General features: G+C 32.5%; 2 protein-coding genes across 7 annotated transcripts; one reads left to right on the top strand and one right to left on the bottom strand.

Moving 5' to 3' along the window:
- Positions 1 to 19,576: 19,576 nt before the first annotated feature.
- LOC128203165 (Parkinson disease protein 7 homolog) lies at positions 19,577 to 23,343 on the bottom strand. Its single transcript, XM_052904458.1, has 5 exons — positions 23,160 to 23,343; positions 22,774 to 22,935; positions 21,871 to 21,940; positions 21,276 to 21,359; positions 19,577 to 20,523 (listed from the first exon to the last, which is right to left on the bottom strand). The coding sequence occupies exons 1-5, from the start codon at positions 23,316 to 23,318 to the stop codon at positions 20,363 to 20,365; spliced, it is 636 nt and encodes a 211-aa protein (XP_052760418.1). The 5' UTR covers positions 23,319 to 23,343; the 3' UTR covers positions 19,577 to 20,362.
- A 199-nt stretch (positions 23,344 to 23,542) lies between these two features.
- Positions 23,543 to 71,435, top strand: LOC128246691 (forkhead-associated domain-containing protein 1-like). 6 transcript variants are annotated; one of them, XM_052965042.1, is made up of 31 exons: positions 23,543 to 23,890; positions 29,646 to 29,852; positions 31,252 to 31,284; positions 34,780 to 35,039; positions 35,653 to 35,717; positions 35,953 to 35,973; positions 36,854 to 36,886; positions 41,120 to 41,235; positions 41,684 to 41,791; positions 43,100 to 43,228; positions 44,943 to 45,122; positions 48,386 to 48,550; positions 48,982 to 49,077; positions 49,526 to 49,642; positions 50,136 to 50,375; positions 50,593 to 50,791; positions 51,305 to 51,493; positions 51,838 to 51,965; positions 52,389 to 52,496; positions 52,873 to 53,092; positions 54,725 to 54,854; positions 55,327 to 55,433; positions 56,070 to 56,229; positions 56,800 to 57,071; positions 57,388 to 57,617; positions 58,049 to 58,269; positions 59,959 to 60,010; positions 61,400 to 61,513; positions 61,973 to 62,185; positions 63,594 to 63,619; positions 68,614 to 71,435. In XM_052965042.1, exons 1-30 carry the CDS (start codon positions 23,783 to 23,785, stop codon positions 63,606 to 63,608), a joined length of 4,236 nt encoding a protein of 1,411 aa, XP_052821002.1. In that variant the 5' UTR covers positions 23,543 to 23,782; the 3' UTR covers positions 63,609 to 63,619; positions 68,614 to 71,435. The 6 variants fall into 6 exon arrangements, with proteins under 6 accessions (XP_052821002.1, XP_052821006.1, XP_052821001.1 ...); XM_052965046.1 differs by lacking the exons at positions 44,943 to 45,122; positions 63,594 to 63,619 and adding an exon at positions 45,970 to 46,032; XM_052965041.1 differs by lacking the exon at positions 63,594 to 63,619.
- Positions 71,436 to 72,089: the final 654 nt, after the last annotated feature.

The following is a 72,089-nucleotide window of genomic DNA, read 5'->3' as shown; positions in this document are numbered from 1 at the left end:
GTATTCATGGTCCAGGAAGTGTTCAACCATCCGACCGGAAGAGATGCCCCTTGCAGTGGAGTTGGCTCACAGATGACGCAGTGGCTTGATTGCTGGACTTGGACAGGTGAGAATAGTGTATGAAACCTAACATTTATTGGTAAATACGTTGATAATGGTAATATTGATCAGAATGATCCTTAAAGTCCGTATACAAGTGTTATGGACGGTGATTTCTAGTATTTTCTTGCATTTTGAAGAACAGACCAATTCACGTTGGAATTCACTCCCCTGCACCCTTATTTATTGATATGACCCCAAGCTTACTTTTGTGTTTTTGAAATGTATTTGCCTTTTGTAATTAAGTCATTTTATTTAGGTTGGTGGTATGGGGCTACAATGTCAGGTTTGTTAACACCAGATCCTGCGGACAACATCATCAACAAAGTTATGTATTTTGTAGACGTTTTCGTTAAAACGTTGTTAAAAGTTGAAAAATAATTAGTAATGCATTTTGAATTATGGCAAAAGGTTCATGATATGAACCTTTTTGATTAATGAAGTGTCTTTTTTTAAAACAGGATAGCATAAAGAAGGAATGTTTCAATAAGTAGGTCACTAAATACTTCACGAGCTGATCATTTATAAACTATAATCTATTAACTTAAAATGAAATGTTCATCATAAAATCATTTCTTTTCAGAAAAATACCTTTATTTAAAACTCAAATTACTTTCTAAAGAAATACATAAAAATTGAAAAGGCATTTTTTGTTGGTTTTTGAAATCTTATCGTGAAAATGCAAAAGACACCAGCATGTTTCCCAAGATTTCTTAAACCGAACACGAGTAGCAGAAAATGTTTACTTCCCTTTTTATGTATATCATTATATTATAATAGTGTGGGTGGGTTTGTGGTTTTAGTTTAAAAATTGTTAATAATAGACTGGTAGGAGAGGCTCATGAAGTGAAAAAAATATAAGAAATTTAAGTAATAGCAATATAATTTTAAAAAACCTATTTGTAAAGAATTTTCAATAATTTGTGTTTTTAACCACTTGAATTCATATGTTTTACATTTGTTTAATCGATTCTGAGACTTGTATTTATTATCAGAAATGTAAACTTTATTTTGAATGAATGAATTGCTTTTGTTCAATGTTTCAGTATTGATGGTCCAGGAAGTGTTCAACCATCCGACCGGAAGAGATGCCCCTTGCAGTGGAGTTGGCTAACAGATGACGCAGTGGCTTGATTGCTGGACTTGGACAGGTGAGAATAGTGTATGAAACCTAACAATTATTGATAAATACATTGATAATGGTAATATTGATGAGAGTGATGCTTACAGTCCTTATACAAGTGTTAAGTACGTTATGGACGGTGATTTCTAGTATTTTCTTGCATTTTGAAGAACAGACCAATTCACGTTGGAATTCACTCCCCTGCACCCTTATTTATTGATATGACCCCAAGCTTACTTTTGTGTTTTTGAAATGTATTTGCCTTTTGTAATTAAGTCATTTTATTTAGGTTGGTGGTATGGGGCTACAATGTCAGGTTTGTTAACACCAGATCCTGCGGACAACATCATCAACAAAGTTATGTATTTTGTAGACGGTTTCGTTAAAACGTTGTTAAAAGTTGAAAAATAATTAGTAATGCATTTTGAATTATGGCAAAAGGTTAATGATATGCACCTTTTTGATTAATGAAGTGTCTTTTTTTAAAAACAGAATAGCATAAAGAAGGAATGTTTCAATAAGTAGGTCACTAAATACTTCACGAGCTGATCATTTATAAACTATAATCTATTAACTTAAAATGAAATGTTCATCATAAAATCATTTCTTTTCAGAAAAATACCTTTATTTAAAACTCAAATTACTTTCTAAAGAAATACATAAAAATTGAAAAGGCATTTTTTGTTGGTTTTTGAAATCTTATCGTGAAAATGCAAAAGGCACCAGCATGTTTCCCAAGATTTCTTAAACCGAACACGAGTAGCAGAAAATGTTTAATTCCCTTTTTATGTATATCATTATATTATAATAGTGTGGGTGGGTTTGTGGTTTTAGTTTAAAAATTGTTAATAATAGACTGGTAGGAGAGGCTCATGAAGTGAAAATATATAAGAAATTTAAGTAATAGCAATATATTTTTTAAAAACCTATTTGTAAAGAATTTTCAATAATTTGTGTTTTTAACCACTTGAATTCATATGTTTTACATTTGATTAATCGATTCTGAGACTTGTATTTATTATCAGAAATGTAAACTTTATTTTGAATGAATGAATTGCTTTTGTTCAATGTTTCAGTATTAATGGTCCAGGAAGTGTTCAACCATCCGACCGGAAGAGATGCCCCTTGCAGTGGAGTTGGCTCACAGATGACGCAGTGGCTTGATTGCTGGACTAAGACAGGTGAGAATAGTGTATGAAACCTAACATTTATTGGTAAATACATTGATAATGGTAATATTGATGAGACTGATGCTTACAGTCAGTATACAAGTGTTAAGTACGTTATGGACGGTGATTTCTAGTATTTTCTTGCATTTTGAAGAACAGACCAATTCACGTTGGAATTCACTCCCCTGCACCCTTATTTATTGATATGACCCCAAGCTTACTTTTGTGTTTTTGAAATGTATTTGCCTTTTGTAATTAAGTCATTTTATTTAGGTTGGTGGTATGGGGCTACAATGTCAGGTTTGTTAACACCAGATCCTGCGGACAACATCATCAACAAAGTTATGTATTTTGTAGACGTTTTCGTTAAAACGTTGTTAAAAGTTGAAAAATAATTAGTAATGCATTTTGAATTATGGCAAAAGGTTCATGATATGAACCTTTTTGATTAATGAAGTGTCTTTTTTTAAAAACAGGATAGCATAAAGAAGGAATGTTTCAATAAGTAGGTCACTAAATACTTCACGAGCTGATCATTTATAAACTATAATCTATTAACTTAAAATGAAATGTTCATCATAAAATCATTTCTTTTCAGAAAAATACCTTTATTTAAAACTCAAATTACTTTCTAAAGAAATACATAAAAATTGAAAAGGCATTTTTTGTTGGTTTTTGAAATCTTATCGTGAAAATGCAAAAGACACCAGCATGTTTCCCAAGATTTCTTAAACCGAACACGAGTAGCAGAAAATGTTTACTTCCCTTTTTATGTATATCATTATATTATAATAGTGTGGGTGGGTTTGTGGTTTTAGTTTAAAAATTGTTAATAATAGACTGGTAGGAGAGGCTCATGAAGTGAAAAAAATATAAGAAATTTAAGTAATAGCAATATAATTTTAAAAAACCTATTTGTAAAGAATTTTCAATAATTTGTGTTTTTAACCACTTGAATTCATATGTTTTACATTTGTTTAATCGATTCTGAGACTTGTATTTATTATCAGAAATGTAAACTTTATTTTGAATGAATGAATTGCTTTTGTTCAATGTTTCAGTATTGATGGTCCAGGAAGTGTTCAACCATCCGACCGGAAGAGATGCCCCTTGCAGTGGAGTTGGCTAACAGATGACGCAGTGGCTTGATTGCTGGACTTGGACAGGTGAGAATAGTGTATGAAACCTAACAATTATTGATAAATACATTGATAATGGTAATATTGATGAGAGTGATGCTTACAGTCCTTATACAAGTGTTAAGTACGTTATGGACGGTGATTTCTAGTATTTTCTTGCATTTTGAAGAACAGACCAATTCACGTTGGAATTCACTCCCCTGCACCCTTATTTATTGATATGACCCCAAGCTTACTTTTGTGTTTTTGAAATGTATTTGCCTTTTGTAATTAAGTCATTTTATTTAGGTTGGTGGTATGGGGCTACAATGTCAGGTTTGTTAACACAGATCCTGCGGACAACATCATCAACAAAGTTATGTATTTTGTAGACGTTTTCGTTAAAACGTTGTTAAAAGTTGAAAAATAATTAGTAATGCATTTTGAATTATGGCAAAAGGTTCATGATATGAACCTTTTTGATTAATGAAGTGTCTTTTTTTAAAAACAGGATAGCATAAAGAAGGAATGTTTCAATAAGTAGGTCACTAAATACTTCACGAGCTGATCATTTATAAACTATAATCTATTAACTTAAAATGAAATGTTCATCATAAAATCATTTCTTTTCAGAAAAATACCTTTATTTAAAACTCAAATTACTTTCTAAAGAAATACATAAAAATTGAAAAGGCATTTTTTGTTGGTTTTTGAAATCTTATCGTGAAAATGCAAAAGACACCAGCATGTTTCCCAAGATTTCTTAAACCGAACACGAGTAGCAGAAAATGTTTACTTCCCTTTTTATGTATATCATTATATTATAATAGTGTGGGTGGGTTTGTGGTTTTAGTTTAAAAATTGTTAATAATAGACTGGTAGGAGAGGCTCATGAAGTGAAAAAAATATAAGAAATTTAAGTAATAGCAATATAATTTTAAAAAACCTATTTGTAAAGAATTTTCAATAATTTGTGTTTTTAACCACTTGAATTCATATGTTTTACATTTGTTTAATCGATTCTGAGACTTGTATTTATTATCAGAAATGTAAACTTTATTTTGAATGAATGAATTGCTTTTGTTCAATGTTTCAGTATTGATGGTCCAGGAAGTGTTCAACCATCCGACCGGAAGAGATGCCCCTTGCAGTGGAGTTGGCTAACAGATGACGCAGTGGCTTGATTGCTGGACTTGGACAGGTGAGAATAGTGTATGAAACCTAACAATTATTGATAAATACATTGATAATGGTAATATTGATGAGAGTGATGCTTACAGTCCTTATACAAGTGTTAAGTACGTTATGGACGGTGATTTCTAGTATTTTCTTGCATTTTGAAGAACAGACCAATTCACGTTGGAATTCACTCCCCTGCACCCTTATTTATTGATATGACCCCAAGCTTACTTTTGTGTTTTTGAAATGTATTTGCCTTTTGTAATTAAGTCATTTTATTTAGGTTGGTGGTATGGGGCTACAATGTCAGGTTTGTTAACACAGATCCTGCGGACAACATCATCAACAAAGTTATGTATTTTGTAGACGGTTTCGTTAAAACGTTGTTAAAAGTTGAAAAATAATTAGTAATGCATTTTGAATTATGGCAAAAGGTTAATGATATGCACCTTTTTGATTAATGAAGTGTCTTTTTTAAAAACAGAATAGCATAAAGAAGGAATGTTTCAATAAGTAGGTCACTAAATACTTCACGAGCTGATCATTTATAAACTATAATCTATTAACTTAAAATGAAATGTTCATCATAAAATCATTTCTTTTCAGAAAAATACCTTTATTTAAAACTCAAATTACTTTCTAAAGAAATACATAAAAATTGAAAAGGCATTTTTTGTTGGTTTTTGAAATCTTATCGTGAAAATGCAAAAGGCACCAGCATGTTTCCCAAGATTTCTTAAACCGAACACGAGTAGCAGAAAATGTTTAATTCCCTTTTTATGTATATCATTATATTATAATAGTGTGGGTGGGTTTGTGGTTTTAGTTTAAAAATTGTTAATAATAGACTGGTAGGAGAGGCTCATGAAGTGAAAAAATATAAGAAATTTAAGTAATGGCAATATATTTTTAAAAAACCTATTTGTAAAGAATTTTCAATAATTTGTGTTTTTAACCACTTGAATTCATATGTTTTACATTTGTTTAATCGATTCTGAGACTTGTATTTATTATCAGAAATGTAAACTTTATTTTGAATGAATGAATTGCTTTTGTTCAATGTTTCAGTATTAATGGTCCAGGAAGTGTTCAACCATCCGACCGGAAGAGATGCCCCTTGCAGTGGAGTTGACTCACAGATGACGCAGTGGCTTGATTGCTGGACTAAGACAGGTGAGAATAGTGTATGAAACCTAACATTTATTGGTAAATACATTGATAATGGTAATATTGATGAGAAGGATGCTTACAGTCAGTATACAAGTGTTAAGTACGTTATGGACGGTGATTTCTAGTATTTTCTTGCATTTTGAAGAACAGACCAATTCACGTTGGAATTCACTCCCCTGCACCCTTATTTATTGATATGACCCCAAGCTTACTTTTGTGTTTTTGAAATGTATTTGCCTTTTGTAATTAAATCATTTTATTTAGGTTGGTGGTATGGGGCTACAATGTCAGGTTTGTTAACACCAGATCCTGCGGACAACATCATCAACAAAGTTATGTATTTTGTAGACGTTTTCGTTAAAACGTTGTTAAAAGTTGAAAAATAATTAGTAATGCATTTTGAATTATGGCAAAAGGTTCATGATATGAACCTTTTTGATTAATGAAGTGTCTTTTTTTAAAAACAGGATAGCATAAAGAAGGAATGTTTCAATAAGTAGGTCACTAAATACTTCACGAGCTGATCATTTATAAACTATAATCTATTAACTTAAAATGAAATGTTCATCATAAAATCATTTCTTTTCAGAAAAATACCTTTATTTAAAACTCAAATTACTTTCTAAAGAAATACATAAAAATTGAAAAGGCATTTTTTGTTGGTTTTTGAAATCTTATCGTGAAAATGCAAAAGACACCAGCATGTTTCCCAAGATTTCTTAAACCGAACACGAGTAGCAGAAAATGTTTACTTCCCTTTTTATGTATATCATTATATTATAATAGTGTGGGTGGGTTTGTGGTTTTAGTTTAAAAATTGTTAATAATAGACTGGTAGGAGAGGCTCATGAAGTGAAAAAAAATATAAGAAATTTAAGTAATAGCAATATAATTTTAAAAAACCTATTTGTAAAGAATTTTCAATAATTTGTGTTTTTAACCACTTGAATTCATATGTTTTACATTTGTTTAATCGATTCTGAGACTTGTATTTATTATCAGAAATGTAAACTTTATTTTGAATGAATGAATTGCTTTTGTTCAATGTTTCAGTATTAATGGTCCAGGAAGTGTTCAACCATCCGACCGGAAGAGATGCCCCTTGCAGTGGAGTTGGCTCACAGATGACGCAGTGGCTTGATTGCTGGACTAAGACAGGTGAGAATAGTGTATGAAACCTAACATTTATTGGTAAATACATTGATAATGGTAATATTGATGAGAAGGATGCTTACAGTCAGTATACAAGTGTTAAGTACGTTATGGACGGTGATTTCTAGTATTTTCTTGCATTTTGAAGAACAGACCAATTCACGTTGGAATTCACTCCCCTGCACCCTTATTTATTGATATGACCCCAAGCTTACTTTTGTGTTTTTGAAATGTATTTGCCTTTTGTAATTAAGTCATTTTATTTAGGTTGGTGGTATGGGGCTACAATGTCAGGTTTGTTAACACCAGATCCTGCGGACAACATCATCAACAAAGTTATGTATTTTGTAGACGTTTTCGTTAAAACGTTGTTAAAAGTTGAAAAATAATTAGTAATGCATTTTGAATTATGGCAAAAGGTTCATGATATGAACCTTTTTGATTAATGAAGTGTCTTTTTTTTAAAAACAGGATAGCATAAAGAAGGAATGTTTCAATAAGTAGGTCACTAAATACTTCACGAGCTGATCATTTATAAACTATAATCTATTAACTTAAAATGAAATGTTCATCATAAAATCATTTCTTTTCAGAAAAATACCTTTATTTAAAACTCAAATTACTTTCTAAAGAAATACATAAAAATTGAAAAGGCATTTTTTGTTGGTTTTTGAAATCTTATCGTGAAAATGCAAAAGACACCAGCATGTTTCCCAAGATTTCTTAAACCGAACACGAGTAGCAGAAAATGTTTACTTCCCTTTTTATGTATATCATTATATTATAATAGTGTGGGTGGGTTTGTGGTTTTAGTTTAAAAATTGTTAATAATAGACTGGTAGGAGAGGCTCATGAAGTGAAAAAAAATATAAGAAATTTAAGTAATAGCAATATAATTTTATAAAACCTATTTGTAAAGAATTTTCAATAATTTGTGTTTTTAACCACTTGAATTCATATGTTTTACATTTGTTTAATCGATTCTGAGACTTGTATTTATTATCAGAAATGTAAACTTTATTTTGAATGAATGAATTGCTTTTGTTCAATGTTTCAGTATTGATGGTCCAGGAAGTGTTCAACCATCCGACCGGAAGAGATGCCCCTTGCAGTGGAGTTGGCTAACAGATGACGCAGTGGCTTGATTGCTGGACTTGGACAGGTGAGAATAGTGTATGAAACCTAACAATTATTGATAAATACATTGATAATGGTAATATTGATGAGAGTGTTGCTTACAGTCCTTATACAAGTGTTAAGTACGTTATGGACGGTGATTTCTAGTATTTTCTTGCATTTTGAAGAACAGACCAATTCACGTTGGAATTCACTCCCCTGCACCCTTATTTATTGATATGACCCCAAGCTTACTTTTGTGTTTTTGAAATGTATTTGCCTTTTGTAATTAAGTCATTTTATTTAGGTTGGTGGTATGGGGCTACAATGTCAGGTTTGTTAACACCAGATCCTGCGGACAACATCATCAACAAAGTTATGTATTTTGTAGACGGTTTCGTTAAAACGTTGTTAAAAGTTGAAAAATAATTAGTAATGCATTTTGAATTATGGCAAAAGGTTAATGATATGCACCTTTTTGATTAATGAAGTGTCTTTTTTAAAAAACAGAATAGCATAAAGAAGGAATGTTTCAATAAGTAGGTCACTAAATACTTCACGAGCTGATCATTTATAAACTATAATCTATTAACTTAAAATGAAATGTTCATCATAAAATCATTTCTTTTCAGAAAAATACCTTTATTTAAAACTCAAATTACTTTCTAAAGAAATACATAAAAATTGAAAAGGCATTTTTTGTTGGTTTTTGAAATCTTATCGTGAAAATGCAAAAGGCACCAGCATGTTTCCCAAGATTTCTTAAACCGAACACGAGTAGCAGAAAATGTTTAATTCCCTGTTTATGTATATCATTATATTATAATAGTGTGGGTGGGTTTGTGGTTTTAGTTTAAAAATTGTTAATAATAGACTGGTAGGAGAGGCTCATGAAGTGAAAAAATATAAGAAATTTAAGTAATGGCAATATATTTTTAAAAAACCTATTTGTAAAGAATTTTCAATAATTTGTGTTTTTAACCACTTGAATTCATATGTTTTACATTTGTTTAATCGATTCTGAGACTTGTATTTATTATCAGAAATGTAAACTTTATTTTGAATGAATGAATTGCTTTTGTTCAATGTTTCAGTATTAATGGTCCAGGAAGTGTTCAACCATCCGACCGGAAGAGATGCCCCTTGCAGTGGAGTTGGCTCACAGATGACGCAGTGGCTTGATTGCTGGACTAAGACAGGTGAGAATAGTGTATGAAACCTAACATTTATTGGTAAATACATTGATAATGGTAATATTGATGAGAAGGATGCTTACAGTCAGTATACAAGTGTTAAGTACGTTATGGACGGTGATTTCTAGTATTTTCTTGCATTTTGAAGAACAGACCAATTCACGTTGGAATTCACTCCCCTGCACCCTTATTTATTGATATGACCCCAAGCTTACTTTTGTGTTTTTGAAATGTATTTGCCTTTTGTAATTAAGTCATTTTATTTAGGTTGGTGGTATGGGGCTACAATATCAGGTTTGTTTACACCAGATCCTGTGGACAACATCATCAACAAAGTTATGTATTTTGTAGACCTTTTTTTAATACGTTGTTAATAGTTGAAAAGAAATCAGTTATGCATTTTGAATTGTGACAAAAGGTTCATAATGTGCACCATTTTGATTAATGTAGTGTGTGTGTTTTTTTTAAAAACAAAAGTTTAAAAAAAGAATGTTTCAATAAGTAGGTCACTAAATACTTCATGAGCTTATCATTTATAAACTTTAATCTATTATCTTAAAATGAAATGTTCATTATAAAACCAATTAATTTCAGAAAAAATATCTGTATTTAAAACTCAAATTACTTTCTAAAGAAATACATAAACATTGAAAAGGCATTTTCTGTTGGTTTTTGAAATCTTATCGTGAAAATGCAAAAGGCACCAGCATGTTTCCCAAGATCTCTTAAACCGACCCGCGTAACGGAAAATGTTTACTTCACTTTTTATGTATATCATTGTATAGTAATAATCGGGGTGGCTTTGTGGTTTTAGTTTGAAAATTGTTAATAATAGACTATTAGGAGAGGCTCGTGAAGTAAAAAAAAATATAAGAAATTTAAGTAATGGCAATATATTTTTAAAAAACAAATTTATAAATAATTTTCACTAGTTTTTGTTTATAACCACTTGAATACATGTTTTACATTTGTTTAATTGATTTTGAGACTTGTATTTATTATTAGAAATTAAAACTTTATTTTGAATGAATCAAATGCTTTTGTTCAATGTTTCAGTATCCATGGTACCGGAAGTGTCCAACCATCCGAACGGAAGAGATGCCCCTTGCAGTGGAGTTGGCTCACAGATGACGCAGTGGCTTGACTGCTGGACTTGGACAGGTGAGAATAGTGTATGAAACCTAACATGTATTGGTAAATACATAGATAATGGTAATATTGATGAGACTGATGCTTAGTCAGTGTACAAGGGTTAAATATGTTATGTACGGTGATTTCTAGTATTTTCTTGCATTTTGAAGAACAGACCAATTCACGTTGGAATTCGCTTCCCTGCACTCTTGTTTATTGATTAAACCCCTACCTTGCCTTTGAGACCTCAAAATGTATTTGCCTTTTGTAATTAAGCTATTTTATTTAGATTGGTGGTATGGGGCTACAATGTCAGGTTTGTTTACACCAGATCCTGTGGAGAACATCATCAACAAAGTTATGTATTTTGAAGAAGCTTTCGTTAATACGTTCATAAAAGTTGAAACATATTTGTTATTCATTTTGAATTATGGCAAAATGTAAATGATGTGCACCATTTTGATTAATGTAATTTTTTTTGAAAAAAAAAACAGAATAGCTTAAAAAGGAGTGTTTTCAATAAGTACGTCACTTAATATTTCATGAGCTGATCATTTATAAACTATAATCTATTAACTTAAAATGAAATGTTCATCATAAAATCAATTATTTTCAGAAAAAATATCTTTATTTAAAACTGAAATTACTTTCAAAGGAAATACATAAAAATTGAAAAGGCATTTTCTGTTGGTTTTTGAAATCTTATAGTGAAAATGCAAAAGGCACCAGCATGTTTCCCAAGATTTCTTAAACCGAACACGAGCAGCAGAACATGTTTTCTTCCCTTTTTATGTATATCATTATATTATAATAGTGTGGGTGGCTTTGTGGTTTTAGTTTGAAAATCGTTAATAATAGACTGGTAGGAGAGGCTCATGAAGTGAAAAAATATAAGAAATTTAAGTAATAGCAATATATTTTTAATAAACCTATTTATAAATATTTGCTATGACTATTGTTTATAAGCACTTGAATTCATATGTTTTATATTTGTTTAATCGATTCCGAGACTTGTTTTTATTATTAGAAATGTAAACTTTATTTTGAATGAATCTAATGCTTTGGTTCAATGTTTCAGTATCCATGGTACCGGAAGTGTTCAACCATCCGACCGGAAGAGATGTCCCTTGCAGTGGAGTTGGCTCACAGATGACGCAGTGGCTTGATTGTTGGACTTGGACAGGTGAGAATAGTGTATGAAACCTAACATTTATTGGTAAATACATTGATAATGGTAATATTGATGAGAATGATGCTTTCAGTCAGTATACAAGTGTTAAGTACGTTATGGACGGTGATTTCTAGTATTTTCTTGCATTTTGAAGAACAGACCAATTCACGTTGGAATTCACTCCCCTGCACCCTTATTTATTGATATGACCCCAAGCTTACTTTTGTGTTTTTGAAATGTATTTGCCTTTTGTAATGAAGTCATTTTATTTAGGTTGGTGGTATGGGGCTACAATGTCAGGTTTGTTAACACCAGATCCTGTGGACAACATCATCAACAAAGTTATGTATTTTGTAGACGTTTTCGTTAAAACGTTGTTAATAGTTTAAAAGAAATCAGATATGCATTTTGAATTATGGCAAAAGGTTAATGATGTGCACCATTTTGATTAATGTTGTTGTTTTTAAAAACAATAGTTTAAAAAAAGAATGTTTCAATAAGTAGTTCACTAAATACTTCACGAGCTGATCATTTATAAACTATAATCTATTAACTTAAAATGAAATGTTCATCATAAAATCAATTATTTTCAGATTTTTTATATATATTTTTAAAGTTCAAATTACTTTATAAAGAAATACATAAAAATTGAAAAGGCATTTTCTGTTGGTTTTTGAAATCTTATAGTGAAAATGCTAAAAGGCACCTGCATGTTTCCCAAGATTTCTTAAACCGAACACGAGTAGCAGAAAATGTTTACTTCCCTTTTTATGTATATCATTATATTATAATAGTGGGGGTGGGTTTGTGGTTTTAGTTTAAAAAATGTTAATAATAGACTGGTAGGAGAGGCTCATGAAGTAAAAAATATAAGAAATTTAAGTAATAGCAATATATTTTTTTTTAAAACCTATTTGTAAAGAATTTTCAATAATTTTTGTTTATGACCACTTGAATTCATATGTTTTACATTTGTTTAATCGATTCTGAGACTTGTATTTATTATCAGAAATGTAAACTTTATTTTGAATGAATTAATTGCTTTTGTTAAATGTTTCAGTATTGATGGTCCAGGAAGTGTTCAACCATCCGACCGGAAGAGATGCCCCTTGCTGTGGAGTTGGCTCACAGATGACTCAGTGGCTTGATTTTTTGGACTTGGACAGGTGAGAATAGTGTATGAAACCGAACATTCATTGATAAACACATTGATAATGGTAATATTGATGAGAACGATGCTTACTCTCCGTGTACAAGGGTTAAGTATGTTATGGACGGTGATTTCTAGTATTTTCTTGCATTTTGAAGAACCGACCAATTCACGATGGTATTAACTCCCCTGCACCCTTATTTATTCATAAGACCCCAAGCTTAATTTTGTGTTTTTAAAATGTATTTGCCTTTTGTTATTAAGCTATTTTATTTAGGTTGGTGGTATGGGGCTACAACATCAGGTTTGTTAACACCAGATCCTGCGGACAACATCATCAACAAAGTTATGTATTTTGTAGACCTTTTTTTTAAAACGTTGTTAATAGTTGAAAAGAAATCAGTTATGCATTTTGAATTGTGGCAAAAGGTTAATAATGTGCACCATTTTGATTAATGTAGTGTGTGTGTTTTTTTTAAAAACAATAGTTTAAAAAAAGAATGTTTCAATAAGTAGGTCACTAAATACTTCATGAGCTGATCATTTATAAACTTTAATCTATTATCTTGAAATGAAATGTTCATTATAAAACCAATTAATTTCAGAAAAATATCTGTATTTAAAACTCAAATTACTTTCTAAAGAAATACATAAAAATTGAAAAGGCATTTTCTGTTGGTTTTTGAAATCTTATCGTGAAAATGCAAAAGGCACCAGCATGTTTCCCAAGATCGCTTAAACCGACCCGCGTAACGGAAAATATTTACTTCACTTTTTATGTATATCATTGTATAGTAATAATCGGTTTGGCTTTGTGGTTTTAGTTTGAAAATTGTTAATAATAGACTATTAGGAGAGGCTCGTGAAGTAAAAAAAAATATAAGAAATTTAAGTAATGGCAATATATTTAAAAAAAAATATATAAATAATTTTCAATAATTTTTGTTTATAACCACTTGAATTCATATGTTTTACATCTGTTTAATTGATTTTGAGACTTGTATTTATTATTAGAAATGTAAACTTTATTTTGAATGAATCAAATGCTTTTGTTCAATGTTTCAGTATCCATGGTACCGGAAGTGTCCAACCATCCGAACGGAAGAGATGCCCCTTGCAGTGGAGTTGGCTCACAGATGACGCAGTGGCTTGACTGCTGGACTTGGACAGGTGAGAATAGTGTATGAAACCTAACATGTATTGGTAAATACATAGATAATGGTAATATTGATGAGACTGATGCTTAGTCAGTGTACAAGGGTTAAATATGTAATGTACGGTGATTTCTAGTATTTTCTTGCATTTTGAAGAACAGACCAATTCACGTTGGAATTCGCTTCCCTGCACTCTTGTTTATTGATTAAACCCCTACCTTGCCTTTGAGACCTCAAAATATATTTGCCTTTTGTAATTAAGCTATTTTATTTAGATTGGTGGTATGGGGCTACAATGTCAGGTTTGTTTACACCAGATCCTGTGGAAAAAATTATCAACAAAGTTATGTATTTTGAAGAAGCTTTCGTTAATACGTTCATAAAAGTTGAAAAATATTTGTCATTCATTTTGAATTATGGCAAAATGTAAATGATGTGCACCATCTTGATTAATGTATTTTTTTTTGAAAAAAAAACCAACAGAATAGCTTAAAAAGGAGGGTTTTCAATAAGTACGTCACTTAATATTTCATGAGCTTATCATTTATAAACTATAATCTATTAACTTAAAATAAAATGTTCATCATAAAATAAATTATTTTCAGAAAAAATATCTTTATTTAAAACTGAAATTACTTTCTAAGGAAATACATAAAAATTGAAAAGGCATTTTCTGTTGGTTTTTGAAATCTTATAGTGAAAATGCAAAAGGCACCAGCATGTTTCCCAAGATTTCTTAAACCGAACACGAGTAGCAGAACATGTTTACTTCCCTTTTTATGTATATCATTATATTATAATAGTGGCGGTGGCTTTGTGGTTTTAGTTTGAAAATTGTTAATAATAGACTGGTAGGAGAGGCTCATGAAGTGAAAAAATATAAGAAATTTAAGTAATAGCAATATATTTTTAATAAACCTATTTATAAATATTTGTTATGACTATGGTTTATAAGCACTTGAATTCATATGTTTTACATTTGTTTAATCGATTCCGAGACTTGTTTTTATTATTAGAAATGTAAACTTTATTTTGAATGAATCTAATGCTTTGGTTCAATGTTTCAGTATCCATGGTACCGGAAGTGTTCAACCATCCGACCGGAAGAGATGCCCCTTGCTGTGGAGTTGGCTCACAGATGACTCAGTGGCTTGATTTTTTGGACTTGGACAGGTGAGAATACTGTATGAAACCTTGTGTTTATTGGTAAATACATAGATATGGTAATATTAATGAGTCACTGTACAAGTGTTGAGTATGAAATGGACTGTGAATACTAGTATGTTCTGTTGTTGCTGTTACTCTAAAGGATGATGATAGTGGTATTCATTCGCTATCAAGTTTGCAGGAACATAGTAATAAACACGATGGAAAGCCTTATTGAATTGATTTTGTATTCAATTTTAGCCCCAAGGACAAAACACAGACCTGGCTTTCGTATAATGCGCTTTTGGAGTTGGCTATGTGTGACGTCTCACTGATGACACAATGGGTGACCCTTCACAGTTGATACAATGGGTGACACCTCACAGATGACACAAAGGTCTGCTTGCTGGATTGGATCAGATAGGTGTGAAATATTTATGAAACTTTATCATGGTAATACAATAATATTGGCTGATATTGAGAAAAAATGTTTAATAAGTATAATAGTATTATTATGTTATGGATAGTGTTTAATGGTCTTGAATAACGGCAATATCTTTTATTTGGATACTCTGCATGGAAATTTGACCTTTTTGTGGTCCCAATATATATGCAAAAAGCTACAAAAACATGCTCAGTAGCAAAAAGTTTAAACATAAACCCGGTTTAGTGGCAATGGGCAACGCCGAAGACATAGAACACAAATTCACAAACAAGAAACATAGAACAGCACACAACTCTACAAACAGCACAGTGCATAAATACTATATATATATACAATTGGTATGTTTATCAAGAATTGTTAAGTACCGCCTTGGAACGGTCAGTAAAATGTAAATTTACTGGGGGGTTAAACCAGTTTATGTGCAAACCTCACTCTTATCCCAACAATTCTTAATAAAGATAACACGCAAAAGATAAATCTTATCAAAGTATACATCAACTTGAGGAAACTTATCAATAAAACAAATAATAATAAAAAATGAAAAGGTAAACCCCAAGTACTTCAATGATTAGAGATCCCAACTCTATCTGCAGACGGAGGGAAACAATACCTTTTTGAAATGTTAAGGAAGACATTATGAATATTCTCATATTTTTTTCTTTTTTCTCTTTCAGAGAAAATAGTGGATGCCTTTTCACGGGAAACACGAGAAACAGAATGGAAACAACACTTTCAAAACCTTGACATAATATGTTCGGGGCTTGTGTTGGGCTTGCATAAGGATTTTATCATTCAGATATAAATTGTTTTTTGGTCCACAGTGATTTGATGGGAATGAACTCCTGCTTTGGTGTCATTTGACTTGTACAAAATTTAGTGGCATTTAACCTTAAATATATTAATGCCTAAATAGAGGCCTCTACATAGGCATTTCGAGATTTTCTGACATTGTTAAATCGCAGTAATTCATAGTTATTTTATGCTAGATAGTCGGTAGGAGTGACCCCTTTGATTAATCTGAAAATAAAAAAAATATATTTTAGGTTAAATGTCACTAAATTTGGTACAGGTCAAATGACACCAAAGCTGGAGTTCATACCCATCAACTCACTGTGATTTGGTCAACTGACTTCCCGCTGTATACACCTAATTCATTTTGTATTGCAAAGGGTATATTTAATATAATATTGTATGTGCATCATAAATTTGAAACCAGACAAATGAATGAGGCTCGACATTCATACTTTGTGAGCCGACACTTGGCAAATGAGCACAGGTTTCCAGAGTTAACCGTCTCTGGTTTTGCCTGGCCGGTCGGTAGAGCAGCTCAGGACTTTTGCAGCCAGTGTTTGCTTCGGTGATAGTGTGCTTGTTTTACATATATTGACATGTGCACAGCTCAGGACTTTTGTAGCCAGTGTTTTCTTCAGGGCTATAGTGTGCTTGTTGTACAAATCTCTACATGTGTTTCTTTGTCGGCTGCACGTCATCTCTTAATAAACTACTTGTCTGGTATTTTATATTTGTGTTGTTTTTAGTTAAAACAAAATAAACCAAGAACAATTTATTTGACTTCAAATTCATCATTTAGAAAATAATTTATTATAAATTAGTATTATTACTACTGCGCTTCAATCCCAGGGGGTGTATTGGACACTAATAGATTGTTCAGTTTCGGATTGCACGGGGCAATAGCTGGGGGAAAATCGAAATCTGATAAAAAAAACACCAAGAGTAGAACATGACATATGGAACAAAACGTAGTAGTAATAACCATTTCATTATATACATTACTGGTTTAGACTCATGATATCAAAATGAATGTATTTTTTATGGCGTATCATAACAGCAGTTTTGTTTCTGTAATTGAACTTTTATAATACACCACCATTCTAATTGAACGTAATAAATGTTAAAATGATTATTTTCTTTGTCTACTTTTTCGATGAGTAAAGATTTAGCTAAATATATATTGTTTGAGTACTCGGCTTATTAAGTATTGAGTAAGGTCCAAGTGTCACTTGGTTACCCAGAACGGGAGAGATGTTTGCGTTTAGCTTTTTGTTATAATGTAGTTTGTCCTGCCACTAAATCGAAAATTGCTTGAAGGATTTGATTGAAACTTAGAATAGAAACTTGATGGTGTAGGAAAGTTATACTGGGGCACTGTATTGCAGAGTAAAATTATCTCCCCTTGTCTATTTTGTTGATGATGCAATTAGAGTGCAAAAACTACTTGAAGAAATTTAAAATCATGCTGACAAGCATTTGTATGAAGTTTCATTTGTGAAGGTGCAACACTTGGCGCTACATGCGATAAAAACATGTGACATACAGTAAATGACAAAATGTGACATGACATATTATACTTCTTTACCTGTTGAGCTGGTGGTATATAAAATCGACTTGCCATTTGTGACGTTTTTTAGTGGCCGCCCCGACAGGCAAATGGTTGTGCATTTACTTTGGACGCGGAAAATCATTACTCGCACAGATATACCGTTTTGACATTTTTTTTTTTGTCTTGGAACGAGCCATATTTTGGGAATATGCATGGAAACCAGTTACATAAGACTGCTGACAAAAACTTAGATCGCAGATTTTTATATTTAAGTCGAAAAATGATGTGTCATGCATTTTTCTTAAACCGTTAGTAAGAGCAAAACTTTGCTCTTTCCAAGACAAAAATAATAAAAAGTTGTAAAAACGGTATATCTGTGAGAGTGCAGCTTGAAGTTAATAAGTTTTTAAGATTTCTTCAATCATTACTGTAGGAACTTTAAATCTACAAACAAACTTGATCAGGGCTTCACGGAGTGTGTCGCAATTATGATCATGGAATCATTTACGGGTTCACAAAAAACTATAAAATTTGAAAAGCTAGAGAGTATAACTACGTTTGTTGGAAGTATATATACACAACGACGAATTTCTAATTGGCCTAGTTTTTATCATACTTTAGGAAAAGTATTTGAAGAAAAATACAAATAACCAAATATAAGTTTGACACGATTTATTCCTAACACGTAAAACAAAACTTCATTGAAATTTGATCACGGGAACAAACTTAATACAGAGGATTAACATTGACACCCTTAAAACAAAAATTGCAAGATTAAATCACGTTGTGTTTGATTTTGTTTTAATACTTTGTATGTCCACACAAATTACAGCGAGGCACCTTGTCATTGATACAATGTATTTGTGAAGATACTGTTGTGGAATGGCTGCCCAAATGTAGTGAAAAACACGCGTGAGCACCCTGAGATTTGGTTGCAGCGGCTGGGCACGCGCGCTTGATTGGATTTAAATCCAGACTTTCTGCAGGCCATTGGAGTGTTCGTACGTTGTTTGTTACAAGCATAACTTGTGTGCTTCTAGCCGCGTGATATGGTGCGTTATCCTGTGCCAACACCATACCGCGATTGGCACGGATATGAGGTAGAAGAACCGGCTGAATGACGTCATTCTGATACCTCATCGCGTTCATGTTTCCTTGAATGAGTTTTTGTGTGCATTCGCGGAAACTCAAGCTCACAGCATAATGGATCCATCCCCGAAGTTATCCAATTCTACCAGACATTTCTCATTGTTCCGCTCACCCCGACGGCGATATATGCGAGCCTCTGTCATTCCCACGTAGTGTGATGCGTGTTTAATTTAAACACAGTATTTCTACCTTACGAGACGATAGTTGATCACTGTCAATCTTTTAGCACTCACCAGTCATTAAATATTTGTGTTTTCCGCAATTAAATTACCATCTTGTTATCAGTAATTGTTTCCATAAATGCATTAGTTAGTAGTTAAAGGTATATCACTCAGAATTTAAGTTTGTTATACATGTTTATGTATTGATTTTCAATATGAATGTCACTTTAAACTATAGGGACATTTTAAATCAACACTTTTAATGCAGTAAGAATAAGTTGGGACATAATCAATATTTAATTTAAGCAGTTTGGAAGAAATTTTTGTTTATAATAAATATGTCCTTAGTCCCAAAAGTGTGTGACGTGGCTTTATATATGATTGATAAATATAACAAAAACAGTTTTTTAAAGTTTTTATTTCTTCAAAAACAATTTACAAACTAAAAACAATTTGCACTTAAAATACCAAGGTGCAAAGTTAATGCTTAACAATAAATCAAGTACATAATATCATATACTGACATATCCTAAAAAGCAATATGGGTCAATTAACTGCAAACATACAGGATTTCACATCTTCTACATTTTACAATCTGCAACATTTTTTGCACAGATATCTACATACAATACATCAAAACAATTATGGCAAACTGCTGTTAAGAGATTCTTCCAACATTATATATCCACTGGAATAGTTGCAGATCAGGATTATAAATAATCTGGTTTTCCAAAGATAATTCCCACCCCCTCCGGTTCAAACAAAATTGTACCGTTATATTATTATACTACACACTTTCCTTTGGGAACAATAGGATCACTGATCTGTTAAAAGAATTGCAATAAATAAGAATTGCAATTTTACCATTACTTTTTAAGTTAATAACTTTTCAGAGTTACAAAAGTATAAGTAGCACCAGCAAAGAAAAAACGAAAAGGGATTCTTTTTGGTAAGCCATCTGCAGTTTAAATTGAGCTAAAGTTATAGATGCCAGTAACACTCTTAGAAAAAAAATGTCACCGGCAAAGAGAAAATTAAAAGGGACCAGTTTTGGTTAGCCATTTACATTTTAAATTGAGCTAAAGTCATCTATCACACTCATAGAAAAACAAAAATGGCACCAGAATTTTTTTTTTTTTAAAAGGGATCCTTTCAGGTATGCCCTTTATGGCTTTGTTTTCGGAAAGTCACCTTTTCACAATTTTAAAAGCATTGGTGACACCAAGGAATTGGCTTTGTCAGCTCCGAGCAAAACTTCCACAATTTTCAGGGCAAACTCGAAAGTGGTACCCGGTCCGCGACTTGTAATCAGTTTTCCATCTTGTACCACTCTGTCTTCTGAGTACTGGTACCCAGCTTTAAACAAACACAGATAAAGAGATATAAATAGTACAATATCAACCATTTTCAATGAGATACTAAAATGCCTGACTTTTTATCAATTTTACATTTTTATATCCAAAATTAATAAAGTGAAAGAAAATATAAAATCATAAAATGCAAGTCGAACATTACTTAAGAAAGCTGAGCTACAAATAACAATTTAAAGTACAAATGTGTAATGAAATGAACTCCTATGGTTGTCCTTTTTCCATTCTATCAAGGGGCACATCTCAAAAAATTAAAAGCCAGAGTTATGGGCCTTGCTGAACCCTTGCCTATTGTCTCTGGCATACATACACAACAATTACCATTTTTCTAGATTTGAACAAGGTTTCGCACAACACCGCTGATGATGCTGTCAAATCGCCACCAAGGCTATGAAAATACCTGGACCTTTTTCTTTGAGCAACAGGGATGATACTTTCCTCACAAATTACATGTTGGGATGTATATTGATTATTGTATGGATAATCCAAACATTGCATTAAAACATACAAATGTGTGTCTAGTTGAAATATATATTAAATGTGTGTCTAGTGTGAACATACGAATGTTTGAATGTAGTATAAACATATTATTAATGCATGTAGTGTACACATGAATGTATATATATCTGTAGTTTACACATATGAAAGTATGTCTCAGGCATACACATTTTTCTGTAGTTAGATACATTAGAATATATATACATGTATGAACGTGCATCTGAAATGTAATATACAAACCTGAAGTCATTTTATCCTTGACACTAGGATGCGAGGTCACAGATTTTCCACTTCCAATTTTATGGCTGGCAAGAGCGATTGGGGCTAGGAAAAAACAGGTTCAATACAGTTAAGTATACAAAGAAAACAGATCATTATGTTTAAAGCCTAAAACAGATTGACCAATGAAAATATCGTGTGCATCAATGGTGCCAATTTATTTAACTGTGTAAACAGTTGAAAGCTTATGTTCATGGGAATAACTCTTATATGCGATGCCTGGGTAGAAACCAGTACTGATGCTCCTTTTGAGAAGACTCGAATATATTTTCTCCCATCCCTGATAAGTAGATCCAAGTATTTGGCCATGTTGGAAACGATAAAGAATTTGTGCAGGAGTTTTTACATATCTTTACCGTAAAAGTGATGCCTAATTATTCGAAATGCTCATGTGTTCATGCTGTAATAATTTGAACACAGAAAGGTACACTCGCGTTTTCACAAAAAGGGCTGGCATACTTCATGAAAATTGATTGCATGCTCTCCTGCTTTTTAACAGCATAAACACTTGGGAACAAATGACAATAATCCTTAAACATTTAAGAATACAACAAACCTGCACAGACGGCAGCTACCAGTCTGCCTCCTTTCTCCTGCTCACTCAAGATCTGTCCAACCTCTGCAGACTGTTGTAAAAATGAACAGCTAACATCATAAGTTGATTTAAGTAAACTATAATGAAAGTTCAAACAGTACTGGTGAGAGCTTTAAAGCTGAACTCTCACAGCTTTACTTTTTGGGCAACTTTTTATATATTTTTGTCTTGGAATGAGCCAATTTTGCGTAAGTATCTGCAAACCAGTCATATAATACTGCTGACAAAAGATCAGATTGCAGATTTTCATATTTCCGTCGAAAATTGATAAGAAAAATACATAAAAAATCAATTTTTGAACTAATCTGCAATCTGACTTTTTTCAGCAGTCTTATATCACTGGTTTCTATGCATTTTCATATAAATTGGCTCGTTCCAAGACAAAGAATAAAAAAGTTGTCAAAACGTTCAATCTGTGAGAGTACAGCTTCAAACCATGATGTAAGTAAGACATCTAAGTCGTAAACCTTACACTGCGTAAGAGTGCTATGAGACAGCAAAAAGTCTTACATATTAGATGAATAAAATGAAAATTTAACCTAAAATTTTCTTTTAACCAGCAATGCACTGTATATTGGTTGTATGGTTAGCACAGTGGTTTGTGCACTCGCTTCTCACCTAGGCATCTTTGGTTTGATTCCAGGCCTGGGCGCATGTCAGTTTGGTTTGTAGTCGCCAAGTTGGACATGAGGATTTTTTTCGTGTACTCCGGTTTCCCCCACAACACAAACCCACACTATCACACAACATCGTATCAACAAGAGTGATTGAAAAGTTTCAAAATCTTTGTAAAAATAAATAAGTGTAAATAAGTTTAAAACTAATTAGGATTGAATTTACAAGTAAAAATTTAGTTTAACTAACACTAGCAAGGTTGTTAGCACCCTGAGCTCCCCCAGGACAGACGATAACATCATATGGCCCGTGCTTGCTGGCCTCACCAAGCGACATGTCGGGTACAATCTTCACCTTACGACTACATTCAACCGCCTCTGCGTCGTTCAGCCCAGCTACAGTCACATCAATCTGCAAGCATAAAAATATGTAATAAGGACATATTTCGACATAAAATTGTACAAATAAAGACATGCATTTATAGAAATAGATGAAATTGCAAATGCATTCATATTTTTCTTTTATTCATGATTAATATTTTTCAAAAATTAAGCACATGAAGGGGGACCACTCTTCAATATTTTTTATAACGCAAGGGAGGCAACTGAATGTTTGAGGTGACATTCTCGACTTACCCCGGCCCTTCTAAGCACGTCTACGCTAATGACAGTCTCCATTTCTTCAGCCCCCTCGGAGAGTATCAACAGGGCCTTTGTCATGTTAGCTTGAATTGCGCAAAATCTTCGTACTAGCTGGAAAAAACGGATATTTGTGCTTAATTTGCACAATAACATCAAACCGGAAGTGTCAATTATCCAATAGTTTAATCTCGACTCTGTAATGGTTATTTTTGGTATAAATTATTTTTTAAATAAGCTTGATCTATCTAATTTTAGTTAAAAGACAATATAATATTATTAAAAACATTTATCCAGTAATACTAGATTTTAAGTTTAAAACTATATGTGGAAAAGTAAATACCAGTCACTAGGTTGGAGACTATTGTTGTTTGGTTGTTATGCTCGAACCTGTCAAAGTGAAAATTGATAGTTTTGACAACAATAAACAGGTTCATCAACATCTTTCGGTTCAATAATTCGATGGAAAACAACACATATACAATTTAGATATAATTAAGCCAAGTGTCGTATTGTTCGGATAGGGTAAAAAGTGTGTATTAAGGCTTTATTTCTCCAATTAACCGTTTTCGGCGGGCACCTGTTTTTTTTAATAATTGGCATGCGGTGATAACAGAAAGATGAGTAGAAATACAAAGGCATTCCTCAAGTCCGGTGATGGAGCTTACTATCAGCTCGCCCCGAAAGTGACAACCATTGGGAAGGAAAATTGTGATATCCTCCTGCAGGTATTATACATGTTTATATTTACCACTTGATATATATGTTTTATCACGTTTTAGTTTACTTACTATTATGAACGTGTGAAGATGCATATTGTGAGTGGGTTAGAGCCTGCCGCCTGGTAAGCTCAGTATGTTTGGTAGATCCTCATGCTTGTTTTGTGGTGGGTGTGGGTTTGAGCCCTACGTCAGACACACTTTTCCACTCTGGAGGTTTATAATTAATGCACTTTTCTAGTGTCGGAAGTAAAAGACGTTGGTTAGAGCACTGTGCTAGTGTTCCGGCAATGTGGATTCAAGCCCACCATTGGGCACAATTTTTTTCTCCCAGGTTTACTTTATTGTGCAATGGTTTAGGTTGGTAATGAACAGTCATGCAAAATGGCTTTGCAGGAGTTGTTTTTTGAGAACTGACTGGATTTAACATTATAGAAGCATTATTACTGCATCCAATAAACCAGGTAACAATGGCAAAATTTCCATTAAGTAATGAAAGCAACCTCCAAATTTCCATTCAGTCATCAATTGGCTCTATTAAGGGAGTTCTTTAGAAGATAACACATGCACACTGGTTTATACAGAGACATTTGATAGGAATTTCTCCCTTAAAACTATCATTTGTTTTTGGTGTTCTTACCGATTAGTTTTTTTAAACCATGGTCTTAATATATTATCATGATCTTAATGTTTGACTATGTAGGACACATATATATTATATATAGGGAATACATAAATGGGATGATGTCGCTTAAATCATGGTACAACTTAACAGTGGTACAACTTTTGGGTTGGAAAAACTTCTCCTGTAACCCATTTGTATATTTAAAACCAAGTGTGAAAAATTAGTGAGAAGCATAAAAACCATGGTCATTCTAAATTTTAGCATACATTATTCATGACGTAATTGTACACTACATGTATGTTTGCTAAGAATACACCATTACAAATTGAATTTCTGAATGATCAGCACCAATAGACTTTCATTTACCTAATTGGATCACTTTTTTACATCAATCCAGCCTTGTGTACATGTGTAACTACAAAAATTAGAAAGAAAGTCAACAAAGTTTCATAGCTTTCCCTTGAACACTAATGCATGTGTTAATAATCTCTTAAGCAATAGCAACACTATGTACATATGTCGAAAATATACATGAATACAGCAGTAGACAATAGCTTTTGGTTGTATATTACAAGTAGTACTGATCACCCTAATTTTTCCAGTACCATCTGACGTTTAAGTATACAAGGGAGAAAATATATATGCTATTGTTTTTGGTATGAATCAGCTGTGTGGATCAAATAAAATAATTGCAGTAAATAAAACATTGTTTTTGTCAACATCAGAATGCATAATCTCTATTACATATGTAACATGAAATGTAAGATACAAAAGGCATATAACAAGTCCTTTCACTGTGGCAAAAATCATTTCAAGAGTTACGTCCCTTTATCATGTATGTTTGTATTTTGTAAGTGCATCATTTTCACCTTTTTATCTAAAACAATTTTATATAAACTTTATAAATACTGACATATTTGTAGAACTGTATTTTTTTGTAGACACTTTTGTTAAGATTTTCATGGCAAAACTTTTATCCATATAATTCTGTGACATTATTTAGATATGCAACAGATGTCATGAGATTATTACTTTAAAAATTGCTTCATGTGCACTCACTCATATATTTTTTGTTTACCAGAGTATAATTTCTGTATTAAAAAATGCTTGGCACACGCAACATCTGTAGCAGAAGCCCAGTCATATTGATTAACCACCATCTACATGTGATCTTGATTAATCCATTTCCATTCCCTAGATGTGACCACAGTTATGTGTCACTTAAAGTGTTCCATCAATAATTGATGTTGTATTTGATGAAGTTATTCCAGTGTTGTGAGGCAACTGTTGAAGGCCTCGGCCTCTTAAATAATTGTGATTTTTTAGAATTGCATAAACAATAGTTTTTGTTTCAATTATACAATTTCTCAAATATGGGTGGACTTTTTCATCAGAATGAGCGAATTTGTTCAGTTTTAAATGGACTAGCTGACAGCAATTTTTTTCTAAAATTGTTGATACTTTATTTCATTTTATGAACAAAAAACCTAGTAACTGTCAGATACTTATTTGATAAGAAATTGTAATTCCTGAGTGAAGCCTAATTTGATTGTAACTTATGCTTTTGGGTAAAATAGAGAATATCTTGTCACATTTTGTATTACATTTTGTATTTTGTTTTTATGAAAGCTGCACTCACACAGATTGAACGTTTTGACAGCTTTTTTATTTTTTGTCTTGGAATGAGCGTAAATATCTGCAAACCAGTGATAAAAGACTGGTGACAAAAGATCAGATCGCAGATTTTAATATTTCCATTCCAAATTTAATGAATTATGGCTTAAATCATTAAACCGGTTTAAGAAAAATGCATAAAACATCAATTTTGGAGCGGAAATACGAAAATGTGCGATCTGATCTTTTGTCATCAGTCTTTTGCTCATTCCGAGATAAAAATAAAAAAAGTTGTCAAAACTTTCAATCTGTGAGAGTGCAGCTTTAAAAACAATTTTTGAAAAATAACCTCTTGACACTTCCCTCCTTATGTAAATTCACATCGTCACCAACCACAGTGCATTTTCCATTACACTTCATATATTATAAACAACGAAGAGTATCTGACGATGGTAAATTCATGACAGGGATACAAATGATTTTATTGGTATGCAGTTTGTATATGAACTTAATAATAATATTCTGTCCTCTTTTTTCTCCCATTTAAAGCTGCACTCTCACAGATTTACCATTTTTACAACTTCTTTATTTTTTGTCTCTGAAAGGGCAAATATTTGCGAAGGTATCTGCAAACCATTGATATAAGATTGCTGACAAAAAATCAGATCGTAGATTTTCATATTTACGTTTGAGAATTAATGTTTTATGGCTTAAACCGTTAGTTTGTTATGGTTTAAGAAAAATGCATAAAACATCAATTTTTGAACTTATATATAAAAATATGCGATCTATTGTTTTGTCAGGAGTCTCATATAACTTGTTTCTATGGATCTTTTTGCAAAAATTGGCTCGTTTCAAGACAAACAATAAAAAAAGTTGTCAAAATGTTCAGTCTGTGAGAGTGCAGCTTTAACATTACAAAGATATACTGTTCTACATTGTAGTTATCATATGACGCAAGAAAAGTTAACCCTTTAATGTGGAAACGGGTGAGAAAGCTAAAATATGCAGTGAGGTTCTGCTTTAAAATTGTATATAATAATAACTTGTTTATTTGGCTGATTATTCGAAACTTTGTTAAAGTTAACAATATGATTAACAAAATTGTTGTTAGCTTTTAAATGGAACTAGTTGATGATGTGCTCATCTATTTAAATAAAACAAGTAAAGATGAAACAGTTGGCTCAAATCTGGTTAGAAATACTGCAGATCACAAGTGCAGTGACGTTCCGTAAGCTATAGCTCAGTGTGTGTAAACAACGTGATAAATTGCGTCATAAATGCTACATCGCAAGGCAATATTTTGCTTGGAATGAAGACTTTAAACAAAGATAACTTCACTATTTCTTCACCATTTTAAATGAAACATAGCACAGTCTACGCCTCTTGCATAGCCCCACCTTCGGTCTTTTACTTAAGTTCGATAATAAGAGCTTAGTTTCTTAAAACACTTTGACAAACCTTTTAACAATACGGCCGTCTGACGGAGCATTGGCAAAATATTGTTTTGGAAACAGGTTTGTCGGAGTGTTTGATGAAACTAGTCACCTTATTTAACTTCGGTAATAAAACGAAGGCGGGGCTCTTTAAGCGCCATAGACTGCCTTTTGTTTTATTAAAAATGGTGTAGTAAAAGAAAAGTTATCTTTGATTTAAGTCTTTATTTTAAGCTAAATGTTGCCTTCCGACGTAGCATATATGACCTAATTTATGACGTGGTATACACACACTGAAGTGTATACATTTAACTTCCAGGTCAATACAGATTTGAAAGTTAACAATGATGACGTTAACAACGTTGTTAACTTAGACAAAATTCTGAAAACTTAGCCATTAATATTACATGTAGCTTTGTTTGACTGACATTATACTTTGTATTGATGTGGTATTTGTGTACCCTAAACCAAAGCAAAACCTCAAACAATTTTGGCCTTTAGGCTGCATTTACAATGTATGTTAAACTGTATATTCTATGTACTCTTTTACAGTACAGTGTTGTATTATATATGTTACATATATATCAAATTTTGTATTGTTCCACACTTTTTAGCAATGAAATACAAACTTGCACACATTATTTAGGTATCTCTGTATGTACATACAAATTATAGATTGCACTTGATTTTGTAAAAAAAAACCGCACAAATATCTAAAAGGTTGAAAGTGGTGTAGTGGTTACATTGTCCTCCTCTCACCCAAGAGGTTGTTGGTTTGATCCCCAACAGGGTGAGGGTGGTCCAGTGGTTAAGGTGTACACCTCTCATGCAGCCAAGAGGTTGTGGGTTCAATCCCCTCCAGAGTGAGATTTGAAGAGTATTTAAAGCTGTCCACCTCTCAGCCTAGAGATTGTGGGTTCAATCCCCACCAGAGTGAGAGTGGTAGAGAGTTTAAGCTGTCCACCTTTCATGCAGCCAAGAGGTTATAGATTCAATCCACACCAGAGTGAGAGTGGTAGAGAGTTTAAGCTGTCCACCTTTCATGCAGCCAAGAGGTTATAGATTCAATCCACACCAGAGTGAGAGTGGTAGAGAGTTTAAACTGTCCACCTTTCATGCAGCCAAGAGGTTATAGATTCAATCCACACCAGAGTGAGAGTGGTAGAGAGTTTAAGCTGTCCACCTCTCAGCCACGAGGTTCTTGGTTTGATCCCCACCAGAGTGAGAGTGGTCCAGTGGTTAAGCTGTCCACCTCTCAGCCAAGAAGTTGTGGGTTCAATCCCCACCAGAGTGAGAGTGGTAGAGAATTTAAGCTGGCCACCTCTCAGCCAAGAAGTTGTGGGTTTAATCCACACCAGAGTGAGAGTGGTAGAGAATTTAAGCTGTCCACCTCTCAGCCAAGAGGTTGTGGTTTCAATCCCCACCAGAGTGAGAGTGGTAGAGAGTTTAAGCTGTCCACCACTCATGCAGCCAAGTGGTTGTGGATTCAATCCCCACCAGAGTGAGAGTGGTAGAGAGTTTAAGCTGTCCTCCTCTTACTCAAGAGTTTGCTGGTTTGATCCCCACCAGAGGTATGCTTATTCCCTCTAAAAAAAGTAACAGTACTGGTTTATTCAAGAAAATGGACTTCAGCTTACAGTTGTCATCCAAATCTAGATACAATAAATAAATAGGAATTAGAAATCCAAAGGCAAAAAATATTGAAGGATTATCACAACTATTTATCTTGTTTAAGGGGATGTGTTTTGATATATGAGAATAAAACAATCTGCACTGTGTGCAGAATGATGTGGCATTAAAGGGACTAGATGGTCCCGAAATCGTCAAATACCGTATTTCCTCAAAATAAGCCTAGAATTGTCAATATGTGTTAGTAGGAGGCTGATAATACTTCACAGAATATTTCTGTGTAAGTTTTTGACAATTTTCTTTTTTTATTGCAATTTTATCTTATGGTCCCTTTATGTACTACAGAAACATACATGATTTATGTTTTAATCCCTGCTTTAAAGATTTTGCTTAATCCATCTTTGTATATATCTATATATATATATATATGCTTGATCACCAATTTTTTTTCTATCTTCAGACAAACGGCGTTGACCAACAACATGCGATAATCGAATACAGTGAACAAGAGGATTGTTATGTTTTACAAGACCTCAATAGTGGGCAGGGGACCTACGTTAACGATGTACGCGTACAGAATGCCGCTGTTCGTCTTGCCCCAGGTGACGTCATCAGATTCGGTTACTGTGGACAGCCTTATGAACTTAACATCGATAACCCTCCACCGGTAGGTCGATTTTTTGTCACAGGGAAACTTAATATGTTGGTTTTTGTCATAAGAGTGTTCTACTGTATGAAATATATGAATGTACATTTTAACAGCAGTTAAATAATTAGCTCCCATTTCTCGAACAATCTTAAGTCTCTTATAACAGGATGAAGCTTAGCTCAAGGAAATTATTTAAAGAATAATCATGATAAAAAATTTTGGTTTTAAAGATTTAGTTTAAACAAGTAAGATGGCTTACCTGTTATGGTTAAGATATTTCGAGAAATTGGGGACTCACAGTGTTGTATTTATTGCACAATGGGATGTTTAGTGTGTTTTTAAGCAAGTTTTTTTATTCCAATGCTTGCGTGCATTATTTTACTTTTAGCTTCAAAACGTACACATTATTGACATGACGCTGAAACACCCTGATATTAAAATGACTGTAAAGACAATGGAGAGATTCATTAACTTGTGTCACATGATGACCTGGACCAACAAATGCACGTTGACTTGGTTTCAAAATATTCTTTTGTTTAACTACTAAGTAATTATCGAGGGGAAGACGTGTTCTGATTTCAGCCTCATGTCAATTGCTGTTCTTGAATAGTCAATCCAAAAAATATGTACTGTGTAAAGCTTGTGTTGTGATTCTTGTCAAACTATTAGTAAATTGGCTTGGTTGAAAACAGCTCCTTCTATTGTCAGATTTTGCACCCAAATCACTAAAACTACTATCCATTTGATATCTGGAAAGTGTTAATCACTATTTCGTTCAGTGTAGAAACAGTAGCTGACCTTTCCAGGCAAAATTATGCAATGTAAAATGCGCCAATAGGCGTAAAAGAACTACATGGCTTTGTTCTATCTCAAAACTATAAGTGTTTTTTGATATCTTTCGTCACTGAATTTTATATTTAGTCACTGAATTATTAGTAAGCAATCTTTATTTTTGAAAATTAATTAAAATTAGTCGACTCTGTGTAATATTATTTCTGACAAAAATCACAACAATTTTATGTTACTAATGATATATGCTAATTTTCTAGACTAGATTATATAAATGTGTTTTAGACCAAATTAATAATACATCTATTGTGTCTGTCATGAATACCTTATACATGTGTATCATAATATCATATTATCGAAATTTAATGTCTGTGCCACTGCAAATTAAATCCACACTGGATCATGCAAAAAAAATCCTCCAATGCAGGACCCGAAATCAGCAATCTTTTTTGTAAAGCTCTTACATTAAACAGATTTAAATAAAATATCACAGAATATATAAATATCAAATAATTATTCTTTACTAGACAGATTGTCCATGTTTTTATTATGATACATGTATAGATATGACCATATATCATCAGTTATTCATTGTGTAATAATATTGTTTGTGTTTCCATGGCAACAGCCCCAAATGGTGACAACATATCACACAAACAATGTAGGTATCCCCCAACCCACCCGCTGTAGTCATAGCAACCCTTGTAACCATAGTAACTGTCCTAGTTATTTTGTTCATTTTGTTAATGCAAGGAAAAAGTATATATTTTAGCTTGGTTATCTAGTTATACTGCATGCTTGCTATATATATTTTTAGCTTGGTTATACAGTTTAACTGGATGCTTGCTATATATTTTAGCTTGCTTTTTTTTATTCCATGCGTTTTATAAGTTAAATAGTTATCGAGTTACATGTATACTGCATGCTCGCTATATATTTTTAGCTTGCTTTTTCTTTTTTTTTTAAAATGTATATGTTTAATCTGTATATAGTCTTGGACTATGCATATTTGGGTGTATTAGATAGCAAATTAAGAGGTACATGAACATTGTTGCTGTTTTAATTGAGGTATTTTTTTAAGTAGGGCTTTAAATGGTTGTTATTTTTATTTTTTATTTTAAACAAAATAATTACAAAAGCACAGTGTATTCACACCTTGGCTAAAATTGTTGCAATAGCTCCCATGACAACTTGTCTGTGTTGAATGTACAAGTATATAGATCGGGAGGCCAGGTTTGTTTTAATGTTATATGTCAATAAACCCCAATGCTTTGACTCTTCAGAAGTCCTTGAGCAAATACCGGCTTCACTATTGGTTTAAGTACTGGAATTAGATTTCTTTTTAAACATTTATTAATGAATGGGAGTTTTTCAAGAGGTATAAGCTTAATATTTCATTATACTGCGCTAGACAGTTTAAATGAATGCTTGTGAGAATTGCATATGGTACTGAATTTAAGTTGAGCTTTTATTATACAGTTTTGTTAAAACTCTATTATTCATTTGCATTGAATGAGTAACATTTTAATTATGAAAAATATGCTCAATTGCCATTTTGGTTTAGTTGAAACTAATTTATTTGAGGACGTTGAGAAAATCAAATAATTACAACTTTATATAATTCACTTGCTTCAAGGTCTAAGATTTTTGTGTTGTGGGGGAATCTGGAGTATCCAGAGGAAACCCACCTGTCTGGCTTGGTGATCACAAACCCAACATGCACCTAGACTGGGAATCGAACCTGGTTGCTTAGGTGAGAAGGGAGTGCACTTACCACTGTGCTCACAGTACGCACAAATTTCCGTTTTTTACATATCCATGATGTTTTAGTTCAATTCATACAACAATTTGCCATGGAAACGTTTTGAAAGTCGGCCATTTCTTTTCTCTTTTTTTTTGGCAAGACAAGACAGAACCTAGTGTCTGTTACCATGGTTCTATCTTCTGTTACACTTTATACATACAGTTCAAAAAAAGAGTTAAAAAAGCTCGTTATAACTCATGTATATGAATATGCATGAGGCAGGGGAGACAACTTTTCCTTAATAAGTCTGTATTGTTAGTTGTCTCCCCCAGCTAGTGATCAAAATTCACACGTACACTTTAAAGTTTCGCAACCCCTCCAATAAGTTTGAACAACTTGAGAATGCTGTAAATTTTAGCTGCAAAATTCACATGTACACATTAAAGTTTCGCAACCCCTCCAATAAGTTTTGAACAACTTGAGAATGCTGTAAATTTTAGCTGCAAAATTCACATGTACACATTAAAGTTTCGCAACCCCTCCAATAAGTTTTGAACAACTTGAGAATACTGTATATTTTAGCTGCAAAATTCACATGTACACTTAAAAGTTTCGCGTCCCCTCCAATAAGTATTGAACAACTTGAGAATACTGTAAATTTTAGCTGCAAAACTCACATGTACACTTAAAAGTTTCGCGTCCCCTCCAATAAGTTTTGAACAACTTGAGAATGTTGAAAATTTCAGCTACAAATTTATTTCATGAATACATTATTGTATGCTTAGTATGGTCAAAAAAGGCATGATCTTTTGACTTTTAATCTCATAAATCAATGAATTAAATCTGATAAATATTTAGCCAAAGATTACCGATGATATAAAGGGCCATGAATCATATTATATGCATATTGTATCAGCTTATAGATTATTTCAATGGCTTTTTTCATGCTAATTAAGCAATATAAGAAATAAATTTTAACCCATTGAATTTATTAATTGTAAGTTATGCAGAGGCGATTGGTTTAATGAGAAAAAAAGTCAAGACAGTGCATGCAAACCAAATTATTTTTTGGAAAAAGAGCCAGGGCCTTTTTTGACGATATTTGGAATTATAATTTTGCCTAGAAATGAACAACTACTTTAAAAAAAAAAGGACAAAAAAAGATAATAGAATGTTATAAAGTTGTTTTTTTTAAAATGCCATTTCATCCAAACAAATCAGTCCATTTCTTTCTTTTTTCATCTTTTTTTAAAAACATAAATTTTGGAATTGGATTTTCACATTAGATTAAAAGGAGATGCTTAAGCATAGGGAATTGGGTGGACTTTGGTCCCCATACAGAAAAAAATGCTGTAGTTTATTTTAAACAGAAAAAGGGACTGAAATGCATGCTATCATTAAACTTTATATTATAATGTTATTAATTAGGTGATTTCATATTGTCCGAGGTTAGCTATATTTGCCTGAACCCTTAAGAACAGTTCCTATATTTGGCGAGTTTTTTAGCCATTCAAAACAGCGGAAACTGATATTGGTCGAGTTTGGATGATGATTGGCTGAGTTTTGGCGTATATTGTTCTCAATTGTTTGGTATTGGTACCACAATTGTCACCATGTCGTGTCAAATACGTAATAGTTGATTAATAATTATGTATTTTGTGCATGCTGAATATTACAATACAGGTATAATATTATATTATAAAGCATATATATTTCCATACTTTGCTTTATATAAATGAAGAACACATAAAACAATCCAGATATTTAGAATTAGCGGACCTTTGATTATTATATACTTTTTACTAGAACCCTTTAGAAATCTTGATGATATCTGTTTTCTTTTAAATAATTATATCATTTTTTGTCGATCTCAATTTTAAACTTTGATTTTCTAGGTAATATCAGGTTTCAGTATATTGTAATATTATACATGTCAAGTACCATGATGAATGCAGTTTTTCGTTGCCAAAAAGCACACTGATTGAAATCATGAACGGGAAACTGATAAAACATTTTAACAAAATACCATAGCTTTTTTACGCATGTCAACTGTGATTGTGGTATGCAATTTTAATGATTGTCTTCAATTATATAAAACAATAGTAATTGATTAATAATAGTACTGATTGCTATTAATTGATTAATTGATTTTATATTTGCATGAATATATGTAATATATATTTATTAATAAATTCATTGATATCCTACTTCCAACTTAGTGTAATTCAATAAACAGATCATTTTAAGCTTGACAATTTTGGGAGAAAAAAAGTTAATGGTAAAACTTGATTGGTTGACATAAAAGGCAATCATTTGCTCCGAAGCTCTTGTTTTTAGACTAGCAATATTAACGAATATTAATTTATTTTGATTTATTATCACCTTAAAAACTCTTATTTGCAATTTTTCCAGATTGCATACCCACCCGTTCAGCATCGACCTGCCTGGACCGGCAGCCTCGCCCTTCTAACAGACGACCGAAACATGTGCAACACCCAGGCAAACCAAAACCCGGGGCTCCCATATCTCACCACACCCACCCTCACTGTCCCTGCAACTCATTGGACGCCTGTTGCCCAAGCAGGCCCCCAGATTCCACAGCCCCGCCCACCTCTTAGATCACGACCCTTGAGCGCTGGGGCACAGCGAAGACCTGCTTCAGCTTATGACAGGTTTGAAATTGTATTATATTATATGTTTAGGATATGATCGTGGTTTTTGAATGAGGTTTATATGAATAAGAATATTTGATTGAAGTATGTTAGCGCTGGAGTGACAGGCTTTGAATCAGCTATCAGTAAAATGTAGGAGAAAGGAAAATGTAAAAAAAATGTTTTAAGAAATAATTAAGGGCATATAATCCTTAGTAACTATGATGCTTGTCAACAGATAAGTTGTAGGTACAACAAACAGTGGTAGTTTGTAGGGCATGGATTAGTACTGGGGTACCTGTGGGCTGGAAATGTTTCGGCGAGTACAAACTTGTAACCAGATAAATGCAATACCATCAAATGCTTTGTATGTGTTTTAAGCTCGTTAAAGTGAATGTGCTTTTATATAGATGAGCTTAGAAAAAAAGACAGCATTTTCTTTTGACAATCAATATTTTTTTTCAGATGATATGGTTCTTTCATGATGCTTTAAGTAGTTTGGTACCAATACTGTTGGCGCTGTTAATATTTTATGCATTTTAAATTTTGTGGGCCATTCATTTTTTTGTTTACAAAAATAATGCTTTATCAATAAACAAACACTTGTATTATATTCCAATATGTTTTCCTTTAGGTTGCAGACAATAGGATGTACCATGCAGTCAGCCACAACCAATGTTGCCTCACCTTTGCCAAGAAGTAAGTTACTTCCCTTGGAAGCAAAACCACCATTTACCTTCAATTGTGCCATTGTCATCATACAGTTTATGTTTTAACCTGATTAAATGTCTGTAAATAATTTAAATGTTTCCATTTCTTTACTAAATGAAGGATAAAAAGCTCTGAACCAAAATTAAGATTTATTAACATGCTTTAACTAACATAATTATGCTCATAATATAAATACCATTTTTGCATTCTATTTATGTTCTAGTTGAAGCTACAAGTAGATATGGTAAAATCTATACACTGAAATTGCATAGTATAAATATGGTGCACAAATGATTAATTTGGCTAGGTTTCTTTTGAATTGCTATTCTATATTTATGGTTAAAGGTGGCACAATATTTTTTTTTTTAAAACAGCCCATTGTATGGTGTAGAATTATGCTAATTATATTTTTGATCAATCTAGTATATCAATGTCTTTATTTCAAGGTTTGAATTCTTTGAAGTTAATTTTTATTTATTTTTTATACATTAAATTGATATGGCAATAATATTCCAAGAGGCATTAGTGGTAAATAACATTGCAGGGTATTTATAGGTTGGAATTACGGGCTATTTCTCAGTTGGAGTAGATATGCTTTCTTACACAGTAGAATACAATAGTATATCATTTAATGTTTTATACCGATTAAAATGCAAAAATAGGCGATTTTTTTTTTTTAAATACTATTTAAAAACAACAACAACACCAACACATATCAAAACAACATCAACTTGCTTTAACTGTTTACAATACTTATGATATGACTTTGTTTACTTTTCAACCATTGCTCTACATAAAACACTTCTCATTAAAATGCACCAGTCAATTGTAACCCCCAGGTCCAGGGGTATACCGGGGAAAGGGGCCATGTTTTTACCTTCCCTCAGCTCAGGTGGCTCAGCAGTGCCGGGTGAATGCAGTGGTTTTGTCTTCGCACCAAATATAGCATGGAATGGGCCTTACCATCAGTTTGTCCCCACAGGGCGGGGATTTTACCCGGGCTTGGCTGGACAGAAAGTCAAAGTCCCTGCTATTCCCTGGATTGAGGGTTACAATTGACTTGTGCATAATATTTTTTTTTACAATCTCTCTCATATTTATATGTATTTAACCAAATTTTACAGCAGGAATGACTACAAAGACCTGGAGTGTACAAGGTATAGGAAGCAAAACATGCTCTTGACATTTTCAACTCTTATCAAGACTTTTCACCCTTGTTTTGACCCCTTTTTCCGAGCTGAGCTTTTTTGAACAATTTTTCAGGTAGCAAGCTATAGGGTATTTTTGGTGCTGGTTATTTTAGCTGTCACAATGTTGAATATGAGGGCGTTTAGAAAATTGTAATGGTTTATTGTACCATGTTGGAGATGGTTTTCTTTGTTTTCTTGTATATAATTAAATTTCCATATTGGGACAGTATAAAGAAAGCACTACTTTACAGTGCTATAACCGCATGGCGATAGATTGCAATGTCATTCACTTACAAAAATGCTAGTTATTGAATGTTGTCCTTGACAACATGATACAAAACAGGACTGGTACAAATATGTCACTCTGACTTATACCCATGTAATTGAAATAATTCACTCTCACTGAAACCCAGTTTGTGGGTGTCGTAACTATAATTACATACACTATAATACCGGCTACCCGAGTTATTGATGTTATACACTAGCACAAAACAGGAGTTGTATAATTATAAAGTTCAATCCTTAAGCTTAATATTGGGTGAATCATTTAGTTTGTACCATATTGTCAAATACAGGGTTCAATAAATAGCATGCATAATATAAGAACAGTTTTGTAATTTATCCACATGCTAATTATCGCACGGTAAGAACTCTGCTTCATGTTTACTGTTCTAACAGATTTGAGAATTATGAATGCAAGAAAACAAACAAAAACACATTCCAATATTGTAAAAATAACTTTTATTTAAAAAAAGATAAGATAGACTATTGGTGTTTCTTCTGTCTTAGAATTTTACACATTTCTGTCAAAAGTTTGCTGCTATGGTTAAGGCTTCCGCCATTCTAAATTGATTCTATGTTTATTGTCATCGAGCCATAAGGTTTGCAGACTTTTTATAAAAATAAAAAAAAAAAATAAAAAAAATCTGTGCCTGCATTTAGTGACATTTTGTAAGGAATTTATGCTTAAAAATAGATTTTTCAATTGCAGTTGTTTGCTTTAAAAAATCGTATTTTACCCCGTAATACAATCAAAATTCACCCAAAGATAATGTTTTCTAGTGCTTGATATAAAGAATATACAATAATCTCTGCCAAGATATGAATATCCAATACATGGAGAAATTCATATTTTCTATATGGTCCTGCAAATGTGTATGTTTTCAATATGGTTTTTATTAGACAATTCATTAGACTGCAATTAAGGACATTTGTTGTAAATAGAATAACATTTGGTAGCATCTAATGCTCTTTGTTTTTTTCTGGGTAGGTTGTTTAAAATTACAATTTGACGTTAAGCATAGAATCGACTTGGTATGGCCTTGTAAGTTTCGAAAAGGGTATATATGCACTTGATGCTCTCAATGAGAAGATGGAAAGAATATAATGGATTGATTTTGGTTATCTTCAAAACATTATTGATTTTTTTTATAAGATATATTAATGTTAAGACCATGTGCTTTAAACAATGTAAGTGTCCTGCACAATATATGAGACTATAAAATTAGTGTGTCACAGTTAATATTCTATCATTTAAAACTCATAGAAAAGTGTACTGTAAAGTATATGTGTCAATAGATTTATTACGTATACTGTTATGTGTTCTTGTCCCATGTGTTTGTATTCATATGACTGTAGATAAAAACAATACAGTCAAACACTGTTGGCTCGATATCGCTTGCCTCGACTTCTTTCTTGAACTGAAATAGATATAAAGGACCGATTTTATTTCACTCTTTTTAAGCATTCCTGCTTGGTTTGATGTTCGCAAGACTCGAAGTATTTACCCGCTCCCTGGGATATGGAGCCAATGGGTTTCGACTGTATTTAGGATTCAATTGTTGTGATAAAGGACTATAGGAGTATTTTCGCCGGTCCCAGAGATGTCTAGCCAATGGTTTTCGACTGTATTTAGGATTCGAGTGTTGTGATATAAGGAATGTGATGCACCGTTATGATTTAAAAGATTTTGTAGGGAATAGAAATAATACTGACTATAATACTTCTAACACCCGTTACAGTTTGATGCTGTTAAGAAGTTTAAAATAAAAAGAGGTTTTCATATTCTGCTAGCTTAAGGCTGACCATCTTTTCCCCTGAAAATGCTTGTATGAGATTGTCTGTAACAGCGTTGTGGTAGAATAGAGGAGTTGTTACTCAATTCTCATATTTTGAAAGGATTTTTGTGTCACTCGAGTCTCATGGTAGAAACATAGGGATCATGTTGTCTGACTTCGTCTTTCTCAAGTTTCGTCATTCTCTGATTTTGTCGTCCACAGAATATACTTTAATTTTCTGCCTGACTTTTTTCTCTCAACATCTTTTTCAAATCTTTACAAAACTTGGCAGCAATGCTTATTTGCATATTATCTTCACTGAGTTTGATTACCAGTCAGACTGCCTGAGTTTTACTGTAGAGTTATGGCCCTTGAATTGTCAAAATGATGTGCACTACCGTCAGGTGACACATCTTATTAAGAAATTCTTAAGTTCTAAGCACTAACAACACATTTCTATATCCAGAGCACTGTAACAGTGTTAATATTTTTTTTAGAAGAATGTGTTAAAACAGAAAATAATATCAATAATAAAAAATCTTATAAATGTTGTGCATCAGAAGATATAGAATATCTCGGCTCAATTTTAGCAGATTAAGTTGGGAAATAAATGCCAAGTTTACTTGTGTTATATGTCAATATCGAAAAAAAACTAAAAAAAGCCAGAACTTTTGGGGAAGGAACTTTAAAAGCCCCTATCAACATTAAATTCATATACATTTTCGTTCTTGAGGAGAGCAGCAGGCACATGTTCAAAGTTGTACTACCAGTTGCGCCCCCTCCAAGTGCTTTGATTCACCCCCTGCATTAAGTGATGTTTTGTTGGAAACTTATATGAACAAATGAGTATGAATTGCAGTTATTGGCTTTTTATTTGCATTCTAATACAAATAGTTTTCTTTCAAGTGTTTTTCTTCTGAACAAATTGTGATACCATTATTGCTTATTTGAATAATACAGCAAGTCAATTAATGATGTTTACTTAACTGCCTGTCATTATATTTATTCAACAAATCCATTCCAGTACTGTTTTAATTCCAGTGTTCATATAGGCAAGATTTTTTTTTTCATTACTCTGACCCAATATTTTGCTTTTTGAACAAAAAAAATCCAGCTTCAAAAAATTGTCACCTGTAAGAGATTGCCAATGGACTGCATTTAAACCTGTCTGATATGGTATATTTCAGTTGGATATAATAATTTATAGAACAGTTAGACATGAATTTGACTAAGGTAAAATACAAAAAAAGATGTTTTTTTCCATTTATGATAGACTATCAAAAACAAATCACTTTAGATTTGAATAATGCTTCATTTCACCATGCCGTACTATTTCATGAATTTCTTAACTTTATTTTGTTGTCAGTTATTGGAATTAAGAAGACATTGTTTATATTTTCATACAAACTAACTTTTTACAACATACTAATGCAGCAAATTTATGACTTAAAATTTTATACCATGTAAGCATAATATGCTTTTCCAAGTTACCATTGAGTTATTGCCCCTGTTTATTTAGTTATTGCCCCTGTTTATAACAAGAGTTGTCCATTTTCTGGTTCAGGGTCATTTCCTCCTGTTTATACAGAGTGATTGCTCATATCTGATACACTATAAAATATCAATGTGCAATATGTATTTGTCCTTAAGTTTTTTAACAATAACTGCCTCTGTTTATTTCAGAGTTATATCTTTAATTAATACAGACTTAATGGAGTGTTCATGACATCATCAAGTATTTTTTCCATGTTAATACAGAGTTATTGCCCATTAATTTGTATTCATTGACCAAATATGGCACAGTTGTTGCCCTGTTTATCATAATTTTGATTTTGTCCTGACCTTGGCTTACAGGTTCATGTTTAATTCTCATTTATCATTAACTAATGATCCTTTATTGTTTGAAAATCATGTTTTTTGTACAAGTGCAAGGTACATAATAAGTTTCTCCAGATCATGACAGGGTTAGTCCCCCTGAATAGTGCAGACTTATTCCCCCTGATAAGAATTAAGTTAACCCCCAGATTTTTTAGAATTATTTCAACTGATAACAGCAGAATTATTTTCAGTGAAAATCCCCCCTCTGATTATTTTAAAAATCATTACAACTGATTATAACAGAATTATCTCCCCCTGATTTCAGGCGGAGGCTGGATGAATGGAGGTACAGGACGCAGTGTGGTTACAAGCCAGTTCAATCCTCCCCCTCCCAGCCCTCAACAGGCAGGCCAGTTTGAAATGGGCTTACTCCAGGAAAAGGTTAATTCAAAATCCTATAAGGCCGCTATCACCATCGCAATCCTGCCCCACGGATTTTGAAAAAAAATGTCTAGAAAAAATCCCTTGATAAAAGTTTGCTAAAATATCACATCTTTTTTTTCAGTTTGTACAGAACTTTATATAGTAAAATTCTTAGGTTACAAGACAATGTAAAGAGATTTGCCGTTGCATTAATAAATATCAAGGGTGTTTTTTGCCAGACAGACATATTAAAAAAGATTCACCAAAGTAAATGTCAAATCATGTCATAACTTTGATATTTTTTTTGTGCTTGAATCATTAGAAAAGATTTCTGCAACTGAAATTTCCCTAGAGAATTCAACCTTAATGCAGAACGATAAATGCACTTAATTTAATTGTAAATAAAGTACTTTTGGTAAAAATTTAAATTGCGCGATGTCATCCAGATATTGTGGTATCATTTCAGGAGCACAAGATTCGGGAGTTGTCTGAAGAGGTTTCAAGGTTACGTAATGTCGAGATGGATGTCAGCAGGAAGGACCAGATGTTACAACAGATGCAGCAACAACTACAGGTAGTGCTGATGATGATGTTTTGACACAAAATTGTTGCTGTTATTGTTTGAATGTAAACTTCTTTGACTGATAAAAAGGTCAGCAAATTGCTTTTGTATCATTCTATAATGTCTTTGCCAATTGAATTTCATTGTGACAGACATTATTTGTTCATTTTAATGTTTTTAGTTGGCCTCTTAAGAGGTCTGGGATCTGAATTATTTTGGGGTAAATTAATTCTTTTTTGCCTCAAAACATCGAGTGATATACCATAAGACTTTGGATGGAACACATTTGGTTTAACAGAGATTTAAGGTCAGCCAGTTGTGGTAGACAGCAATGTCCGTGATAAAACAATCACTTAAAGTAAAACTTGATGTCTATAATAACATAAGACATTCTGTTATAAACTTACATACTCTTACCCATTTACTCCAGGAAGTATTGAAAGACATGAATTCAAGTGTTACAAATATGCTTCACCAGTTAAAGGCCATAGTGTTCTTTGAGATCACAACTTTAGACATACATTAGCAGTTCTACTGTCAAAGTTTTTATTCCTTGTCGTAAAGTCAATAGATTTCAGCCAATTGTTATGCAACTTTGTCAGAATACTTGCCTACATGTTGTCCTGAACATTTGTGAATGTGGGTCATCTCAGGTAAAAAACTAGGTCACTTGGTCAAAGCTTAGGAAATATTTCCCCCATGTCATAAATTCAAAAGTTTTAATCAAATCTTTATAAAACTTGTTCTGAACATTTATCTGCATTGTATCTAAGGCTATTTGTGAGTATGATTCATCTTGGGTGAAAAAATAAGTCATTAGGTAAAATGCTTGGAAACATTTTTCCCTGTTTTAGGTTTAAAATTAAAATTTTAATTAACTTTTTAAAAATATTTGTGTGCATGAAATCTTATATTATAAAGTGTGTCATCTGGGGTCAAAAAATATGTCTCTGGGACTTATCTTTTAGAAAAAGGTGATGCATTTATAAAATGTTCAATTTTCCTCACACAAATGAAATAGTTTTTTTGTTGATCTTAATGAAATCTGATAAGGTTATATGTATGAACTTATGTCTGATAAGTATAACTATGGTTTTCTGAACTAAAAAAAAACTAGGTCACAAGCTCAGATCTTTGGTTTGTAAAATTGCATTGTCAAACAAAAAATCTGACTTTTATATAATCTAGCGCCTTGTTTAAAGATGGCCGTACGTGGGTCAAGCACAGCAACAACTAATAGTTGAATTCACCAAGATGATACAAATAACCTTTTACACTGAAGAGAATAAGTGTTATCAAATGTTGACTCTGTTGTTTCAGATGGCCGAATGTCAAGCGCAGCAGCAAGCAATGGTCGTTGGCAGTGACCCTGATGTCACTAACAAACTCCTACAATTTGAGGCTGAGGTTTCCAATAAAAAACAAGAGATTCTGGATCTTAGAGAACAGGTCAGTGTCCTATAACTGTTTATGTAAGGCCTTCTTTAAAATACTGTTTGTTTGCAGTGGAATGACGGCCTCGCCTAAAATGCACTGCCTTCTAAGACTTATCTTTTATGACCTTTTAAGTTAAACAAACAAAAATCTGACTTATGTGTTTCGCTTGTTAAGTATTCAGTCATTACTGGGTCTTAAAAAATATATAATTAAGACCACCCCTAAGAAAAGGGTCGAGCCACCGCAAACTAACATTTTTTAAAAATAGTGGCCTTGTTTGTTTATTATTTGAACTAAAATAGATGATACTTAAGATTCTATTAATAGATACGTTTCTCTGTGTTGTATGTTTCGCATTCATGTGTAAGTTGATTTAGAAATCGTTAGTTTGTAAGACCAGTTGACATACCCAGAATTTTTTCTATGGTTAAAAAATTTGCGGAGGCAGGGTAAAAAAAGTATAAGCCATAATGACTACATTATGATTGGTCCATATTAATGTATATATAATGTTAAATTTGCCAAATTCCAATGCTAATTTGAAATTACCTGATTACCTAGTTTTAACTATAATGTGTGATATTATATATTGTGCCCCATTTAAGTGACAGCATAAGTGTTGACATTAAATCAACTTGTTTCTATGTTTAACTTTTGAACGATATGTATAATTTACCGTATATATTGCAATAAAAGGCCGATGATGATGATGAATTTGTACATGAGGTATAGTAGCTCATCCTAGATGTGTGATTAGACATTTTAAGTTATACAGACAATAGTAAATTAAAACATTTACAAATAATCTAAGCTATTTTTTAATTTTATTAATATTTTCAGTTAAAATTTGTTTTGAAAAATAGAATGGTTACCCTTGTTGCCAAAAAATGAATATTCAATTTATTTATTATTTTGTTGATAAATTTGATTTCGGGGCTAGTATTCATAAAACATCTTAAGACATTTTCTAGTTTATTTTAATTGATGAAGTCAATTTGAAAACAAAATAAATATCAAATTAAAAGAAATGTATATTATTATTTTTTAGCATAACGGTATATGTGTTTTCAAGAAAAGTAATGAAAATATATATTATTAAACTTTTTTCAGAAGTTACCAAGTAATATTAAAATTTCACCATGGCCAGTGACATACGTATATTAGGAATATGACTTCAGTTAGGAAATGACTTAAGTTAAGAAACGTTTTATGAATAACTCCCTGCAGTATTTTAATAAAATTTAAATGCTTTTTAAGCCTTTTAGGATATTGTTTTCATTTTGAATGCACATGATAAAAAAAGTTTTTGCAAAAGTTAGAAATAGATATTGTTAACTTATCGAATGAACGGATAATTAAATTATTTTTATTTTTCTAATTTGTTCGAATGAGCATGAATGTCAATGCATGTTAAAATGTTCAGACTTTGAATTTTGTAGCTGTAAATATCGCATGATTACTAAAACATCTCTCGAACAAATGTAGTTCTAGTTTGATTTTTAAACCCACCTTTAATCAATGAAATATTAAAAAAAAATATGAAATAGATGACCCTTGATAAACTATATGTTTTACGTAGAAATTCACACACAGATATTCAGAAATTCATAGAAGTTGGATGGAAATCTGACAAATTTGTAGAATTTGTACCAGGAAAATTAGATCACTTTATATATACCTTGTTTTAGTCACCGATGCATGAACAAACTAGTGTTTTCATTTTCAGCTTTCGCAACTTCAAGCGCAGGCTGTTATAGACCTTGAAAACCCTGCGAATATACGCGCAGAGCTCAGTGAAAAAATAAAAGAGCTTAATAACATGCGAAATGAGCTTGAAAGGGTTAAAAAGGATAAAAATATAACATCTGGTCTTGTGACCCAAATGCAAAGAGACATGGGGAGTAAAGTAAGAAAAACGGCTTAAATATAACGTCTTGTGTACTATTGGTTGTTGTAATTTCGCGAGGGTTTTATATTTTTTGCAATATTTTGCAAAGCAATCAAAACAGTCAATTGTATAAACACTGGTTATTTCTTTGGTTTGGTTAGGGTTAGTCAAAAATAGTTGTCGTTGATTGGTCAATATTTATTGAATTATTATTATGGACCAATCAAATCATTTAAGTGTGCAAAATAAGCCAAAAGATTACTTTTCGACAACTAATCAATGTTCTATACAATTTGTTGCTAGTTGTAAAATTAAACCTGCTGAAAATATTAATTTAATTGTCTTTGCCTATGATTAAACAATGGCACGCTTCGAAAATATATAAGTCACAAATTTGCAGACTTAAAAGATAACGAAAAAAATCGTCGCGAAATTATGACACTATACAGTATTTGCACGAAACTTACATCTCAAACTGTTACTGTTAGTTCTCTGGAGTTTGGTGATATACTTGTCTTGAACTAGTTAATCAAGAATCACTTTTAGACCAGGAATGTAACCATATTGTGAAACGAATGAAAATAAGCCATACAGGGCTACTTTTAGGTTACGATCTACCATTTTTTTTTGAAGGTGGAAAAAGCAAGTTACATTTTTCTTGCTGGAAACAAATAAGGCTTTAAGTAACAGGATTTAAAATTTGATCATTGTCAGCAAAATGCTTGTTGAGGCGTTTACTGATCATTGTTTGATTTATTGATGTTCACGCGTTACAACAAATAAACAGAAAATATTTCAGCAATATCTGATCAATCTTATACTCAAACTTCATTAATTGAATGCTTTTGCATTAATTCATATTCAGCTTTCCCAGAAGGCGTTTTTCGTACCCCTGGACACACCTCCGTATAATCATAAATGCCATAAGGTGATGATTCGTACGATTTTTTGATTTTACGTGTGATTCATATGTATGTTGGTGTGGTTATTTTGCACTGTTTTATACTTTTAAAAGAAACTTTTTTTAAATTATTTCTATACATGTTGTAGCTAGAAATTAATGCTTATGTGTCATAGAAGAAATATTAAGTAGCGTAGGTGTTCTATTAAATGAGTAGGATGAGTGTTTTTTTAAGAACCCTGCGCGCTGAAAAACAACCTTTTTTAAATCCGCTAAATTGAAGTCAAAAACGTGAAAAAAACATCTGAGTATCTGCTGCATTGTAGCTGCTGTAAACAATTCATTCTTTGTAAATCAGTAGAATGGTCCTCTGAATACATGGCTACAATATATCAATACCCAACTTTTAGCAATTTTATCCTGGCTATCATTGTATGTTTTTTTCTGTATATGCATGATGTAAGCAGATGCCCTAATGTGGCAGCCATAGGAATTCTTTTCATCGGAATTAACTGTTTATCGTTTTTAATTGGCTTGCAAATAATGTCAGACAAACAGGGATAACCTTGCTAGAGGTGTTTAACTGACAGCGTCACAATTTCTTTTCTGATTAAAAACCTCAAATTGAACATCTTGTTGTAGAGTCTTCAAACTTGTATACACATTGGTCATGGTCAGTTGGTGACCGTTATCAATTTTAGGTTAAAAGGTCAAGGTCATGATGACCTTACTTGAAAAAGGATTGGCGCTTCCCACTTGCGACACATCAGATTTGTGAAATGATCTAGTCTTTATGAAATCTTTGCACTTTTTTTTTTTAATGTTTTATTGATTAAACATTTTTATTAACTTTTATCAACACACCTGTATATATAATGATAATGAGTTACAGTTATAAAACGATTCTTGAAATTGAGTTTTAATCACTGAAATATAATTACGAACATGTGGTTTTCACAATATGGTTACAATTTTGTTCTTCTTTGGTAGAGGGCACAACAATTATTGTCTTTTGATGTTTTCTTGTTTTCTTATGTTGCATGTCTTAATCCTAGTTTTCAACAAAAACATGGATTATGCTTATGTTTTGCACATCCAAATCCTTGTTCTCAACAATAGCATAAATTTATTGACTTTTATGGCCCCATATTTCTCGAAAATTCTAAAGCGTACCTCACTTAAGTATCTAATTTTACTGAGCAATATTACTGACATAAATATGATTTAATGGAACATCAGCTTGTTTATCTTGTTTATCCCAAATATCATTTCCTTTAAAAGCCAAAAAACTCTTTAAAAACAGAAAATAATGCAATTTATGCTAACCCCAAAAAAGCGTGCTGAGCTTGATCCAGTTATAAGGACCTTATACTTAAGTGAGTACGCTTAAGATGTTTTAAGAAATTTGGGCCAGGTTCTCAAGTACTAGCTTGTATTTGTTGTTAATATCTATGCTAATGTCTTGCACATTTTAACCCTTGTTCTTAAACTGTAGCATGGATTTACTGAAATTTACATTGCTATTGTCTTGCACGTGTAAATCCTCATTCTCAAGCGATAACAAGGACTTATTGTTATTAACAATGCTAATATCGTGCACGTCTTTAAATCTTTGTTTTTATGCTTTGGCATAGATTAATTGTTATTTTTTTTTTTCATTTTTTGTTATATTTCTTTTTTCATTTCTCTGTTGAATTAAAAAAAAGAAAATCTTACATTTGCTTAATCATTGCTTTTCTTACGAAATTGATTCACTTTCTCGCCATCTTTGCATTCTGTTACCTTATGTGTTAGTATAGAGTTATCTCCCTTCTTATGAAAGAGAAGACAAAACAATGGAGTATTTTTTCCAAACATGTCACCTGTAGGGGTGTAGCTATGTTTGATTTTGTATTATGAGATAAAAAATCAGACTAGAAAAAATACAATCTGAATAAAATCCGTTCATTTATAGCTTTTGAATGAATTTTATGATCTATACTGTTTAAGGCATGCTGATTGTTAAAAAAATATGTTTTTATCATTCACTCACCCCGAGCAGGTCAGATATATATTTTAAAAAATCATGAAATGTTGTCACTGATAGCTTAAAAAGAATGTACAATTTGGTCAATTTTGATAGCATGCATCTTTATTACTTAATTATTGTACATGAGTTTCTCTTTTGCAATACCTAGCATGTTCAGTACAAATTATGAAACATTGTTTTGTTTTAAGACGTTAATTTCAGCAGTTGTAAAAACTTGAAAAGATATTTCATTTACCATAATTTGTGTTTTTTAATAGCATGATACAAATGTTGTCTCAAATCTTCAGATAATTACACTCATGAAAAACCTTCACCTGCACTATTTTGATTGCGAATTTGCCGCCTTTTCAGGACTCATCAATATCCAAGCTCACTCGTGAAATCGAGGCTTTAAAGAAAGAGCTACGTGAGAAAGATTCCCAGCTTAAGGTGATGACATCCAGCGTCAATAAGCTCAAGGAACCGAAAACAGAAGAACGGGACGCACGAGAGCGTGAACTTATTAGTCTTAGACAGGTATGGAGGAAATCAATATTTGTTTCTATTAATCTATATACATTTTAAACTAGAAAATACTTTTTAAACTGTTATTCTTTGGACAGAAAGCCCCAACAATAACAAAAATAAAATTGAAAAAATTGAAAAATTTAAAAAATCATGGCTGAACATGACCGTATAAAAATAAGAATCAATCCTTATATTTACATATTCCCCTCTACATCACATTTTTTGTGGTAATAATGATTTGGTTGCAGTAATTTTTGAGTCTATCCAGAAGATTATTGATATTATTTAATTCATGTTTTATATATGCATGACCCAGGTCTTTCTTGTGAAACTCCACCTACAGAGGTCAGGAAAGGTTGACTAGTTCATGCAAAAGGAATGCAAATTTTATTGAAAAGAAAATCAAGCACAGATGTAAATATATATTTTTGACCTTGCAGAAATTCAAGGTCACAGAAAACAAAGTGTCAGACCAGCAGACACTCATTGACAATCTGAGAGTTGAGTTGGAGAAAACCAAGGCTTCCCTCTTCCAGGTTTGTATGGTTAAAAAATATAGTAACTGTTAAGAATCAAATGTTGTACAACAAAATAAGGCATATATATAATTTCTCTCTCTCACCCGAGAGGTTGCGGGTTAAACCCCAATGATCTTTTGGTGTTTCAAAAGGACATATGTGGCTGTATTTTATAACCAACTAAGATTTAACTTGAAGTTAAGTGTAGAATCTGAGTGTTTTGATTGGACAGTAAAAATATCTGGCCAATAGACTTAATGGAATCACTGAGGCATGTCTAAGGATAAGAATTATATTGAACACTGGACCTGGTTTTAATTTCTATTAAGGGAACTGACTACTACCAATTATATTAGCTTCACAGCTGTTTTTGCAATTAAGCAAAAATAAATTAGTGTAATCTAACCACATGCAAAACTTAATACTATGTACAAAATTCATTTTGTTTTTGTTTCCACTTATACAGGAGAAAGATGTTCAGCGTAAACTTCAGTCATCACTGGACGAGGCTAAGTCTCAAGCCCAGGACCTGGAAAGGGCTGAGAGGCTCGTCCGAGTGGATTTAGAACAAGTTTCCAAGAAGGTATAGATATATTTATTGAAAGACCTAAAAAAATACTCCTGTCTGACCCATAACTGTACCTGTGACCATACTGATTTTATTGTTGAATTGACATATCCACAAATCCAAATTTCTAAGAAGGTATGCATTTCTATATTTAGTGTTCAAAATTATATGTTGTCCAATATAATGGCAGTATTTTTCAAATCTGCCATACTATACATTTGGTTTGGTTAGTCAGCACTCAGCCGCAAATGATTTTCATCAAGTCGGTTATTGTATGTAAATATAAATTTAGGTATTGAAAGTGGTCGCACAAATGCGCCTGACAATGTTTAAATTGACAAAAATTAATGCAAAAATTAATGCATATTTTAGCAAACACTAGCCCGTAGTTAATGACAAAAGAAAAAGCTTTGTTTGGTGTTCATCTGATCATTTTTTGGTATAACATCATTGTTTTAAACACTATTAACTGTAATCAACAATAACAAATCTTTTGATATTTTTGCAGAATGAAAGGTTCAGAAATCGAGTGGTGCAGACAACATTTTCGACTCCGGGAATCAAAGCTCCAGACACTGAAATCAGCGACGATGACCTTCTAGAAACACTAAAGAAGATCATCGATGAAAGAACCAACTCGTTCAGGACTATCAAAGAGCTAGAACAGAAGTTGAAAATGGCTGATACTAACAGTAAAGACTTCCAGAAAAATGTGCATGACCTACGCAAGGGAGTTCAAAATGCAAAGGTATTTATAGTTCATCTCTTCAAACTGGCCAATCAAAACCAAGTATTTCATGCACTGTATTCTGTTAGTTGGTGAACGTGACTGAGCCGATCCATATATTAGGCTGTGACGTCACTTTTAATGATTTACTTTCGAAGTTCAATGTAAAAAAGCTTTTATCACAAATTAGGCTAAAAGAAATTAAGTATAAGCTAACTTTGATCTGTATTGTTTTCAGGCTCATCTTAAACAAAATGGCCGCTTGTCCAGCTCTCTGAAGGAGGAGATAGGTTTACTCCAGTCTGTATCCGTTGATGACCACTTGGCCTGGGTCAAGGAGGTCACTGTGGGGCTCCTGCAGGGAGAGTTGTCATGGGAAACGGACATTGAGAATGCCCTTGAAAAATGTGGGGTCAATTTGAAGCTGACTAATGATGGTAACTAACCTAGTTTATATATATATATTTATATATATTAGTATGTTAACTGCCCTGAGCTCAGTTAAGGCAAACATTTAATTTTTAAGCAAACATTAGCAAACTGTTTGGTTTTGAATCCCCTATTGCATAACTCAGGGCGGTTTGGTCATTGTAACTGACCAGTGCAGTAACAGTTAAGATAGTTTCGAAAACCATGTAAGAGCAATATTTGGTGTTTCTTTACATAGAAATCCTCTGGTAGGAAGAGGCACAAGATTAGCTTATCAAGTTTTATTTAGACAATTTATGATTTGATATGGTAGTAAAACTAAATGAGCAATAAATATTTTCAAAAAGCAATCTATTTCTGGTACATGTATAATAAATTTTAAAAACAGATTTTAAGATGACTTTTTGGTATGCCAAGAAGTGCTCCTTCATTTTAAATTTTGGTTTTAAAGATAACAATTGAAGATCAGAATATTTAGACAAAAAATGACATAACATTATCCAGTGATCATTATTTTTCAGAACCCAGCAAGCATATCAACCTCCTTTTCGCCAAATGGGAGTCTGCTATAAGTGACAAAGAGCGTCTCGTGAAACAGATGAGTGAAATAGAAGTCCGACACAAGGAGGAGCTTGAATTGCAAATTTCACAGCAGAAAACTGATCTTGATGGTCAGGTTTCTGATGCTGTGGAAAAAGCAAAACTTGAAGGTTCGTCATTTTGCGGTCTTAAGGGCAAATATGTTTCGAATATCAATTTTAGTGTTCTTTTCTGTTAGAATAACACTACTTTAGAATACAAGCTACTTTTTCAACCAATAAAATTGCAGATAGGCAATCATTATGTACTACACTACTTAATCAAAAGTGCCTTTTATGTAATTTAAATCGGCATAGCAGGCAAGCCTATGTGTCTTATATTGCGGGCTTAGTGCAAAAGAGTTGTAACTCATTAACAAATAGAGGGCATGAAAACACTCTTGACCTCAGCCCTTGAATTGAGGGATGTAAAATATATGTATATGTAGTCGTTTATTTGATGTACAATATTTCAGTTGAGGAGCGTATGAACAGGGCAATAGATGATATTCGGGCGGTTGAACAGGAGAAACTAGACAGCGCCCTACAGGCTGAGAGGAGGAAGATCGAAGAATTGGAAACAACCATAGAACAACTAAGATATGTAAGTGGAGAAATAATTGTTATCATATTAGAATGTTAGAAAGTTTGAGAATGGATATTAGAAGGTTAAATGTTGAATTTCCAGCTTTTAGATTAAGGTGTTTGGATGAGAAATAAATGAAATTGATTTCAATATACACATGGTTTCTTTAATGAAAGTTTTAATTGTTTAAATATTTTTGTGAGGTAATGAATGACATTTACAAATAAGATCTTCCTTAGTTTTTTAACTCTCGATTATTTTAAGAAGAAGCCAGATGATGTTCCTAAAAGCCTATTACTCTTGTCTGACTATACTGGTTTTGCTTAATTTGTGCTCAGGTGGTTTATTTTCTTCTTAAGTATTAAGTATCACAAAATGATCGTATAACATAATGTTTGAAAAAGTATAAAATGGGTTCAACTGATGAATGTCTATTTGCAGAACCTGTCTGAGAAGAACGAAGATCAGCAACAGAAGTTGGAGGCCGGGCAAGAGGCTCTCTCACTTGTGGAGGAGTACCAGACTATTGAGGCCCAGCTCAAAGAACAGGTACTTCTATTATTTGAACAAATTGTTGAATATTATATTGGGTTTTCAAAGTAAGAGCTGGTCAAGAAGCCCTTTACCTGCTGAAGGAGTGACATACTTTTGCATCCCAACTCAAAGATCAGGTACTTCTTAATTTTGAGGATATTGTTGAAAAGAGTTCGTAAATTGTTGACTAAGGTGAGGGTTTCTGAAACAAGAGGCCAGACAGGAGGCCCTCTTTATTCATAACTTGAGTTCCTGACAATTGTGGTCCAACTTCATATTTGTATGACCAATTTACAATAACAGATATAACTTAATATATTTTATGGTACCCATTGTAAAGTATCAATATAAATTTCTAGGTTCAATATTGTAAATGTAATAATCATTTCAGGTGTCCAAACTTGAAGTCGACCGAAATGAACAGGTCACCGAGCTTACTACAGAACTTGTGGAGAAGGAGCACAAGTTTGAGTCCGATCTTCAAGGCTACAAAGAGCAGATCAAACAACACTCTGTAACAATCTGTGCCATGGAGGAGAGGATCTCCAAGGTGATGAAGAAGAACAAGGAGAGCCAGGAGGAGATGGAGACGTACAGGAAACAGGTGCAAGGTGTGTAATTAGGTGTAACGTTTTGGTGCAAGGTGCGTAATTAGGTGTAACGTTTTGGTGCAAGGTGCTAAACGAGGTGTAATATTTTGTGCAAGGAACATAAATAGGTGTAGTGTGTAACCTTTAGTGCAAGGTGTGTAAATAGGTTTAATGTTTGATTCAAGGTGAAAAAGTAGGTGTCATGTTTAATACAAGGTGTAAATAGGTGTAAGTTTGATGCGTAAATAGGTGTGAGTTTGATGGCAGGTGCTTAAATAGGTGTAATATATGGTGCAAGGTGTGTAAATTGGTATCATGTTTGTTGAAAGGTGCATAAATAGGTGTAATGTGGTACAATATGCATTGATAGGTGTAATGTTCAGTGCAAGATGTGTTAATAGGTGTAATGTTTGACAAAAGGTGCATATATAGGGAAATGTTTGATGAAAGGTGCATAAAGAGGTGTAATGTCTGACAAAAGGTGCATAAATAGATGTAATGTCTGACAAAAGGTGCATAAATAGGTGTTATGTTTGATAAATGGTCAATAAATAGGTGTAATGTTTGATAAATGGTCAATAAATAGGTGTAATGTTTGATGAATGGTGAATTAATAGGTGTAATGTTTGATGAATGGTGAATTAATAGGTGTAATGTTTGATGAATGGTGAATTAATAGGTGTAATGTTTGATGAATGGTGAATTAATAGGTGTAATGGTTAGTGCAAGATGCATTGATAGGTGTAATGTCTGTTGAAACAAAGGTGCATTAGGTGCAATATAGTTAAAGTACCGTAGGTGCAATATGCTTATTTGAGTAGAATATACATGGTACGCATGGTAAGGTGTAACTAATCCTTGTAAAAACTCAGTACTTACATTTAATGCAGTAAATACCGTCTAGTCTGATTGACTTAAATGTGGATGACATGTATGACAAGTGCTTTGTAAGAGTTCTTGAAGGGAGATAAAAGTACTTTGTTTATTGATTGGGAAAAGATTAATGGCACAAAAATTATAGTTTATCTCTTGTTATCAAGATTAACATGATAAATGCATTTGTAACAGGCAGATAACGTTCAAAATGCTTTTAGTGTCTATCCATATATGCCACTGTATGCAAGACTTGATAGGATACAAAAGACTCAATTATATCTGGTATGGAACTCTTATGTTTGATCAAGACTTCATGAATGTGTTTTACATTCTGTTTCAATACCTACTCATTAAGTTGAAGTTTAATCACAGGTGATTGAGAATTACATTTGGGATTATTTAAAGACATAATTTAAGGTAGTTGTATTATAAATGTGTATGGTTTAGGATATAAAAGGAGAATACATAATATGTATAAACGTTTATTTATTGAAAGCTGGAAAATAAATGTGAAGAAATTTTTGTTTTTTGTTTTAAAAAAAAAAATTGTCTATGTGTTTAATGGAATTGAAGGGCTATGAATTTAATATGGCATAAAGTTTCTATTTACTTAACTGGAAACTCGGGTACCCTGATGTTAAACAAAATAATGAACTTTGCCACTTAAATATTGTGCTTTCCAGAGCTAATCAATTTATTGCCCTTGAGGTTAGAATAATTCTATATAATTATTACATTGTTTATAATCATTGACTTGCAATGTTCGTTAATTTTCAGAACTGAAATTACAATTGACCAAGAAGGAGCGAGAAAAGCCGCCACCGCCACCGAAACCCAAGGTCATCCCAGTGGTGCAGAAACCGTCACATGATATTGTGGCGATGGAACAGCTCATTGTAGTTCTGAGGTATGTAGGTCTAGCTGAAGAGTTTAAGCCAGGTTTTAAATAGGGCAGGGTGCTGCAGAAGAGGTGCTAAGGCTTAAAAGGCACATTGTTTTAGGCTGAATAGATTTTGAACACTATAAATTTGACAGGAAATATTAGGAATTGCATTTCATTGATTTCAAAGTAAGTTTCAACTGCAACATATGTTAAGTTTTCTAGCATTGATAATAATATTTTAAGTTTTAATCAAAACTAAAGAAATGATTGGCATTTTTTAGCATTTTATTCTATGAAGGCAGAATGGGGCCCATGCTGATTTACATGAGGGCAGAAGGTTGCTTCTAAAGAAGGACAGGGTGTAGTGGAAAATTTTGAACTGCACGAGATTGGCCTTATAAAAAAAGGACCTGGCACAATTATGACAATAATATTAAAATTTTATCCGTATTATCAAGATGAGAGATAAAAATGGGAATGATTGTCATCATTTCAGGAAAGAGAACGCTGAAGTGAAGACACGGATGCAGGAACAAGATGACGTCATTCTGGGTCTGAGGCGAGACCTTGTCGGGGCATCTGCAAGACTTTCTGACATCACTGGTAAATTATTTTGTTAGCTCGTTCAGGATTTTTTTCATAGAAAAAGGTTGCATTATTGTCATAGCTTTGGTGTTCGGCAAGTCTTTGGCATCTTTTTCTGGCAAAACTTGAAACCTTCGACATCATTAATTGGAAAGCTGTTCCAGATATTTACTTGAGTAAATGATCACGCTAAGTATTTATTTTACATGTAAAGAACATGATTGTTATGAATTTGACAGATTGTGTTATATTGAAGAAGTACAAGATTTCAACCTGCCAAAATGTGTATAATATAAGCTTGTATACAAAAAGCCATTTGAACAAGAAATTAAGGGAAATATTGAAAGAGATGTTTATTCAAATGGATTTCAAGGTTAAAAAAGTTTAAGGTGGTGGTCAGCCACATAGAGAGATAGAGAGGTTAATAAGATGAGACAGCAATAATTGTTCTAAAAAAAATCAGGGGAGTTAATTCTGTTATGTTCTACCATTCAGGGGAGCTTAGTAAGGGTCAGAAATATGTCATAGGAAGGGGTGGTCAGCTACCAAGTTTAGTTGTTGAAATAAGACAGCAGCTTGCTAAACTGCCCCGAATGATTATAACATGCGATCTTTAAATCAGGGGTGTTAATTCTGCTATTTACTACCATTCAGGGGAGCTAAGTGAGGGTCAAAAGCAAGAAGTCGAAAAACTGAAAGAGGTTGTCAGCCACAAAGAGAGAGAGGTTGTTGAAATGAGGCAGCAGCTGGCTAAATTGTCCAGAATCATCGACAAACAAAAGGAGGAGTTGAAGAGCATAGAGTGTGAGCTCAGGTGAGTTTTTTTTTTTAATCAATAGCTACGTAGACTCAAATACCCCAGTTAGAAAGCGCCTAAATATCACTATTTTTTTATTTGTACCTAAATCACATACATATTTTTGTTTTAATTAAAAAGGTCAAGTGAGTTAAGCATTATAATGCATTAAAAGCAAAATATAGTGCATCAACTTATTTTGTAATATCCAAATTAGGTATAAACATGAAAGAGTAAAAAAGTTTTTTATTCTTGTACAAATTAATTGGTTTATTTTGTTGTAATTTTACTGCATATTGGCCTCTAAAATGCTCGAAAATGGTTCTTTTATTTACTGTTTTCTTTAAATATTTCCTTATGATGGTCCCAGTAAGCTCTGTTATTGACTGTGTAATTTTCTACTTTTGAAGAGTTAAAGAAACTTCTAAGGAAATTCTTTTAAAAATTACAGTATCATTATAAACTGTATTTTGGTTTATAAAATCAAGTTGTAGAGAGTAATTTTTCTACGTAAAAAAGAATTAAAAGAGTTATGCTTAAGATTATTTGCTACTACTGGGTTGGTAGTTTAAATATTTTCCATTTCAGTAAGGAGAAAAGCATCTCCAACAAATACAAAAGCCAGGCGGAGCAAGAATGCAAGAAGATACAAAGTCTCAAGAAGAGCTTGGACATTGAGAAGAATGAACAGGCGAAACAACTGGAGTTAATGGACCAGGAGGGACGGATAACCTCAGAGTTAACTGCCCTTGGGGCGCAGTGTCGAGGGGAGAGGCACGAACAAGTGATCGCCAGACAGCGAGAGGCGTTGGCAGAGTTGAGGTCTCGTGTAAAGACATTGGAAGTAGCCAGACCTCCTGGTAAGAATATTTGAATAAAGAGATATACAAATTTGCCTTATTGAAAATATTTACATTTAACATACACCCATGTACGTTTTGAGGGGAAAACTCTATGGTAGGGTCGATTGTGTGTTAGATTGTTGAAAAGTGTACTTTTCCATTTTCCTCCTAATAGTTTAAAATTCTTCACAATATTTTTGAGACTTTTCAGTCTTGTAAAATAGAGGCATTGTTTCTTTATCAAACATTTTCAATTTCTTTAAAAATGAAATAAATAATTTGTTATGCAAATTCTGCTTTACAATTTCTAATGGTACAATGTAACCTCTTACAGTGCCGACCCAAGACCAAGCTTTACAGCAAGTAATCATGCTCAAGAAAGAGCTTGCTGAGATGAGAGTCAATCAGGCGCTTTCAGAAGACAAGAATATCGTGAGTCTTACCAGTCTTGACCGCGAGGTTGGCCGTGCACGAGGGCTCGTGTCGACGACCAATGCGGACGCAGAGATGGAGAGAAGTGCTCACAGGGAAACAATGGAGGCCCTTGAAGCTAGTGAAAATTCTGTGAGTACTTCTTAAAATTGAATCAAAGAAATTGAGTACACTGAGTGAGTGCTTTTTATGAAACAAATAATCATCATAGCAGTGAAATACATTCCAAGCCTTGAGTATTAAGCAAATTTAGTTTTTGTTCAATTATCAATTAAAAGCGCACTTGCTTCTCACCAAGGGTTCGATTTCTGGCATGGGCTCACTTGGTTTGTGGTCACCATTCCAGATGAGTAGATTCCTTCAGGTACTTCGGGTACTCCATTTTCTCCCCACTACACAAGACCATGCCCTCATGTAACAAGTGTGATTAATAAGTGTGATGTTGTAACAATTTGTTTCACAATCATTGTAAAATGAACAAAATAAGTTTGAACAAAATAAAAATGGAGTTAGATTTTATCTGAATTAAAATTTTGATTTGAATTTTATGTTTTATTCCTCAGTACCTAACCTCGATGAACGCAATATCCTCCTCTCTCGACCTCGAGGGAATCGAGGGCCTGCGACCACTTGGTCACATTCCAAAAGATGAGCGTGAACGATTGCTACGAGAACGCGAAAGGTCATGTGACAAGCTTGTTAACCAGGTCAGGGTATATCGGGAGAGAATATCGCGCAAGGACGAACTACTACAGGGTTATGAACGGGACTTGGCAAAACTGAGGTAAGCTTTGTTATGTTGGTCATGATTTGAATAATATTGAAGTATACTAAATTATAAAATTAAGGCATTCTTTTAAAGTCTCCGCAAATATGGCTTGGATCTGTGATTTGGTTGCAATTTAAGTACACATAATTTCATTTAACAGATTTGGTTTACTGTTAGTTTAATCATGATTTTGTTTACAACAATTGTGGAGAAAGTTTTATTATCTTATGCTAAGTCACTGTCATTGGCACTATGGTTGCCTTACTAATGTGGTCTTGTGATTTTGCGGAAATCAGAGAACCCGGAGAAAACCGATTTGTCCGACTTGGTGACCAACCAAACCAATCACACATGGTTTACTGTTTGAAAAAAAGAAAGAAAATAATTCCTTTGGAAACTGATATAGATGAATACATTGCTTTAAAGCTGCACTCTCACAGTTTGACCTTTTGGCAACCTTTTAATATTTTTCTTGGAATGAGCTGATTTTTGCGTAAATGTCTGTGTCTGTAAGCCAGTGATACAAGACTGCTGACAAAAGATCAGATCACAGTTTTTCATCTTTATGTTATAAAATTGATGTTTTATGGGTGAAAGCGTTACTAACGCTTTAAGAAAAGGAGTTATTCAGCATTTTTTTAAACAATTGAGATCTATTATATTTTGAGTTATCTTTAATGACTCAATTGAAGGCATTGATGCCAAAATCAGCTGATTCTGAGACAAAAATTAATATAAAAGACAAAATTATCAATCTGTGAGAGTACAGCTTTAAGTATGAATGACACTAAATTAAAAAAAAATAATAGCAGACTGGTTCGGAACTGAACTATAATCGTTGAAATGTCAAGTCTGATAAATGTCAACCTTAGGAAAATAAATGATCTTTCATTTTTCTGCTTAAAAAATTGGTAATTTTTTGGCGTAGATAAATGGAATTGGTCTAAGATGTCACGTTATATTTCATGCATGTTGGCTGTTACATAATAAAACAAACGTGCAAATTTTTATTTTTCCATTATACTTCCATTCCTCTGGGGGTTTCCCTCGTAATTTCAGCACTACCACATATTGGAAATAAGGTTAATCATGATGAATGACTGTTCGATTCCACTTATTAAGTTTTTAAGTAAAAAAAATCTTAAAACTACATAGTGGTACATCTTGAATGTCTTTAAAGGTGTAATATTTAGGTTGATGCAAAGAAATATTGTCTTCTTTTAATGCATAATCGTGTTCTTTTAATGCATTATCGTGTTCAACTCATTTGACTTAAATGATCAAAACAAGAAATTCATAAAGTATTAGTAGTCACTTTTTGGCACTTTTTTGACTAGCAAATTTGTGGCCTAGTGACTATGTACCTAATTCCCCCAAAAATCATTTATAAAGGCAATTAAAGCTGCACTTTCACAGATTTACCATTTTTCCAAATTTTTTATTGATATTTACGTAAAAAAGTGCTTGTTCCAAGACAAAAAATGTAAAGTTGTTAAGCTTTTCAACCTGTGAGAGTGCAGCTTTAAGACAAATTAGTTAAACATAACAACGCATTAAAATTTATAAAAAAATGTTTGCATCATTTGATATTGTGCGCCTTTAATGCAAATGTAAAAAATGACATTTTTTCTGTAAATTCTGGAAATAAGATTTGTTCACAAATATTGAATTATTTAAGTTAACGCTCAACCTTTATTTTTTCAGGCAAGCACAAGAGCTAGCTGAGAGGAAGTCAGTTCAACTTGATACTCTGGCTGTAAGTATGATTTTGTAATTACATGATGACATACCTTATGTAAGCTTATAGGAGTATAATACAGCTTATAGCGGTAATTATACAGCTTATAGGAGTATAATACAGCTAATAGGAGTATTCTACATTTAGAACTGTCAACATCAAAAGTACAAAATACCTCGATAGATGAAATACTAGAATGGTTGAAAAACGATTCTTGTTTTGTAACTGCAAATTGTTTTAATTTCTCAAGGACCTTTTTATATATAGTTTTTTGTGTTGGGCAATTTTAGCGAGATTTAAATTTTGCAACGCATGATTGCCTTTTTTTTTCGCTTGGTTGTAAAATGGTGATTGGATCTGTGAAAATTTGCGGATATCAAACTATTATGATATTAACAGTTCAACATATTATATCTGTGAGAAAAGGGTTCATTAGGAATATAGTTGGAACTAGACCTAAATTTTGAGCAACATGACTTTTAAAGCTGCACTCTTACAGATTGAACCTTTTGAAAACTTTTTATTTTTTTGTCCTGGAACGAGCCAATTTTTGCGGAAATCTATGGAAACCAGTTAAATAAGACTGCTGACAAAAAATTGCATCGCAGATTAATTAAGTTTAAAAAATGATGTTTTATGCATTTTTCTTAAACCGTTAGTAACGGTTTAGGCCATAAAACATTAATTTTCGAACAGAAATATGAAAATCTACGATCTGATTTTTTGTCAGCATGCAATCTTATATCATTGGTTTGCAGATATAAACGCAAAAATTTGCTCTTTTCAAGACAAAAAATAAAAATGTTGTAAAAATGGAAAATCTGCAATACCGAATTTTCGGTACAATACCAAATTTTCGGTACAAAGCAAAAAAATACTGGCAGCATACTATAGTTCATATAAAAGGAGGAGCAATAGAAAAATTCAGTTTCGTTTTTTTCTCTGTGTACAAATCATAATAATAAATCTTCTTTACTTTATTTTTTGACATTTTTATGCCTCCGAAGGTGGGCATATTAAAATCGCACCGTCTGTTCGTTTGTCTGTGTGTCTGGCTCAATAATTCAAGTCTGGGCTGTAACTTCCTCTTGTATGGACAGATTTTAAAATGACATGTCACATGTGTTCCACATACCAAGATGATGTGTCGCGTGCAAGACCCGTGTCCCTACCTCTAAGGTCAAGATCACACTTAGTGTTTTTTTATCCTGTGTATTATCACTATTAGAATTCAGCACATGTTGAAGCTTATAAGATACAAGATACAAGAATCATTATTAAAAGTAGGGTAAACGATAACAAGAAACATTAGCTCAATGAGCTATTTTCTAACATTAATGGTTAACATACATATCAAAACATAACAATTACCTGGTGACCTGGAAATACAATATATATGTATTTCAGAATGATGTACGCTGTAAGCATGAAGAGTCCCAGTACCTCCGGGAGTCGCTACATCAGACCCGAGACAAGTTGGACCAGGAAAAACGCCTCAACACCGCTATTAAACAACGCAAGGTACCAATGACAAGATAAATGAAGCTTTATAAGAAATGTATTTACAAGTGGATAATTGCTTTCATGCTTACAATTTTGCCATTTGAAATCAGCATTGCAACTTACTGTAGTGTAGTTATGACAACCATCCGAATAAATAAGTATACGCAGATTCTTGCCGTATATTAAAAAATCATCTCAGAACTTTGGAAAAGAAAACAAGCCATACTTAAGTAAAATAACTGTTCCATCTTTGGTTGTTGGCCGGGCCCCATAAACAGGATGAAACTAGGCTCATTTTTACTCTTTTTAAGTCAAATCAAGATAAAAGTATAAAATTTGGCTTAATGAAATTAGCTGCTTAAGCTTGTGATGCTAAAGAATGTTCGAGAAATGATGACATGTCATTTATTTATCTAAAGAGACTAAAATCCCCAAAATTAGTATGATTCCCTAATTTTTACCTCCCCTCCCCTCTAGACTTTCCACCTTGAGAATGAAAAGGTCCACCTGGCCCCAGCCTCGCACCGATGTAAACCGGAGGACCCTCGTGCAGTGTTGAAGAAAAAACGGGAACGCGATGTGCTCAAAAGGAAGAACTACGAAATTAAAACGCTGAAAACAGAACTCACGGACAAGGAGAGGAATCTATTTGATGCTCAGAATAGGCTCTATACTCTTTCACATAGTCAGGTGGGTACAGTTTGTTTTTGATTAAAAATATAATTATTAGCTTTTCTATTTTTCGAAGGAAAAAAATGTTGATGGGTATTGGTCTATACTAATTTATTTTAGCTTGATTTTGAGGAAAGCTTATAAAATCACTCTCAAGTCCATTTCCTGGGTAGACCCCAGTTCTGTGTCCTTTTTGAGAGGCCATAAGAAAGTACCCCTGGTGGGGATCAAACCCACAACCTCTTGGGTGAGTGGCGGACACCTATACCACTAGTCCACTCTCGCCCTGGTTGTTATTATTTATGGCCCTGACATCCCTGACATCCTAAAAATAAAGCTGTGCAATAACTCATGTTCTGTGGATAATATTATTCAAGATATTCAAATTAAACTATGTACTCAATTATTTAGGGTCATAATGCACATGTACATAGTAAGGCACATAGCTCTCATTGCTTTAATAATTGTTGAATTATTCCCCTTTTGTGACTAAAAACAAAGAACAGGTTAGCAAAATATATATCAAATATGTCTTCTGTTGTTTTAAATAATATTTTTAATTTTTTTGCTAAATTTAATTAAAGCTATAATTTTATTTTCGCAAGAAGCTATTGTTTGTTATTCATGGCCTGTGTAAAAGATTACCAATATTCTGTTTTGATTCTTTGCAAATAAAAAAACAATGTTTGCCGTATTTATGCCTTTATTATACACAATTCTTCACATTGCATATTTATTCTCCCTTTTGCAATGCAAATAAATTAAAAATATTGGTCTGAGAAGAAAGTGAAATAATTCAGGGATGTGATTTGATCAGAGATTCATGGATTTTGGCGGATCTCAATAGCTCCTGAAACAATACTACAAAAAAAAGAATAACAAATTAAAAAGGATTTATTATTATTTTTTTTTATCAAAAAAACTGAACTGGTTGCTTTTTTTTTTTACTTTATTTGATGTAAGTTTGCTTCTAATTTGAAGTCAGAAAATCCCTAAAAGGGGCTTTTGCCGCAGGGTGCGTCACCCCCTTTGACCCCCTTTTATAAGGGACCTAATGACTGCCCCCGAGAACCCATCGCCTGAAATGGTTTCAGCCCTTCGACTTTCAGGTCAATCACATCCCCGATCATACAATCATGTAGTTACAAACTGGCTGTTAATGGTACTAATGTTTCCTTCTTTTTTTGAAGAACTTGGTTCTTAAAATAGAACTTTTTCAATATTTCCATAAAGGTCTGAAATTCTCTAGAATTTGTAGGACACAATTTCCTTCTTGAATGCAGAAACCAAGAATAAATGTATTGAATGTGATATGTTTTTATTTCATTTCGAAGGGAAAAGTCATATCCTAAAGGTTTCCCTCAGAAAAAAAAGTATTTCATATAAACCATTCTCAAAATGAATTGTTCACAATTATATTTTGCAGTATTCAAAGGTCTAAGTGTTCATATGGTAAGATCTTTTTAACAAAATGCATGTCATCTAGTCTAGTTCAATACTTAATAATTGCATGTTATCTAACCCAATTGTGTATTTAACCAGGTCTGCATAACCAATTTGTGTAGTATGATATGTACTAAAAGTAACAGCGCCAAAAAGTATCAAAGATAAACCTGAATGTCACTCACAGACTATAATTTGCTCTAATACTTTTAAACAATGTACACTAACATTCTGAAGTAACATTTTTTTGGTCTCCAAATTACCAGGTATATTCACTAGGGGATCCGGCATGCGCACCCCCCCCCCCCCTTAAAACTGTCGGAGTTTACTTTTTATTTTAATATGGGAGAAAAAAAGTAAAAAGATACACCCAAACTGTACTATTTTGGACTACGGGTTGTTGGAAGTACCTAGAACACCCCGCACCCTTAATTCCAGTAATTAAATTGAACCAAGTAAAAAGCATACCCTCGAAGTTACGCCCCTCAAAAACTGGACCTGGTCCTGATATGTTACTATCATTTGAGCCATATAACTATTTTTTTTTTGACGCAATGAGATTAATTGAACTTTATACTTATTTTAAATTTATTTTTACACAGTATACATTATAGCCTACATTTTCAGTGAAGAGTATTATCTATCCGCTTATCGGTAATCGTTAAATATTTCAGTTACAAATTTAACAACCAAAGACCGCTGGTGACATTTCAAATTCAATATTTCATAAAAAAAAAATGAGGTATAAATGGAAACAGATAACTTTTTATTGCCTTATTCCAGAACTTGAAGTAAAAAATAAAGAGAGTAAAAGTCATCCTGGCAGGAGACTTTCACGCAATGTTCCCATTCTAATTAATTGTAAATCGAAACGTTCTTTGTATCATAATGGATTCTAAAGAAACTAAAGGGAACCTCATCTGGCTTCAGATGGCTGCTTTTAATATGCTTGCTATGAGATTGCTAATTAAAATGTAAAGCACAAAAATAAAAAGAATTTCTCAGGTCTTGTGTCAATAACTGTCTTCAGTTTTTATAGTTAGCCTAATTGATAAAAAAGTAGTCCTTAATGAAAAGAAAAGTGATTAATTTCATGGGATTGTAAGTATAAGATGTCTTTTAGTTATGCCACAGTCAATTTGTAACTACGGCCCCTCAGGTCCGGGGGTATACCGAGGAAAGCTGGGGAAATGGGCCTTGTTTTTACTTTCCAGGTGGCCCGCAGTGCCGAGTGAATATGGTGGTTTTGTTTTCACGTCAAAAATAGCGGGGAATGGGCCTAATAGCTGGACTGAAAGTCAAAGTCCCCCTATTCCTCGGACCGGGAACGGTGGTGGGTGGTGGGGGTGTTGATTTACAATTTACTGATGCATTAAATTAAGAAAACTGATTAACTTCAGGAATTGTATGCATAAGATGTCTTTTAATTACACCAAATAAACCTTATACAGTAAATCTGGGGTCGTTTGAACAAGCGGTGGTTCGAGAACCTGCGGTCCCTCAAGGGCAGAGCTTGGTCCCGAATATTATTCCTTCCATTTTCATATAAAATATACCTACGCTGCATCAAAACCTAAATAAGTTGAGGAGTCGAGCAATATAGTCGGTCCCTAGTACACAAATCATGCACAAAACCTTATGGCTCCCATGAGGTCATAATTTCACACTTTTTTCAAACGCGTGTTACAAAATAAACAAACATGTTAGGTGTTAAAATTTTCTCAAGTTGTAAAAATTACAATGACAGTTGAAAGGCAATTTGATAAGGTGTGAAAAACCGTTTATCACTGTTTACGCATGACCGATAGTAGTTGATAAGGTCATTTGAGAAGATAATTATGAGAAGTTAATGACGATAAGTTAATTGTGAGAAATGTAACTGAGTAATAGAAATATGAATAAACACTACTATATCAATCCAACATCAGAATCTCGGAAAAGAATTCCTTCTTGTCACTTTGCTTTGCAATATGGCAATTTTGTAAAAATACACATTTCATTTCTTGATATTTCTTTTACATTAAGTATACATTAAGTATACCACAGACTTTGAACATATGAGGGATTTCCACAATGCAACACATAATCGGTGTCTTAGTAAACAGTCGGTTTGACGACTTCAAACTTACAATACACTGAAAGATATTTCAAAACAGACTGGAAAATTGAAATTTGGGTTGTTCGAAACTTCGGTTCTCTCGAGGTTTTGGCTTGGTCCCCGGCGTCCTCGAGTGATCAAAGTTTTTCTGAAACTGATTTAAAGCTAATAACAAATCATATGTTAGGTTTATATTACCTGCATCAAACGATTATCTTACAAAGTCCCCAAGTTGATTACATTACAAGTACCGGTATTCCTAATAACAAAAGTAATTATTGAAATATGTATGGTATTCTGAGAAAGTCGTGTGAAATTAGTACAGTTAACGTTAGCAGGTAAGGTCACATGTATATATAATGTTTCTTATCTTATGTGTACTTATTAGCCAGATTTAGTAAAGTATGTATACTCAAACAATATGAAAAGTTTACATATACTGAAAATAAAGCATCCGCAGAAGTTTAAAAGGGAAATATCCCAATTATTACAAGTATTGAGGACAGACTCATGAATTACTTGTTTTTCACCTATTACTGATACGAATATTTAAGACCCTCGAGTGTAGTCGATTTATCCAAAAATCTTTTAATAAATCATTGGACACAGCTTTTATTGCCTACGATTTTCAAACAAGTTAATCTACAAGTAGATTTTATCAGGACCAGTAAAAACAATTTATACACTCAACAGTTTAATTAGATATAAATAAGATAGAAGTTATACCAATTTCAGGGATATTTTCCTATAAGGCGAAAAAAATAATGATGTTTGTTTCTAGTTTCCCAACATACCTTATTTTATACCTGGACTCTAGATGATACTTTTTATTGCATCCAGAAATACTTTTTATCTATTTTGTTTTGCAGAATTATTTTGTTTTGGAGAATTCTTGTGATTTTCATACAAAAGATAAAGTATCTAAAGATTGTGTACAAACATAAGATCATGATAAGGGTCCTTTTAGATGATAACACAATTATTCAATAGAAAAAATATGTCAATAAAGTTTGAAATATCCTGTATGTTCTCCATTAATAATTGTTAATTACAATGATATTACAAAATTTAATTATGCCTCAAGTCACCTTTCCTTTTTAAAAGTACCTATAGTTGTCACTAGTTGTTCCGTAATGCCTCATGTGTAATGCCTCATATGTAATGACTAATACTAAAGAAGTTAGACCAACCTTAGCAGTGTGTACATAACTTTAACCCTGTCTTGAAATTGTTTTATTGTCAATGCAACATAATATTATCATTATGTATTTTCAATGCAATATTAAATGGCCATTTTTTCAATGCTATATAACATGACCAATTCTTATCTTTATTGAAACTTGATATATTCAAGGCATCACAACATAGTATAATCAATTATTATCTTCAATGCAACATAAAATGGCCAATTATAATCTGCAATGCATGACAACATAGTTTAATCAATTATTATCTTCAATGCAACATAAAATGGCCAATTATAATCGGTAATGCATGACAACATACAATTATTATCAATAATTATCTTCAATGCAACATAAAATGGCAAATTATAGTCTGCAATGCATGACAACATAGTATAATCAATTATTATCTTCAATGCAACATAAAATGGCCAATTATAATCTGCAATGCATAACAACATAGTATAATCAATTATTATCTTCAATGCAACATAAAATGGCCAATTATAATCTGCAATACATAACAACATAGTATAATCAATTATTATCTTCAATGCAACATAAAATGGCCAATTATAATCTGCAATGCATGACAACATAGTATAATCAATTATTATCTTCAATGCAACATAAAATGGCCAATTATAATCTGCAATGCATGACAACATAGTATAATCAATTATTATCTTCAATGCAACATAAAATGGCCAATTATAGTCTGCAATGCATGACAACATAGTATAATCAATTATTATCTTCAATGCAACATAAAATGGCCAATTATAGTCTGCAATGCATGACAACATAGTATAATCAATTATTATCTTCAATGCAACATAAAATGGCCAATTATAGTCTGCAATGCATGACAACATAGTATAATCAATTATTATCTTCAATGCAACATAAAATGGCCAATTATAGTCTGCAATGCATGACAACATAGTATAATCAATTATTATCTTCAATGCAACATAAAATGGCCAATTATAATCTGCAATGCATGACAACATAGTATAATCAATTATTATCTTCAATGCAACATAAAATGGCCAATTATAATCTGCAATACATAACAACATAGTATAATCAATTATTATCTTCAATGCAACATAAAATGGCCAATTATAATCTGCAATGCATGGCAACATAGTATAATCAATTATTATCTTCAATGCATCATAAAATGGCCAATTATAATCTGCAATGCATGACAACATAGTATAATCAATTATTATCTTCAATGCAACACAAAATGGCCAATTATAATCTGCAATGCATGACAACATAGTATAATCAATTATTATCTTCAATGCATCATAAAATGGCCAATTATAATCTGCAATGCATGACAACATAGTATAATCAATTATTATCTTCAATACAACATGATACGGTTTAATGGAATAAAGTTGTGGACATTTATTATCCTCAAAAGTACATGGTTATTCTACTTTTACTGTTGTCAGCACAACATTAAAACATACTATGTCCACATCTTTTGTTCAATGCAACATAATATGCATATCTATTTTCAAAACAAAAACAATATATCACTTCTTGTGTTCAAAGGAACCTATAATTGTTGATCTAATCCTATTTTCATTACAAATTGGTTTGAACAGGCTTCAGGGTTGTTATTGTTAGTTCAACATAATGAAATAGTTTATTGATTTGAGTGTAATAGTGATGTTATATTGGCGCTTTATTGTATTTTTCAGGATGTAGAAGAGACTGAAATAGTTGTTGAAGACTAGACTTCAAAGTGATCATCCCTCAGTGTAGAAATAGTCAAAAAGCTCACAGATCTGACACTTAATGTTCTGGGGCCTATTATTCATGGACAAGTTTAATCATAGCTTCAAAAGAGTCTTAATTTGAAATTATTTATGAATTAAATTTATGAAATAGTTATCTGACCAAGCTGACAACAAATGATGATTGATTGATAAACATTTCCGAGGGGTGTTCAAAAGTTTCCTGCATTTATTTATTCAAAATTAATCGAAAGACATTAAAATTTTCATGATATGTAGATCAATAAGAATATAGCATACTGATGAAGGGGTGTTCAAAACTATCTGGAAAAATTGCTCTTATAATATTCAAAAATAATCGAAAAACATTGAAACTGTCGTGATATGTAGATCAATCATATTGATGAAACAAAACTAATGGTCATAGGTGTTCTTATAAGTGGAATAAAAGTTTATATGGAAATGTCACCACAAAACACGACCAAATTGTCATCTATTATGTCCGATTGCCAAAGCATCTTTTTTTTAAACACCCCTCGTTAAATACCATAATATCATGTATATGTAGTAACCAAGTTTTGCAACTGGTCACATGACTTTTATCATTCATTGTAGGATAAGCATTGTATGAGATGTAAATTGAAAACAGTGTCAAACAAATTGAAGACGTGTCTGAATCTTGTTGCAGAATTTTGTTGCTATGGACATCAGTTTTTGAGGTTCTGACTAAGATTTGTCAATGAAACATTTAGGCCCCAATGTTGAACTATATGACAATACTGTTTATTTTAGAGGTATAATAATTATTTTAAACATTAAAAGATTTCCTCCTTTGCAACTGAACAATCAGATTATTTATTTTTATTCAAATTATTTGGTCATGTGATTTTTAAGTTTTATATATATATAATTTCATTTACTGAGAAAAAAATATTGTGTTAGCATTGTTGATAAAATGACAATGAGTAAACAATGTATATTTTTAAAATCAACAAAATTAAACTAGCATTGATGTATACAAACTTTTTTCAGGCATGCTTTTAGAAGCTTTTTATAAGCAATTATTTATAATACTCCAGAACTTTCTTAGAAAGTAGCTATAGGAGGGTTTTAAGGTGCAGATTTCAAAATTATTCATGAGTTTTTATTAAGCATTAAAATAATATAAAATTGATGCTGTTTTCAAGTAGGAAAATTTTAGAATGTGTAGCGCATTTATTTTCTAATTTTGAAAATATTTTTTCAACTTTGGCAAGACCTATTTGTCACGGGGAGTAGTTTTTTATGAACAAAGTTACATTTTTACTTTAAATATGTTTTTGTATATTTATTTATTTTCAACATGACTGAATTTTGTATCTTTTATAGTCAAAGACATATTTTCTAATGCAATTTCATTATTATTTCGAATCTGATTGTAAAAATGAATTTAACACTCAAACACTGCCCAGCTATTTGTAAGATTTTGTAAGATGTAAGTACATTGTATATAAAATGTTTATTTTTGTAACTACTATATTTGTTTATGGATGACCGATTTTATTTATTCTAAATCTGCAGCAGTCATTGGCCAAAAATAAAGTTTTAATAATTATGATTACATATGTGAAAACTAATTTAATAACCGCAACTTACATAAAACATATTAAGTTCCTGCTTTATAAACATTTACAAAGGTACGGAGGATGTTATTTTTTATTTTTATTTCTTAGATATTTAGGTAGATTGTATTTTATTTTTCAACTGTGATATTTGATTTTTATGTGCTTTTAAAATTTACATAGAAGCGTATCCAATACTTACATTCGTAAGGCAACAATGTTTTTTGTATATAAACACACATATTTCTTTTTAGTTCCTTAAGAACTTTTGAAACTTCACTTGTTTAGAAATAGGATGAATGAATTAAAATATAGTCAGTGCTTCAAGAAAGACTGCATATTTTTGTAAATGTGAGAATTGTGATAACTTGATTTGTATGTGTCCATTTCACCTTGTTCATTTTTTTACAAAAAAAAAACAACATAGGGTAGATTGTTAATTATAGTTTGTATTTTTATTTAAATGTGTTTATATGTGATGAAATAGGAGTTATTTTCACCTATGGTTTTAAAAGTTATTTATTTCTAAAACAACATCTGAAGCCAATTGTATAAACTGGTTATCTTTTTTGCCTGGTTAAAAAAGTCAAATTGTTTATTGATTGGTTAATATTTATCTAAAAATTACTGCTAACAAATCATGTATTAAAATGTGCAAACTAGACGAAAGGTAAACATGTGGACAACATCTCTTAGTTATATACAATAAGCTGCAGGTATAAATCAATAAAAAAGTATTAGTTTTACAATATCTTCAGCAGCTTATTGTTTAAAACTGGATAAGTAAGTTATCCACAAGTTATATTTTGGCTTGTTTCTAGTTTGAAGCAATTTCATTGGTCGACAGAAATAATTGGATAACTATTGACCAATCAATAAACAGTTTGGCTTACTATAACCAATCCAAAGATTTAACCAGTTCAATGCCATTGGCTACTTATTGAATTATACATATGCAGACCATTTATCATGACTTTTACCTGGGAATAATATTGGGAGGAATAATACTACATAAAGTATAGCTTCCATTATTATTTTAACCCCCAGTTTTTATATTTGACCATTCATTTTAGACTTAACTAATTTGTTTATTATTATCATCAGTTTTCATCCATTGTTAGTCAATAGTTGGTACTAATATATCTTGCTGGAACCTGCTTCTATTACAGAAATAAATCTTGTAGAAACAAATTGTTTTCTTCATTTCTATTACATGATAAAGAGAGGCTTAAAATATAACAATTTGACTTACATGAAGTAAACACCTGATATTCCTGAAGGTTATTTGAGGTTGCGAATTATATACTAAGCAACATTCGTAAAATCAACATCTGTTCTGAAGAAGACATATCTATACTGTAATAGATACTCATTCCAAGGACACCTTACTACGCAGAGATCTCTCCACAAACAACACTCCCTCCAATAAGAGAGCTCTTTTCTCAAAGAGACACACTCTTCAAAGACATGCTTGCTCCGCAGCGATCTCTCCACAAGCAACACTCCATCCAAAAAGAGAGCTCTTTTCTCAAAGAGACACAATTCAAAGACACGATTGCTCCGCAGAGATCTCTCCACAAGCAACATTCCCTCCAAAAAGAGAGCTCTTTTCTCAAAGTGACACACTCTTCAAAGACACACTTGCTCCGTAGAGATCTCTCCACAAGCAACACTCCCTCCAAAAGGAGAGCTCTTTTCTCAAAGAGACACACTCTTCAAAGACACTTGCTCTGCATAGGTCTCTCCACAAGCAACACTCCCTCCGAAAAGAGAGCTCTTTTCTCAAAGAGACACACTCTTCAAAGACACACTTGCTCTGCAGAGATCTCTCCACAAGCA

Source organism: Mya arenaria, chromosome 9 (assembly GCF_026914265.1).
Source record: "Mya arenaria isolate MELC-2E11 chromosome 9, ASM2691426v1".
In the NCBI taxonomy this organism is placed as follows: Eukaryota; Metazoa; Mollusca; class Bivalvia; order Myida; family Myidae; genus Mya; species Mya arenaria.
The sequence above is the reverse complement of the archived record's forward strand: the minus strand, read 5'-3'. Positions and strand labels throughout refer to the sequence as shown.

What these genes read in the sequence shown, in the direction of transcription:
- LOC128203165 (XM_052904458.1), bottom strand. Translation starts at nt 23,318, where the DNA reads ATGTTATTGTGCAAATTAAGCACAAATATCCGTTTTTTCCAGCTAGTA. An exon ending in GTGCTAACAACCTTGCTAGT is followed by an intron (nt 21,941 to 22,773) that starts GTTAGTTAAACT and finishes TTTTTACAACAG; the next exon opens with TCTGCAGAGGTTGGACAGAT. An exon ending in CAAGGATAAAATGACTTCAG is followed by an intron (nt 20,524 to 21,275) that starts GTTTGTATATTA and finishes GTTTGTTTAAAG; the next exon opens with CTGGGTACCAGTACTCAGAA.
- LOC128246691 (XM_052965041.1), top strand. Translation starts at nt 23,783, where the DNA reads ATGAGTAGAAATACAAAGGCATTCCTCAAGTCCGGTGATGGAGCTTAC. An exon ending in AGATGCAGCAACAACTACAG is followed by an intron (nt 41,792 to 43,099) that starts GTAGTGCTGATG and finishes CTGTTGTTTCAG; the next exon opens with ATGGCCGAATGTCAAGCGCA. An exon ending in TTCTGGATCTTAGAGAACAG is followed by an intron (nt 43,229 to 44,942) that starts GTCAGTGTCCTA and finishes TTTCATTTTCAG; the next exon opens with CTTTCGCAACTTCAAGCGCA.